Raw genomic sequence first — 66,247 nt, 5'->3', positions numbered from 1 at the left:
TCACATCCCCCCCACCCCCATACACACACAAACTCACTCTCCTGCTGGTAATAGCTCATCTAAACTGACCACTCTCCAAGTTTAAATCCAAGTTAAACCAGAACATCTGGGGGGGGGGGGGGTAGGAAAAAACAAGAGGAAACAGGCTACCTTGCATAATGACTTAGCCACTCCCAGTCTCTATTTAAGCCTAAATTAATAGTATCCAATTTGCAAATGAATTCCAATTCAGCAGTTTCTCGCTGGAGTCTGGATTTGAAGTTTTTTTGTTTTAAGATAGCGACCTTCATGTCTGTGATTGCGTGACCAGAGAGATTGAAGTGTTCTCCGACTGGTTTATGAATGTTATAATTCTTGACATCTGATTTGTGTCCATTTATTCTTTTACGTAGAGACTGTCCAGTTTGACCAATGTACATGGCAGAGGGGCATTGCTGGCACATGATGGCATATATCACATTGGTGGATGTGCAGGTGAACGAGCCTCTGATAGTGTGGCTGATGTTATTAGGCCCTGTGATGGTGTCCCCTGAATAGATATGTGGGCACAATTGGCAACGGGCTTTGTTGCAAGGATAAGTTCCTGGGTTAGTGGTTCTGTTGTGTGGTATGTGGTTGTTGGCGAGTATTTGCTTCAGGTTGCGGGGCTGTCTGTAGGCAAGGACTGGCCTGTCTCCCAAGACTTGTGAGAGTGTTGGGTCATTCTTTAGGATAGGTTGTAGATCCTTAATAATGCGTTGGAGGGGTTTTAGTTGGGGGCTGAAGGTGACGGCTAGTGGCGTTCTGTTATTTTCTTTGTTAGGCCTGTGCTGTAGTAGGTAATTTCTGGGAACTCTTCTGGCTCTATCAATCTGTTTCTTTACTTCTGCAGGTGGGTATTGTAGTTGTAAGAAAGCTTGACAGAGATCTTGTAGGTGTTTGTCTCTGTCTGAGGGGTTGGAGCAAATGCGGTTGTATCGCAGAGCTTGGCTGTAGACGATGGATTGTGTGGTGTGGTCAGGGTGAAAGCTGGAGGCATGCAGGTAGGAATAGCGGTCAGTAGGTTTCCGGTATAGGGTGGTGTTTATGTGGCCATTGTTTATTAGCACTGTAGTGTCCAGGAAGTGGATCTCTTGTGTGGACTGGACCAGGCTGAGGTTGGTGGTGGGATGGAAATTGTTGAAATCATGGTGGAATTCCTCAAGGGCTTCTTTTCCATGGGTCCAGATGATGAAGATGTCATCAATATAGCGCAAGTAGAGTAGGGGCTTTAGGGGATGAGAGCTGAGGAAACGTTGTTCTAAATCAGCCATAAAAATGTTGGCATACTGTGGGGCCATGCGGGTACCCATAGCAGTGCCGCTGATCTGAAGGTATACATTGTCCCCAAATGTGAAATAGTTATGGGTAAGGACAAAGTCACAAAGTTCAGCCACCAGGTTAGCCGTGACATTATCGGGGATAGTGTTCTTGACGGCTTGTAGTCCATCTTTGTGTGGAATGTTGGTGTAGAGGGCTTCTACATCCATAGTAGCCAGGATGGTGTTATCAGGAAGATCACCGATGGATTGAAGTTTCCTCAGGAAGTCAGTGGTGTCTCGAAGGTAGCTGGGAGTGCTGGTAGCGTAGGGCCTGAGGAGGGAGTCTACATAGCCAGACAATCCTGCTGTCAGGGTGCCAATGCCTGAGATGATGGGGCGCCCAGGATTTCCAGGTTTATGGATCTTGGGTAGTAGATAGAATATCCCAGGTCGGGGTTCCAGGGGTGTGTCTGTGCGGATTTGATCTTGTGCTTTTTCAGGAAGTTTCTTGAGCAAATGCTGTAGTTGCTTTTGGTAACTCTCAGTGGGATCATAGAGTAATGGCTTGTAGAAACTCGTGTTGGAGAGCTGCCGAGCAGCCTCTTGTTCATATTCCGACCTATTCATGATGACAACAGCACCTCCTTTGTCAGCCTTTTTGATTATGATGTCAGAGTTGTTTCTGAGGCTGTGGATGGCATTGCGTTCCGCATGGCTGAGGTTATGGGGCAAGTGATGCTGCTTTTCCACAATTTCAGCCCGTGCACGTCGGCGGAAGCACTCTATGTAGAAGTCCAGTCTGCTGTTTCGACCTTCAGGAGGAGTCCATCTAGAATCCCTCTTTCTGTAGTGTTGGTAGGGAGACCTCTGTGGATTAGTATGTTGTTCAGAGGTATTTTGGAAATATTCCTTGAGTCGGAGACGTCGAAAATAGGATTCTAGGTCACCACAGAACTGTATCATGTTCGTGGGGGTGGAGGGGCAGAAGGAGAGGCCCCGAGATAGAACAGCTGCTTCTGCTGGGCTGAGAGTATAGTTGGATAGGTTAACAATATTGCTAGGTGGGTTGAGGGAACCATTGCTGTGGCCCCTTGTAGCATGTAGTAGTTTAGAAAGTTTAGTGTCCTTTTTCTTTTGTAGAGAAGCAAAGTGTGCGTTGTAAATGGCTTGTCTAGTTTTAGTAAAATCCAGCCACGAGAGCTCTATGTGGTTCAAAAGTTTGTCTCTCTCACCAACAGAAGTTGGTCAATAAAAGATATTACCCCACCCCTGTTGTCTCTCTAAATATTCTAGGATCGATAGAGCTACAATACTGCCTATTGGCCCTTTGGGTATCAGCATTAATCACGATCAGTAAAAATATATAGCAGTGAAAACGCTTTCTCTTTTGTAAAGGCATGGCATCGCTATACAGGGCAACTGACTCCTTAAAACTGTGTTACTTCTCTTTCTTGTCTGAAATCATGATAATTGATGCTGATGCTGTGGAGCATGTTCAGTACTGAATGTGCTTGCCTAACCTTGAAAATGTACAGTAGCTTAATGCTACATCAGTATTAAAAGAACTGCCTAGAGCAGGATGTCTTCTTTCTGCAACCGTGACAAAATCCACAGTGTCAGCTCTGACCCTTAGCTACATTTTGGCCATTTTGCACTGCTCCATTAGCGCAAAGAGACCTTAAAAGCTGACATACCTGGCTACAGAAGGAACACCGCATGTAGAGTGATCCTAGAGCAAGAGTAATTGCTCCCATGCTCCCCCTCTCCGTTGCTGGTGTAGGGTGTATGATCCATAGGTCTGCACTCCCACACGCCCCAGCTGCAATAATGGCTTGCTGGGGCCACTGGTGGCTGATGCAAGTTAGAGCAGCTGGAAGGTGACTCTCTTTGGTGTGTAGGGCAAGTTACAGCAGCTTGGGGGTGGCTCTAATTTACAAAGAAGACGTTGGCCCAATTTACAGACAGCCCAGGATTGTGGGAGAACCAAAATAGCATTGAAGTCCCCTTTACACCCCCAAGTTGTGTCATGCAGTCCTCAGTCATAGTCAAGGATTGGGGCCATTGTCTCTGGGAGCATGAACAGCACCATAAACTAGAAAAGACCATTCAGTTTAGAAAACAGCTGAGGTACTCTTATACAAAGATGCCTTTCCTGCTAATCTTGCTGAAGAAAAAAAATCTGAAAGAAAACGCTTAGACCAAAGTATGAAATTCTACAGGGAACTCAGCTTCACCATGAGTAGAGAGGATAGGCAGCCTATGAGGCAAAAGAAGAGACCAGGGTTATCGCTTCACTGCCACTGAGTGCAAGGTAAGGGGATGAGAATAATGCCAGAATTTAGGAATGTTTGTTATGAGAAGAGTATAAGAGTTCAAGGTCATGGAGATACAGAGCATTTCAGGTGAGCCAAAAGCAATATATGATTTTAGAAAGGGGGAAATTGATAAGGTGCGATAAACTACACAGGTAGAGGATTTAAAAATCAGAAGACAATGCATTGTTTTAAAAAGAAGGCAGGGAGAACTGCAGGGTTGGAATAAATTGCAACTGCAAGGCCACTGCAGCCAGCAGTCTAAAATACCTAGTTATTCTTTGGAGATAAAGTGTATTGCAAGCTTCAGCAGGAACTTGGGGCTCAGATACACTTAAATGGGGAGTGTTTGCTGAACAACAAAAAGTGTCTTTTTCTGCTCCAGCAAATCCTCATGTTCTTTCCCCCATTGGTGCTTTATTGGTGTCTTGCTAAACTTTTCTGAGAATAGCTTACATTTATAGGGTGCCTTTTGGTCTGAAGGTTCCCAGAACACTTCACTTCATATAATTCTGTAGTTACATATAGCACTGCTGAAATATAGCTAGAAAGGCAGCCACCAGGCAGACAACCAATACACAGTACCACCAGTGGAGAGAGATGCACCAAGGCAAAACCTTCCCGCAAAGTAGGAACATTGTGTCTGTATGTATTGAAAACAGGTTTCAGAGTAACAGCCGTGTTAGTCTGTATTCGCAAAAAGAAAAGGAGTACTTGTGGCACCTTAAAGACTAACCAATTTATTTGAGCATAAGCTTTTGTGAGCTACAGCTCACTTCATCGGATGCATACTGTGGAAAATACAGAAGATGTTTTTATACACACAAACCATGAAAAAATGGGTGTTTATCACTACAAAAGGTTTTCTCTCCCTCCACCCCACTCTCCTGCTGGTAATAGTTTATCTAAAGTGATCACTCTCCTTACAATGTGTATGATAATCAAGGTGGGCCATTTCCAGCACAAATCCAGGTTTTCTCCTCTTGTGCTTTTTTCTTAGTGAAAACACTAACCCAGAGGCTGAAGTGTGTATGCAGGGGGAGGAATATACTGTGAACTATCCTGGCACCTCTTAAATAATTAGTGAGCTAAGTTACCAACCAGTAATGTGTAGTTTTGCAGTACCAGCTAGTTGGTCAGCTCTGGAGACATATTTTTACAGATTATTTCAAAGGCACTGAGCTCAAGACTAAGTTTCTGTATTGGGTTCAGTTAAGATGATCAAAATGGTCTTTTCTGGGCTTATCATCTATATTTGAATATGGGATTGTGCAACACAGTCAGCTGAAACTTCAGGCATGACCAACATAGAGAAATTTGGAGAGGGTCCAAAAAATTTTCCTCTCAGAAATTTTTGAATTTTCACCCAAAATTCAAAAACTGAAAGATTTTGGCAAAAATATTTTTGGTATTAGCTGAAATCTTTTTACCAAAAAAACCCCACCCTACATGGAAAGCAGTTACTTTTTGCAAAACAACTATGTTTATTTGAAAAAACAGTCTCAGTAGAAAATTTTCAACTGGCCCTAGTCTGAACCTTTACTTAAACACAGAGTTAAATTCAATAGGAAATTCACCTGGGTAAAGATTCAAGTCCTGATCCTGCAAACCCTTACTCATACAAGTAGTCTCACACACCTCACATACTGTTCCATTCCATCTCCCTCTTCCTCATCTGTTTGTTATGGCCATTTAGGATTAGATTCTGCAATGGAGCCAGGCCAACCACCTCCCAAGTTCCACCTCACGGCTAGAGGTGGCTCTGCAGAAGGCCTGCCTCAGTTTCTCCTCTTCAAGGGGCTTCTTAAACTCCACACCAGCTTTCATGAGTCCAATGACATCAGCCCTCCTTAGAGTCTGGTTTATTAACTTCAAGTTCAAAAATCAACCCAAAAGACTTCCCCCAGCCCTACACTGAGCACAGCCCTAAACTCCCCTAGTGTCCCAGGATCCTTCTTGTTTTAGCAGGTTAATCCCAACCCTTCCCTGCAAGAGCCTGTCTTTCTCTCTACAGCTTCCTAAGCATTCCCCAACCCTGCAGCCTCCTGTTGCTCTTTGTAGGAAAATCAGCTCCTCCATGCCCAAGAGGTTCTACTAATTAACCCCAGGCATCAACCCAGGTGTGGGGGAGGCTAATTGGATGGGGCTAGGCAGCTCCAGGCCTCCAGCTCTTAAAGGGGAAGGCCACCCCATCACAAAGCCGCACAGGTAGACCTCTGAGTCCGCATACAGCCCCATGTAGTCAATAAGAGGGCGCAGGGGTCCATAGTCACCAATCCATTTAAGAATCTTGCTCTTAGATTGTAAACTCTTTGGGGCATATCAAGTTTGCTTAGGGCACCATATAACTAATGAATAAAAAATAAGTCAAACTCGAAAGACCTTAGGCCAATGGGAGTTTTGCTCGAGTAAGATCTTCATCTTGATCCATTAATGATAACCAGCAATTATTTGTCCCTTGATCTCATGACTTTATTTTGGTGGTCCTTTGGGGGTACTGGGAACTATTTTTATAACAGTGTAGCTGTGGGATTTCATTGTTTTTCAGAATTTCTCATGAGTCGCCTGGAGTTCCTTCACAGACAGATTTAGGGAGCATGCTGGTCTCTAGGACATGCTGGTCACATGCAAAACCAGATGTTGCTCTGACCTCCTCCATCACTTGTATTTCTGTAAGGTTTTATAACCAGTGTAACTTTATATGCATTCTGGGGCTGCACCGATAATAATTAACAGCTCACAGGAGCTCTTGGACCGTGAATGGCCCTTCCCACGATGCTTCCATTTTATGGGCCAGGAGCGCCTTTAAGACCATGACCTGGTCCCCTACTTTGAAGGAATGCTCTCTGGCATGTTTATCATACCAGGCTTTTTGCTCTTTTTGAGCATCTTTCAGGTTTTCTTTAGCAAGGGCTAAAGAGGTTTGGAGGGTATTTTGTAGGTTGGTTACAAAGTCCAGAATGTTAGTTCCTGGAGAAGGTATAAACCCCTCCCATTGCTGCTTCACCAACTGTAATGGTCCCTTAACCTCGCAGCCATATACAAGTTCAAATGGGGAAAACCCTAAACTGGGATGGGGTACAGCTCTGTAGACAAAGAGCAACTGCTGCAACACTAGGTCCCAATCATTGGTGTGCTTATTTATGAATTTATGTATCATGGCCCCCAAAGTTCCATTAAACTTCTCCACCAAGCTATTTGTTTGATGATGGTAAGGGGTGGCAACCAAGTGGTTTACCCCATGAGCTTCCCAAAGCCTTTCCATAGTTCCTGCCAGGAAATTAGTTCCTGCATCTGTAAGGATGTTGGAGGGCCAACCTACCCTGGCAAAAATGTCTGCTAGTGCCTGACACACACTTTTTTAGCCCTAGTGTTGCTTAGAGCTACTGCTTCTGGCCATCGGGTGGCAAAATCCATGAAAGTCAGTGTGTACTGCTTTCCTCTGGGTGTCTTTTTCAGAAAAGGACCCAGAATATCCACAGCTACTTGCTGAAATGAACCTCAATGATGGGAAGTGGCTGAAGAGGGGCTTTGACCTGGTCTTGGGGTTTTCTCACTCTTTGGCATACCTCCCAAGACTGGACATAGGTAGAAACATCCTTGCCCATTCCCTCCCAGTGGAATGACTTTCCCAAATGGTCTTTGGTTCTGTTCACCCCAGCATGGCCACTGGGATGATCGTGGGCTAAGCTTAAGAGCTTTACCTGGTACTTAGTTGGAACTACCAACTGTCTCTGAGGATGCCAGTCTTCCTGGTGTCCACCAGAAAGAGTTTCCTTGTATAAAAGTCCTCTTTCTACAGCAAACCTGGATCGATTAGAAGAGCTGAGAGGCGGTGCGTTGCTCCATGCCACCGTCCAAGCTATTTGGAGGCTTTCATCTGCTTCCTGTTCAGTCTGGAACTGTTCCCTTGATGCTGGAGACATCAGTTCCTCATTGGATTGTGGACCTGGGCTTGGTCCCTCTGGAAGTGATGCAGGTGATGGGGCTGTTTCCGTTGACTGTGACCCGCTCTCCGCTGGTGCACTATGTTGGGGTTCAGGCTCCGGCTGAGCCTCTTGTGTAGGGTTATCTACTGCTGCTGGTGCAGGTTTGGTGGGGCCCTCTGGTGTTGGGATTGCAAGTACTGGATTCAGTGCTGGCAATGGTTCTGGTACTGGTTGTTCCCTCGGTTCTGATTCTGAGACTCCTTTTCTTTTTGTGAATACAGACTAACACGGCTGCTACTCTGAAACTACTGCTGTTGCAGATGTTGGCATGGGGTCCGGTTCCATCACCTCTGCTGAGCCTTTGCCTTCTCCTTCTCCAGAGCATGCTTCCTCTCTTTTTCCTTCTCCTCCTTTTCTTTTTCCTTTGCCTCCATTTCTCTCCTGTGGGAAGCCTCCATTTCTTTTTCTTTTGCCCCCATTTCTTTTTCTTTTGCTTCCATTTCTCTCCTATGGGCAGCCTCCCTTTCTTTTTCTTTGGCTGCTTGTGCATCCATCTCCATCTGTCTGAGTTCTACCCGTCTTTCATGTTCCTTTTGTTTTTCCTCAGCCTCAGAGCTGGCTAATTCCAGCTTCTGTTGAACAGTGCAGTCTGTCATCCTAACCACTCTGTTTTTAACCAACTTTATACCCGAGAGTTAGAAAGAAAACAAACAAACAAAAAACCTGGCTTGTAAAATTTTGCTGTGCTGTAACCTGATACCTTTTTCTCTGATAGCTACAGAAAAATCCTTTTGTTATGCCTGCTGCTTTGTCCCCCAGGCAGAGAGACAGAATCTACAGCTGCAATCACCTTTTACAAAACCCTTTAAAATCTTGCTGTGCTTCTGGTTCAAAATGATCTCTGGTTCAAAATGATCCCACCGCTCTGCCACCATGTCAAGGTTCCTTCCCCACTCTGAACTCTAGGATACAGATGTGGGGACCTGCATGAAAGACCCCCTAAGCTTATTCTTAGCTTAGATTAAAAACTTCCCCAAAGTACAAACCTTGCCTTGTCCTTGAACCGTATGCTGCCACCACCAAACGTTTTAAACAAAGAACAGGGAAAGAGGCCACTTGGAGATGTCTTCCCCCAAAATATCCCCCCAAGCCCTACACCCCCTTTCCTGGGGAAGGCTTGATAAGAATCCTCACCAACAGGTACAGGTGAACACAGACCCAAACTCTTGGATCTTAAGAACAATGAAAAATCAATCAGTTTCTTAAAAGAAGAATTTTAATTAAAGAAAAGGTAAAAAAATCACCTCTGTAAAATCAGGATGGTAAATACCTTACAGGGTAATCAGATTCAAAACTTAGAGAATTCCTCTAGGCAAAACCTTAAGTTACAAAAAGACACAGCTTATTTTACCAGCCATTAAACAAAAGAAAATCTAACGCATGTTCTAGCTAGATTATTTACTAACTTTACAGGAGTTGTAAGGCTGCATTCCTGATCTGTTCCCCCCCCACCCCCCCAGATTTGAAAGTATCTTGTCCCCTCATTGGTCATTTTGGTCAGGTGCCAGCGAGGTTATCTTAGCTTCTTAACCCTTTACAGGTGAAAGGGTTTTGCCTCTGGCCAGGAGGGATTTTATAGCACTGTATACAGAAAGGTGGTTACCCTTCCTTTTATATTTATGACAGTTGTTATGAGCCAGATTCAGCCTGGGAAAAAAGACTGGGGGAAAAGTCTGTGGAAAAAGGCTCCATGGATACCTCTCAGGAGCCCTGGGCAACTTTGGGTAACAACAAGGAGGACATTGTTGATGAGGAAGAGGAAGAGGAGAATGAGAAGCAGGCAAGCGGAGGATCCATTCTCCCTGACAGCCAAGAACTTTTTTTAACTCTGGAGCCCATCCCCTCACAGGACCAATTGTCGGCAGAGTATGATGCCAGGGAAGGCACCTCTGGTAAATGCACATTTTCAGTCAGACCGTAGGGGTTACATGCTATTATTTTTAATGTTGAATCTGCATTTAAGAATTGGGATAGAAGTTATTGGTGGCCACTCCAGCTATGCAGAGGGTGCTCTCCGAAAAAGACTGCTTATGTGCCCAAGGATGGCCTGGGAATCCTCCATGGAGGTACTCTGCAATCCTGTGCAGAAGATTTCTGGGAAGGGCTGCCTTATTTCGTCCACCATGGTAGACACTTTCTCGCACCACTCCAGTATTAACCCTTCTGGCATCATTGCGGCACACAGTACTGCAGCATAAGGACCAGGTCTGTACCCAGACATTTGCAGCATCTGCTCCTTTTCCACCTCTGTTACCGTCAGGAGTGTGATATTGCATATAGTCACCTAGGGGAAACGGGGGAAGTTTTAAATGCTAGCCCTTAAACCGCAAGCAATTCGATAAATAATCCGTCCCCTATCTGGTGAATTCGGGTCACACAATGACACTTTCCCAAGCATGCCCTAGTTGTCATTGGAAGAGATCACCATGTATTTCAGCCAGCATTTAAAAAGGAGGGGGGGTGATGCTTCCTGTTTGTCTCCCTTCCACCGCAGCCCAGTGCTGCTTTTGTAACAATCAAACTATTTGTGGGGATTTATGCTGGTGCCTGTCATCAAGCACTATCCAGGTTGCTACAAGAAAGGGGGTTGTGCTGAGGTTGCAACCATTGATCCCAAGGATGTCTTAACAAAAGCTGCAGCACTAGACCTCTCACCCATGCCTTGTGGCCTTACTCACCATGGGCGTAGCAGCAAACCAACTCTTGCAGTAGCCTGTGGTTGTGATTACATTGTGGCTTGCAGGGAAGTGAACTGAGGGGTGTTTCTTTTATAAAAAGATTTAACCTTGCACCATAAATAATGTATGCACTGTCAATGCTACCCTTGTGCTTTGTATTCTTTGCAGCTGAAACCTTGTCCGTAGGCGCATCCTCCACACCAGGACAGAGACTTTCCCAGATTCAAAGGTGGAAAAAGAAGACTTGGGAGGACATATTCAATGAGTTAATGTGCGTCTTCAAGAGTGACAAGATGGAGCTCAGCCCATGGAGGATTGCACTGTCGGAGAGCCTGCACAATGACCGTGAGGACAGGAAAGCATGCAGGGAACACAAGCGTGACACACAGGACAAGATAGTGTGGATTATGAAGGGGCAATCAGACATGTTGAGGCATCTGGTTGAGGTTCAAGAAAGGCAGCTGGATGCTGGAGTCCTGCTGCAGCCTATGCTGAACCTGCTGCTATCGTTGCCAAGTTCCACATCCTTCTCCTGCAGACTGAGGTGTGTGTGTGTGTGAGTTCGGTATCCCTTGCACTCAACACCAGGGTAGGGTACAAGGACCAGAAGGTGCCCATTCCCTCACATTTGATTGTTGTTGCAGTGTAATTGTAAGCAAGCTGTCCTTGTTTCCCCTGCCCCCTCAGTGTCATCTTACTTTTGCCCCAGGTTATCTTACTTTTCTTTGCTGCCTCTCAGTGTTTGTGAGCATAATAAAAATTAATGGATTGAGAGAAAAGGCTCTTTATCCTTTCAGCACACTGTGGTTAGTGGGGGTGTAGTTTACAAGGGAGTACATGCAATGAAGGGGACAGCTAGGTAAGGAACAACACACATAAGTGTCACAATACTGTGGGTCATTGATTAAACTAGTTTTCAAAGCCTCACGGAGATGCAGTGCGCCTTGATGTGCTCTTCTTACTGCCCTGGTGTCTGGCTGCTCAAAATTGGCTGCTGGGCGATCTGCCTCCATCCCCCACCCTGCCAGAAACTTTTCTCCCTTTGTTTCACAGATATTATGGAGCACACAGCAGGCAGGAACGACAATGGGAATATTGCTTTCACTGTGGTCTAGTCTAGTAACCAAACTACACTAGTGGGCTTTTAAATGCCCAAAGGCACATTCCACCACCATTCTGCACTTGCTCAGCCTGTGGTTGAACTGCTCCTGCCAAGGCTGCCTGTGTATGGCTTCATGAGCCATGGGAGCAAAGGGTAGGCTGGGTCTCCCAGGATCACAACTGGCATTTCAACATCACCAATGGTTATTTTGCAGTCTGGAAAGAAAGTTCCTGCTTGCAGCTTTCTGAACAGACTGGAGTTCATAAAGATGTGCGTGTCATGCACCTTTCCCGACCATACCACACTGATGATGAAACAGCCCCTTTGATCCACCGGCACTTGCAACATCATTTCAGTTTATGTACTCTTTGGCAAGGGGGTCGGGTGCCAAGATAGGGATATGCATTCCATCTATTGCCCCACCACAGTTAGGGAACCCCATAGCAGCAAAACCATCCACTATGTCCTGCACATTGCCCAGAGTCACTACCCTTCTTAGCGGAAGTCTGTGGATTGCCCTGGCAACTTGGATCACAACAGATCCCACAATAGATTTACCCACTCCAAATTGATACCCCACTGACCAGTAGCAGTCTGGCGTTGCAAGCTTCCACAGAGCTATCACCACTCGCTTCTCAACTGTCAGAGCAGCTCTCATTTTAGTATTGCTGTACTTCAGGACTGGGGAATACTTTTTGCACAGTTCCATGAAAGTGGCCTTGTGCGTTCAAAATTTCTGCAGTCACTGCTCATCATCCCACAGCTGCATAACTATGCGGTCCCACCAGTCAGTGCTTGTTTCCCAGGCCCAGAAGCAGTGCTCCATCATGTAAAGATCATGCACAACTGTCGCCAGAATCTGCAAATTGCTCCACTCCATTGCTTCTAGCAGGGCTGCTTGCATGGCATCACATTGTTCTGTGCAGCGGCTCCTGCTTCAGCTGAGCAAATACGGCAGGATAAGGCGTGAGGTGTTTGTAATGCTCACAACAACAGTGTACAGCTGAGTGGGGTCCATGCTTGCTGTGCTATGGCATCTGCGCAGGTAACCCAGGGTTAGGAAAAAAGGCACAAAAAGGCTTGGTTTTTTTGCTGTTGATTTCAAGGACGGAGGTAGGGAGGGAGGTAAGTGCATCATGGGAGGCTAATGCCACGTTCCCATAACCACCCACGCAAATGTTTTGATCCCATGAGGCATTGCAAGCCCAACCCAACATTCCACTCGGCTCCATGGACTGTGGGATAGCTACCCACAGTGCAGCGCTCCATGAGTCGTTGTAAGCCCTGCTAGTGAGGATGCGCTCCGCCGACACAATGTGCATAGTGGGGACATGCAGAATCGACTGTCTTAAATCGGAGGCTCAATGTCGACTTAAATAAAATCAACCTAATTTTGTAGTGTAGAGATAATATTACCCATTTTCATGCTGCGGCTCCCACCTCCATTTTTTATATGAGTATTAACCTCATTTTCTGCAAAGGAGACACAGGTGACCGAATTCAGGCCTTGGCAGGTAAATGAAGATTGAGCTGGTTTTTAGCTATCTTGTTTTAAAGTTAATTTATTTGTATTTATAAGTCTACACACAAACACATTGGGTTACAGATTTTGGGATCTTAAACAGCTTTTATAAAGGAAATGTTACTTCTTGTTCAACTTTAAATAAATAACTTAGTATTTCCCCATGTCCTTTCAGCGGTTTCTAGTGAAAATCGAGTGAAGCTGTTTCAGGAAAACTCTGGCTGTATGAATAGAGTAATTGAGAGACTAAATATCTTTATAAAAACAGGGTGGATCAGCAATCCCAGTGACTTAAGTTCTTTATTTTGCAACAAAATGCTTTGGCTCTTATAAGAATCTAATCAACACCAAAACTTATTGTATAATACGTTAATTTTTAAAAGTTGAAAACACCATCTCCAATTTAATCTGCCTTTGTCTGGCACTGAATAATGATATTTCTAATTACTACATTTACATTTGATGGTAAAAAACCTGCATTTTCATAGAGCATACAATTAATGTTGGATGTTGGGATATGTGTCCTGCCAGTAGCAAACTGATAACCTGGAGGATAAAAATGTTTTAAAAAAAGTTTGTGGAGTGTTCCATGTACAGCTGCGGCCTCATAGGCTGTAATATACCAACAACTTCTTAACCTTAACAACGTGCTGGCCAAATAATACATGACTTGATACTCCAAAGAGCCAATTATCTCTAGAGAGATGCTGGGTGACGGGTGTGAAGGGTGCTGGTACTTTGCAGGAGGCACGCAGACCTCTGCAGGATCGGGCACACCATTTGAAAGGGGATCGGTAACACCAGGCAGTTAGAGCTACGAGTGCAGCTCTTCTAGTTAAAACCAGCGATGACACATCTCTGTTCTTCTCATGGTCCTTTAACTGAGTTGGATCTTGCTCAAGGGCAAAGCCTCCATTCACAGTAGGTGGAGCACGATTGAGCCCAATGAACTATTCCCCTTGGAGCACGTTCTGTAATGATGCTATAATGTAATAACTGGAACAATTTGGAGGCTGCAATAACAAACCAATCTTTGCATTCCATATTGTATCACTGTCAATTTAATGGGACTAAACCCACGTCAGGTTTGCTGGAGGCCTCACAGAATTGTGCTTTGCAATAATAATAATTGCTTTATGACAGTAACTGAATACAGGACTCTGTTTTAATCAAGGGAGCTACTGTATTACATTTGGACACAATAGACAGTTACTGAGAGTATATCATACCAATTATGTAAGTGTGTATGGGTCTGTTCTCTATGCTGGGATCAATCCTGAAAACCCTTATTCCCCTGGGGCTAAGTTATGCCATTTCAGCAAGGCCCAAACTATGGGGTGTGTGGAGCACTGGGAGGCATCCAGGCTTACCATATGTGACCCTGAACTCCCTAGAGCAGGGAGAAGGCATGCCCATTACTACACCTCTTAATGGGGTGCAGCTTATTCTCCCACCATGCATACTGGGTCCATTATGTAGTGTGGAGGATGGGCTGGGCCATGGCCTCACCTCCCCGCAGCTCTTCTTATCCTCACTGGGGCACTGTGCATCCCTGGTGGAGTAAGGAGAGAGCAGGCTCTGTGAAGGGACTACGACGTTGCCTGGCCCTTACACAGGCCACTGCCAAGAAGGATTCGCCTTCCTCCTCCACCCCACTGTGCATCCATGTAAGGAGAAGGCAGAATCTGGCCCTTCACAAGAAGCCTGGGAAACAAGCAGGGAGAACTGGAAATCCTGGCACAGTCAAGGAATTATGATGTGATTGGAATAACAGAGACTTGGTGGGATAACTCACATGACTGGAGTACTGTCATGGATGGATATAAACTGTTCAGGAAGGACAGGCAGGGCAGAAAAGGTGGGGGAGTTGCACTGTATGTAAGGGAGCAGTATGACTGCTCAGAGCTCAAGTATGAAACTTCAGAAAAACCTGAGTGTCTCTGGATTAAGTTTAGAAGTGTGAGCAACAAGGGTGATGTCGTGGTGGGAGTCTGCTATAGACCACCAGACCAGGGGGATGAGGTGGACGAGGCTTTCTTCCGGCAACTCACGGAAGTTACTAGATCGCAGGCCCTGGTTCTCATGGGAGACTTCAATCACCCAGATATCTGCTGGGAGAGCAATACAGCGGTGCACAGACAATCCAGGAAGTTTTTGGAAAGGGTAGAGGACAATTTCCTGGTGCAAGTGCTGGAGGAACCAACTCGGGGCAGAGCTCTTCTTGACCTGCTGCTCACAAACCGGGAAGAATTAGTAGGGGAAGCTAAAGTGGATGGGAACATGGGAGGCAGTGACCATGAGATGGTCGAGTTCAAGATCCTGACACAGGGAAGAAAGGAGAGCAGCAGAATACAGACCTGGACTTCAGAAAAGCAGACTTTGACTCCCTCAGAGAACTGATGGACAGGATCCCCTGGGAGAATAACATGAGGGGGAAAGGAGTCCAGGAGAGCTGGCTGTATTTTAAAGAATCTTTATTGAGGTTACAGGGACAAACCATCCCGATGTGTAGAAAGAATAGTAAATATGGCAGGCGACCAGCTTGGCTTAACAGTGAAATCCTTGCTGATCTTGAACACAAAAAAGAAGCTTACAAGAAGTGGAAGATTGGACAAATGACCAGGGAAGAGTATAAAATATTGCTCGGGGATGCAGGAGTGAAATCAGGAAGGCCAAATCACACCTGGAGTTGCAGCTAGCAAGAGATGTTAAGAGTAACAAGAAGGGTTTCTTCAGGGATGTTAGCAACAAGAAGAAAGTCAAGGAAAGTGTGGGCCCCTTGCTGAATGAGGGAGGCAACCTAGTGACAGAGGATGTGGAAAAAGCTAATGTACTTAATGCTTTTTTTGCCTCTGTCTTCACGAACAATGTCAGCTCCCAGACTGCTGCACTGGGCAGCACAGCATGGGGAGGAGGTGACCAGCCCTCTGTGGAGAAAGAAGTGGTTGGGGACTATTTAGAAAAGCTGGACGAGCACAAGTCCATGGTGCTGGATGCGCTGCATCCGAGAGTGCTAAAGGAGTTGGCGGATGTGATTGCAGAGCCATTGGCCATTATCTTTGAAAACTCATGGCGATCCGGGGAAGTCCCAGAAGACTGGAAAAAGGCTAATGTAGTGCCCATCTTTAAAAAAGGGAAGGAGGAGGATCCGGGGAACTACAGGCCATTCAGCCTCACCTCAGTCCCTGGAAAAATCATAGAGCAGGTCCTCAAGGAATCAATTCTGAAGCACTTAAAGGAGAGGAAAGTGATCAGGAACAGTCAGAATGGATTCACCAAGGGCAAGTCATGTCTGACTAATCTAATTGTCTTCTATGACGAGATAACTGGCTCTGTGGATGAGGGGAAAGCGGTGGACGTGTTGTTCCTTGACTTTAGCAAAGCTTTTGACATGGTCTCCCACAGTATTCTTGCCAGCAAGTTAAAGAAATATGGGCTGGATGAATGGACTATAAGGTGGATAGAAAGTTGGCTAGATTGTTGGGCTCAATGGGTAGTGATCAATGGCTCCATGTCTAGTTGGCAGCCGGTATCAAGTGGAGTGCCCCAAGGGTTGGTCCTTGGGCCGGTTTTGTTCAATATCTTCATAAATGATCTGGAGGATGGTGTGGATTGCACCCTCAGCAAGTTTGCAGATGACACTAAACTGGGAGGAGAGGTAAAGACGCTGGAGGGTAGGGATAGGATACAGAGGGCCCTAGACAAATTAGAGGATTGGGTCAAAAGAAATCTGATGAGGTTCAACAAGGACAAGTGCTGAGTCCTGCACTTAGGACGGAAGAATTCCATGCACCGCTACAGACTAGGGACCGAATGGCTCAGCAGCAGTTCTGCAGAAAAGGACCTAGGGGTTACAGTGGACGAGAAGCTGGATATAAGTCAACAGTGTGCCCTTGTTGCCAAGAAGGCCAATGGCATTTTGGGATGTATAGGTAGGGGCATTGCCTGCAGATTGAGGGACGTGATCGTTCCCCTCTATTCGACATTGGTGAGGCCTCATCTGGAGTATTGTGTCCAGTTTTGGGCCCCACACTACAAGAAGGAGGTGGAAAAATTGGAAAGAGTCCAGCAGAGGGCAACAAAAATGATTAGGGGACTGGAACACATGACTCATGAGGAGAGGCTGAGGGAACTGGGATTGTTTAGTCTACCGAAGAGAAGAATGAGGGGGGATTTGATTGCTGCTTTCAACTACCTGAAAGGGGGTTCCAAAGAGGATGGATCTAGACTGTTCTCAGTGGTAGCTGATGACAGAACAAGGAGTAATGGTCTCAAGTTGCAGTGGGGGAGGTTTAGGTTGGATATTAGGAAAAACTTTTTCACTAGGAGGGTGGTGAAACACTGGAATGCGTTACCTAGGGAGGTGGTGGAATCTCCTTCCTTAGATATATTTAAGGTCAGGCTTGACAAAGCCCTGGCTGGGATGATTTAGTTGGGGATTGGTCCTGCTTTGAGCAGGTGGTTGGACTAGATGACCTCCTGAGGTCCCTTCCAACTCTGATATTCTATGATTCTGACTGATGTAAGTAGCTCCACTGAGGTAAGAACTCCTCATGCCTATAAGGGCTCTTAATAAAGGCAATCAGCTGCCAGCAACAGTAATGGGAGTTATGTGTCTCTCAAGGAGAGCAGAGGCTGCTCAGATTGTGTTTGGCTTCATTAACAATAAGCTAGAATAGCACGGACGTATGGAAAGGAGGTGTGCAGAGGCAGAAACCCATTCCCTCTAAGAAGCAGGTAGCCCTGTCAACTGCATGCAAGTAAGTCCTAAAAATATCTTTACAACATACAGTACAGCTTGAGTTTACAACTGTGCATATTTATTCTAGTTGCTTTTGCTAAATAAAATTAAGCAAATATGTTAAAGTGTTTGTGAAAATTGACTTCTAGAGGCTTTATACAGAAAGATTCAATGGATTGATATACAGAGACAAAATTAATGTTTGTTAACAAAAGAATTATTTTAGTTTTGTTTTAATAACATAATTGAAATACTGAAACGACATCACAATTAAAAACAAAACAAACAAAAAACCCCACCCAATAACTTTAAAATTGGCCAAGGTGCCAATTTGTCTATCAAATTAGCGTGGTGGCATTTTTGTGAAAGTGATCTTGTCCAGAAGGCCCTAGCCAGTGAAAAGCCAATGACACACTAACAAAGGGAAATCCAGGTAAGAGGGATACAACTGCAAAGAATTAGAACATCCACCTAGAACCATATTCAAATTTGGCAGGAAGACTGTGTGTATGCATGGATGTGTATACATATGACAGAAAGGCAGCATTAATATTACATACATGAAGCTACGACCAGATGCCATTTTCCATGCTCCAAGATGAAAAGCATCATTAATAAAAGGGGAAATGGAAACTAAAAAGAGAAAGAAAACTCAAAGAGAAGTCTAAAAGTCACCTCTTTCATGATTAATAGTCCTCAATGGCAAATGTTACATGCACTATTTCCCTCAAAAGCTAGACAAAGTTGTTCCATTTCCCAATGTATTTCCTTCATTTCTTTTCATGAAGAAAGGTTTGAGAAAGCAGATCGCTGGGAAGAAATACTACAAACTTCTAAATTAGTGAAAGAACTTCCAGCATCACTAGTGTATTCTGGGTACGAGGCACTGGAAGAGATGATGTTTTTCAGCCTCTGAAGTGCAATGATTAATAACAAAAGAAGAAATGCTAAGAGGCTGAGAAATATAGAAACATAGACATAGACATTTGATAAGCGTCCAGCTGAGGAATCCACTGAAGTTGACAGGGATGTGGGATATAGCTCCAGAAAAGTCCCATTTTCCATGTTTCCTACTAATCCAGATGAAGGGTCAAGTTCTGACATTTTGTGTGTATTTTTAAGGGAATAGATGTTGTAGTCAAAGGCAGTTTTAGAAGTATAAAAAATGCTGTATTCTAGATGCTTTCATTTTTCCATCAAAACATAGGCAAATTGAGTCACCCTGTGATCAGAGTTATTCTTCACTTCTCAAATCCACAGGTAATATAAGATGCTGTATCCTTCAGTCCTGAAAGAAAAGAAAAATAGAATTAATTTACCACTAGACCAGTGCTTTAATTATTCACCCGAGGGAATATAACTTTAAAAACAGTAAATTATTTCCCCATAAAGTTGACCTCAAGGACTTAAAAAATAAAAGAAAAAAAGAAATCAGTATCTGTTGCTTTATGGGCTGATTTCCCCCAAAAGCAGGGATAGAAGGAAAATTCTGCACATACATCCCACAGCTTTTACTACCAATTAGCCAGATCCAAAACTTCTGATCCAAACAGCTCTGAACTTGGTGTGGGAGGAAGTCTTGGACTGCAAACCCAGATCCAAATTTATCGCTATGTCCACATGGAGCCAAATGAACCCCAGAATCCAAGCACCCTTGACTTTTGTAGACGAAGGAGATGTTTCATAATGAAGATCCAGATCTGAATTGAGTGCCTCAGGCCCTTTCTATTGATGTCATCTACAGTCATGTTTGCCAGTTCATGCGCCATGTGATGCCTCAACATGAACCAAACTGGTGATATCCCAGCTACTCCCAAACCCTGTTGGAGCATAGCGCTGGCCAAATAAATGCTCTTTCATAATCTATGGTGAAGGTTTGTGCTACAGTATGAGTTCCTTGCTACGGGGAATCTTTACAAAATGCAGGATTTCAGGACTTGGCCATCAACTTTCTGTTTCCACACCAAACAAAATAAAAAAATCCTTGTAAAGAGTTAAGCTTGTAATCCTAGAGCCAAGTTTTTAAGCAAGGTGACAGATGGTAAATCCACTACCACTATTAAACCTATGTTGCTGTGCTGTCTTGTCTGAGGTAACCAGAACCAGGGAATTTGCTATGGCTTATTTATTTTACATTTATAAAATGTGCAGATCTAATTTCACAAAGTGCATATACAAAGATTAAAATGCAAGAATCAAGTCATTACCAGGCTGATCTGCTATTGAGAAGCTATTGAGAAGCTTCAATAAAATACACTTCTCAGCCAAAAACTGCACCTTTTCCTTCTGACACCCACAGCTCAGCAAACTCGGCCTCGGTATAAGAGCTCATCTAGACTAACACTTAGTTCACTGCACTCTGGGGTGCAAATCTACCCTGCACTAACATGCCATGCAATGCCACCCTGCTGCTGCACACTACAAGCTCCCTAGTGTGCTTTAACTTACTCCTGTTTCAAAGCGTGGTCAATCAAAGCACACCACAAAACTTTCTGTGGGTGGCAGGCTGGCAGAAGGGTCCGCATGGACACTTACTGTGGGGCACTCTAGTGCAGGGTAGATTTATACCCCAGCCTGCCATGAACTAATGTTCGTATAGACAAGCCCTAGGAGAGTGGATTCCATAGCTGAGGAGGGCCCTTCCACTGAAAATACCTTGCCTCCAGAACCCTCATGTTTAAATCTGGAGGCTCAGGTGCCTCAGATGATCCCAACAGTCAGGGTACAACTGAGGCAAGAAGCGGTCTCTATACTAGTGGCTTTTGCACCCAGTGTAGCTAAGCCCCAGTGTAGATATGCTGCACCAGAGTTAGAATGGGCTTAGTGAGTGGAAAATGGGTGTAAAATGCTAATATTCTGTTTCGGTAGGTCTGTACGCCACTGTCCATTAACTTTGTACTCATGTCAATAGCTACTCAAGCTATAAGGCATTGGAGAATCACACCAACTACCTACCTATCTATCTACAATCACATCCATCCTTTGAATGCACCTGTTGAATCCTCTTATATTGTTGGGGAAAGGTAGTGATCTTTTCTTCTCCTACAAGAAGAGAACATCTGCAGAGAATCCAAGGCCTCAGCATAAAGCTGAAGGAAGACAGGGGTCCCACCTGTGATGAGCCTGCTTTGGACCTTAAACTTTAGTTTCAACTCAGTTTAAGTATTTTTAACCTTCATTCCCAGGCTTTGAGGAACATTTTTATCTACTCTTTTTAATGCTTTGGAGAGAAGAGAAGGATTTTCCCTTGTCAAGATTTTGCTTCTAAACCTACTTTTATTAGGTTTGTATCTGCACCTTTCTACTATATCGGTGAGCATTCTATACTCTCCAGCTGGGGAAAGTAAGCAAAGCTGATTTTACAGGTGCCTTAAGGCTCTGATGTATCAATCCTGCACAGGTGCAAAAGAGAGGAGGAAGAACACAAGTGGCCCTTTCATTGTTGTGTCCCTGAGAAAGGGAAGACAAATTTGTAGTCTCTGTGCTCCAGGGATGGAAAAGACTGTGAAAGATTAGTGTCATTAACAGCTCTAGACTACCCAGAGGGACCAGGGAGGAGCCTGGGCCAAGGAGCCCAGGTTGCATGCTGTCCAAAAGTAACACAACAGTCATTTTCCCCTGACCTCCTGGGGGCGCTGTACCCTATTTAACCCTAAGTCTCTTTGCACAGGTCCAGTTCAGAATCATGAGTTCATGAGTGAAACAGGAAGTTAAACTTTTGATGCAAGGAACTCTTCAGCCTTCATCTGACATCATCTTAAAGGGCAAAGGGATTGCCCAATAGTAAAACAGAACAAAACAAAACCACACAAATAAAACAAAACTTCTTATTCCCCTTAAATAAACAGAACTACCTATTCCTATAATAAGTGGTTTTTATTACAGACTACACTGGCCGTCTTGAGAGGCCTCGCATTTTCAGATGCAACCAGTTTTAACTAAACATTGATATCGTTATTAAGACCCAGTTCTGCCATTTTTATTCCCATTGAGTAGCATTTTACTTCACAGATAATCCCTTGTGACTTCACTAAAGCTTCCTGCAGCATAAGTTCTATGCCATGTAAATAGCGGTGGCAGAATCAGGCCCTTAAAATAATAATGTTATCACTTTGTGGGTTTTTTTTGGATGTCACACTAAAGCTAAAGTACCTTGGTATGTTTCCATGAAAGTGTTCCAACACTCTTGCCCATAATGCTCTACCTTATAACTGTAACCCCTTGGGGTTTAGAGAGCATGGTCCCTTTAAATCTTTTCCTAAGGGGGGAGGGGAAGCAGTGAGAGAAAGGAGGGAAACTCCAGGTGGGGCTCTGGAGACAGAGAGAGAGAGGGAGAAGGGTGGCGGGGTTCCCAGAAGAGATGGAACCAAATAAAATTGAGGAGAGCCTGGATGCAGCTGAAATACTGGGGAGAGTGAAGGTCCACACTCGTATTTACAACCGCAAAGTGAAGGGCATGGTAGCACTATGTACTCACTCCAAGGAAGCAGATCTTGATAAAGTGCCCAAAGAGGTGCAAGTAGGAGGTATCCTCTGGACAATTTGGGGGCAGAGCAGTCCCCTACTAGTGTGCCTATATCACTTGAGGTGGATTCTTTAGCGCAGAAATTGCAAGCTCTGATGGTGGATGAGGAAGCGGACAAGAGAGGAATTAATTTTGGCATTAGGAGGGGCTCCAACACCCGCAGCACCCAGCCTGGTGGGATGGGCCAAAGAGCTGGGAAACACTCTCAAAGATGCATTGAAGCTGGCCTATGAAAGTACTCCATACAAGCGGTTACGTTCTTTCTCGGAGGTGTCACCTGCACCCTCAGGGGAGGATGATTACAAGACCTGGAGGGATTTTATGGTGCCACTTGTCCAAGAGTGGGAATGCTCTGATTCTGAGAAGCGGAAACATGTGCTTGAGAGTCTGAGGGGACCTGCCATGCAAATTGTCCGAGCCCTGAAAGACTCGCAACCAGCTAACACAGTGCAAGACTATTTAGAAGCTCTTGAGAGTGTCTACGGTGCTACTTATCGCAGTGAAGACCTGTATTATTGTTACCGCCATACCTATCAGGAGCCCCATGAACGATTGTTGGATTTCATCAGGAGACTAGAGCATTTGCTACAGCAGGTAGTGCGGAAGGAGGGCATCCCCATCAAGCACATTGATTCCGCTAGGTTGGACCAGATCCTTCAGGGCACCTGACAAGATGGATTGATGCTGTGGCGACTGCAGCTGAGGTAGTGGGCCCCAAACCCACCCCCGTTCCACAAGCTCATTCGAGAGATACGTGAAGAGGAGGAGCAATTGTTGCAAGTGGACGCAGTGGTGCAGCCGAAGAAGACAGGGAGTCACACCATGACAGTGCTTGGAGAGATGGAAGAGGCCCCATCAGTGGCAGCAGCACTGAGAGATTTGACCCGAGAAGTGGCCATGATGAAGGCTCAGGGACATACTGTGCCATCCTCAAGTGGGGAGAGTAGCAGGAGGGGTGATAGCCAGCAAGAAGGTTTCTGTTACAACTGTGGGAGAGATGGGTCACTATGCCTTGGACTGCCAAAACAAGACGGATCATGCAAGGGTATCTCAGAGATTGCAGCAAACCATTAGGGAGCTTCAGGGAAACACCAATGGGGCTTGGGGAAGGAGCAACCCAAGACCCTGAAATCCCAAGGCTCCCCAGAGAAAAACACAAACAGGGGTCACCCAGATGGGCTGGTAGACCCTCAGGCTATAGTACCTGTTCGTATAGAAGGATGATTGTATGAGGCATTGCTGGACAGCAGATCACCATACTTTATGAATCTTACTACCAAGAATACGTACAGCATTTACCCTTGCGTCCCCTGTCTAGCCTGACAGTATGGGGAATTGGCTGTGACTCCTGCTCCTATCGGGGATATATTCTGTTGAATGTCCGGTTTCCAAAGAACGTTGCGGGAGTAAACCAGGAAATAGAAACATTGGCACTGGTCTGCCCAGATCAGTGATCAGAGATGGCAGGGAACAAATATCTGCGGGAGCTGCCAATGCACGCTTTATGTAAAGCCGCATACCAGCGAGCGAGGGGCCCCCCATCCCAAGAGGAGACCAAGGCTAGACCTTTTGGGAGGAATAGATTCCAGTCTGGGGTTTCCCCCATTCCTGCTGAGTGGAAGGACCGCCTGTGTGAAAAGTTAGTCAAGAGGAAAGCTGTTTTCTCTATGCGCAAGTGGGATGTTAGGTGTGCACATGATGTGGAACACCATATCCAAATGCAGGATGGTCGGCCTTTTCGAGAGAGGTCAAGATGATTAGTCCCCACTGATACTGAAGATGTGAGGCAGCACCTACAGGAACTGGCTGAAACAGGTATCATTGAGGAATCCAGGAGCCCCTACACATTGCCGATCATAGTAGTACGAAAGAAAAGTGGAATGGTGTGCATGTGTGTCGACTATCACACTCTGAACCGGCGGACGATCCCTGACCAATACACAATGCCCCAGGTGGATGATGCCTTGGATAGCCTGAATGGTAGTTGCTGGTTCTCTGTCCTTGACCTCTGCAGTGGATACTATCAAGTGCCCACGGCACCAGAGGACCGGGAGAAGACAGCATTCATCTGCCCCTTACCGTTTTACCAATTTAATTGCATGCCCCAGGGAGTATCTCAAGTTCCAGTCATGTTTCAGTGATGCATGTTGCTGGTGGTAGCGGACATGCACCTTTTGGAGTGTCTGGAGTACTTGGATGACATTGTAGTGTTCGGGTGCACTTTAGAAGAACATGAGACTCGGCTGTGTAAAGTCCTGGATCGTTTGGAACACGCAGGCCTCAAGTTATCCTTAGACAAGTGCATCTTCTGCCAGACATCCGTGCGGTATGTGGGACACATAGTGTCTGCAGATGGTATAATTACAGACCCAGAGAAGGTGAAGGTGGTAATTCCTTGGCCGAGGCCCACGACTCTCAAGAAATTATAGTCGTTTCCAGGATTCTGTGGCTATTACCGCAGGTTCATCAAGAATTTTTTGCACATCGTACATGCACTCACAGAGCTCACCAAGGGATACCCCCACAAATAAGAAGAAGGGGAACGCACCTCGGCATCAGTACTGTAATGTGGGTGCACCTTTTGGAAAGCAGCGGACTGCTGAGTGTGAAGAAGCTTTCCGTAAAATCATTCAACAGCTCACTCAAGCACCTGTTTTGGTGTACGCTGATCCCACTCAGCCATATGAACTTCACGTTGATGCAAGGTACACAGGTTTAGGCGCTGTCCTTTCTCAAGAGCATGAGGGCAAACTCCAACCGGTAGCGTTTGCAAGTCGAGATCTCACACCGCCTGAGAGAAACTACCCTGCTCATCAAGTGGAGTTCCTGCCATTGAAATGGTCCATCACCGAGAGGTTTCATGACTACCTCTATGGGGCCAAGTTCACTGTAAAAACCGATAATAACCCTTTGACATACATCAAAACAACAGCAAAATTATCCATAGCAGGGCACCGGTGGTTAGCGGCACTCTCTGTCTATGATTTCACTCTGCAGTATCTACCCGGGCGAACAAACATGGATGCAGATGTCTTGTCTCAGCGGCCTCATTCTAAAGATTTATAACCCAATGATCAGATGAATTTGGAGACCCCTGAATTGAGAGCTTTATGCCAATGGGTATCCATTGTGGAGGAAAAAGCCACAGCTAATGGAGAATGAGCAATTGACTGTCTGGGTGCACCACAAGAAGCCATACCCATAGTCTACTCAAGTTTTACTAGAGTACAGGACCCTCAGCTACCCAGACTAAAGGATCGAGAGGTGGAGCATGCCCAGCGAGCTGATCCACGGATGAAGGACATCCTTTATGCATTGGAAAGGGGAAAGGATCCCAAGGCTATTTGACTGAGTCTCCCAGAGGAGGCCCTTTTGCTGAAAGAATGGGACCACCTATTGGTTCGGGATGGATGACTTTATCGAGGGCAGAAGCATCCCCAGAGGCCTCACCCAAAGCAATTGTTGCTACCGCAGAAGTACTGGTGAGGCGTGTTAGAGGCCTGCCATAATTGAATGGGGCATCTGGGAGTCAAGCGATTGGAGACAAGAGTTAAGGGAAGATTCTATTGGCCCCAAATGGGGCATGACATTGCCTACCATATTCGCACCTGCACCAGATGTATCCAACGAAAGACTCTGCCTACGCAGGTGGCTCCTCTTGTCAGCATCACAAGTTCTGCACCCATGGAGCTTGTCTTTATGTACTTTCTAGCATTAGAGCCTGACCATCGGGGTACTGCAAATATTTTGGTGGTCACTGACCATTTTACTCATTATGCCCAGGCTTATGCCACCAAAGATCAAAAAGCTTCCACAGTTGCCAAGATCCTGTGGGAAAAGTTCTTCATTCACTATGGGTTGCACGCCAGACCACACTCAGATCAGGGACAGGATTTTGAAAGTCGGTTAATAAAAGAACTTTGTAAGTTCATGGGGATCAAGAAATCACGCACCACCCCTTATCATCCACAAGGGGATCCACTATCAGAATGATTCAACCGCACACTGCTGAACATGTTGGGAACTCTGGAGCCTCAGCAGAAAAAATACTGGAGCCAGCACATGAAGCATCTGACACATGCGTATAACTGCTCTCGACATAATGCAACTGGGTTCACACCATATATGCTAATGTTCGGTCAAGAAGCCTGGTTGCCGGTTGATCTCTGTTTTGGAGTGTCTTCAGGTGGGGCACTCCCAGAAACATACTTGGGGTATGTGACTCGCTGAAGAAATCAACCGAAGGAGGCATATCAGATAGCGACGTAAGCAGCTGGTCACCAGAATCAAAAGAATAAAACCCGATATGATCAGCAAGTGAGGCAACAGGAGATTCAGGTTGGTGACTGAGTTTTGGCCCAAAATCTCGGCCTACAGGGAAAACACAAAATTGCAGATCATTGGGAGTCACACTCATACATTATAGAGAAGAAACTTAGGGATCTACCAGTATATCACATACATCCTGAGGGCAGTCATGGCCCCACCAAAACTCTCCACCAGAATCATTTGTTACCTGTAGGACAAGTATTGTTTCACCATAAGGATGTTTCCACAGATTTTGAGCCTCCTGGCCCCATGAGTCAGACACAGTCCCAACAATGGAAATATACCTGTCCGCTGCAAACGCCCAGCTCCTCGGAGAGTAAGGATGAAATGGGGTTTGGCAATCATCCAGTTTGGAATGCCCCGACCCTAATGGACCCTCTTGTTGCACAAAGAGATGGTGAAGGGGAAGAACCCATATTGAGCACTTCCGATGCCCCACTGTCCAAAGCTGTGGAGACCCCCCCCAAGAACATGATGAGGAAGATTCAGTGCAGGCAGAGAACCCTGTACCGCAAACAGCCACTTTAAACCCAGATGCCCTCGAATTCATGTCTCAAGGATCCATCATCTTGCCTCCATGTTCAGTGTGTCACCTCAGCCAATACCTGACAGGCAGCCTAGATGTTCCTCTAGGGAAGGGAAGCCCAGGTGTGTGCTGACATATGATCATTTAGGGGAACCCAGTGACCTACAGATCTCTGGGGGTGCCATGGGGGATGAGTTGCCTCATGGGAAACCTGTTCCACCCCTCGGGGTCCTGTGGGATGGATGACGGGAATGCTCCTGACGAATGGGGGCCCTGGGTCTCCTGCTGGGGATCCATGGTGTAGTTGTCCACTTTGATGGGGATATAAAGGATTATTTCTTTTGGGTGGGGGAGAGTGTAACTCCTTGGGGTTTAGAGAGCATGGCCCCCTTAAATCTTTTCCTAAGGGGAGAGGAGGAGCAGTGAGAGAAAGGAGGGAAACTCCAGGTGGGGCTCTGAAGCCAGAGAGAGAAGGAGAAGAGTGGCAGCCTGCAGGCCCTCACAAAGTGAAGCAGCAGAGAACCTGCCTGAAGCCTGGGAAGGACATGGCAGCCAAGCGGGGACACCCCAGGACAGGAGCCAAGAGGAGCACTGTGCCAGGGAGGAATTGCCTGAGAAGGACAGGCCGGAGCTAGACCCAGTATCACTGCTGCCCAGAGCTGCATGGGGCTGTGAGTACTGGGGCTTGTGACTCTGCACTGGGAAGAAGGAGGGAGGCTGCTAGTTAGTTAAGTGGGGAGGTGGTCTCTCTGTGTGGCTTTGCAGAAAGCAGCACAAGAGGCCACCAGAGGGGTTTGTTGGGGAAAGTTCACTGCCGCCAAAGACGATCAGGAGCACCCAAGACTCAGCACTGAACTGGAACTTTGCTCAGGACTCCTGAACTCTGTGTGCAGACACATTGCTCGGTGTCTGCCCTTTCCAACTGTGCTACCACTGGGCCTGTGGGGCTTTGGTTTGGATGCAACCCTGTACTACTGCTCCCCCTACATTTCCCCTCGTTGTTTTTCTCCTCTCATTCCTCTGTAAATACATTTTTCCCTTTGTTATATCCATTGTACTTTTCCTGTGGGTGTGTGTGTTCACTCTGGGGGGTTTGGAACAGGTGCCTCTGGGGTGGAAGAGATTTTTCCTGCTGCATTGCTGCACGTGCCATCTCTTGGCCAGAGCTGCCTGCAGAGCAGACTCCATCTTGGCCACGAGGGCGCTAAAGTTACATAATTTTACCTTTAACATTTATATTTCCTGTCAATTCTCCTAACTTAATTATCTGTTTCTTCATGAGGCTGACACTTTCACTGCCTGTGAGAAAAGCAAGAAATTGTACTAATGATCCTCAAGAAGGATGAGATAAGTTTCTGCTGATGCTGTTTCTTCTCTGGCAGACTAATAAAATCCTAAGGAGACACTTATTGAGAGTGCTAAAAATCTGACTTGCAGTCTCTACAATAATTAGCATAAAGTTACCCATCATGCTTTGCACTGTAAATTACATTTAGAGACAATACTATACGCCATAAATAGCCCTATGTATCCAAGTAATAATGACTAAACTAAGCAGTAGATAGTCTTTTAGTAATACAATTCTTTTTTTGTAAACCTTAATTTGTTTTCCATATCTAGACTCCAGTGTAAGTGAATGCATTCTAAGTGTTCACATAGATAAATAAATAATTACACTATGGTATGAAATCTGCCTTGGTTTTATTGCACACACTTTTGCCATTCTTAATCAGGCCTTCAAATGGCCTAAAATGTGTCCACAAAATAATTAGAGGTGCAAAATTGCACGTGTAAATTTCAGACACAAAAAAGAAGGGCAGGTTTTGAAAATCTGACCCTTTTGGTATATATCTTTATATTGATTCATAAAATATGTTGAAACAAACAATTGTTTTAACCCCAGTATTATTTATTCCAAGGAATAATATTTAAAGTACACTGAAATCAGTTATATTAGACTCAACAGGGAGAGATTCTCCTTTACTCACGAAAGCTTATGCTCAAATAAATTTGTTAGTCTCTAAGGTGCCACAAGTACTCCTTTTCCTTTCCTTTAGTGGCACAAAGTGAAGTAATGGGATAAAATGTAATGATTTATTAGTTTGCAATTACTTAAATGTCTTATGGCTAGATTTTGTTTAAAAAGATACGCTTTGATATAAAAGATTTTGTCCTTGATTAATCATCACAGTGAACAGCAGATCAATTGTTAATTACATTTCTCTATAACAATCTAAGAAAGTAATTCATGCTTGTTTTAATTTGTTAAAACATGGGACATTTATTCAAAATTCTTTATAAAACTTTAAATCTGGTATGTCTTACTTTTGCAGTTAAGAATTATGGACCGATTCAACAAAGCATTTTAGGCCCATGCTTAGCTTTAAGCACACAAGTTGTTTCAGTTACTTCAAGGAAATTAATCATAGGCTTAAAGTTAAGCATGCACATATATACACACACACACATACACAGATGACTTGCTGTATTGGGGGCCTTTATGCTCCATGTAGATCATTACAATATCAATTAGATTGTTGTTTTTTAAAAAACTGAATACTGTGAATCAATATCATAGACAGTATAAAATGTTATATTCCAATGGGCTAGACTCCAGTTTCCTTACTCACACAGTTTCCTCACTCACCTGAGTATCTGACCCAATGTAAGCATGAAGTGATGTGAATATGCCTACCACAAGATGAGAGGAACTCTTTGGAAACATTTTGGGGCAACCCAGAAAAAACGGTGTTTTTTTAAAATACATATTTAAAAGGAAGGAACTTCACATAGAAATGTTAGATTCAAATGTATCTCAGGTGCCTTTTACAAATTTTCATTATCCCGTTGACATTAATGGCAAAGTCCTGTTGACTTCAGTTGGAACAGGATTGGCCCTGCAGCTCTGATGTTATTCATAGAAAGGTACAAAACCTGTTAGGAGAAAAGAAAATGAAATAGACAGGTAGGCCCTGTTTCTGCATCATTAGGAAGCTGGAAAGCAGCCAGATCTCCCCATCTAGGGTTCCCTCTTCTAGTATAGGTGACTAGCATTGATGTAAGGGCTGTGTGATGGGTGTATCAGGCCCTTTGAGGCCCCCTGCTGGAAGCCTCATGGTCCTACCACACCCCGCTCCAGAAAACAGCAGTAGTGGTGGGACCTCCAAGCGGCATAAGGAGGCTGAGAGGAAGTAGCCAATCAGAGCCCAGCAGGCTCATATAAAAGGAGCTGCTGACAGAGCAGATCAGTTGCTGGCTGAAGTTAGGGGGGCAAGAAACGTGCTCCTGGCTAGATGAAGGAGTTGTAATACCTGGACAGAGCAGTTTCTGGCTGGAGTCAGAAAAGCAAGGAAGGTGCTTCTGCTGATGACTGGGACTCATGCAAGATTTCAGCCCTGAAGTAAGGGTGAAGCTGAAAGTGCTGGGGCTAGTGGGAAAGAAAGAAGGGAAGTGGCTCAGGGAAAGGCAGCAGCAAGTAGTTAAAGAGAAGCAGCTGGTGGCTGCTACTTATAGGGCCCCTGTGTTGGGACCCGGAGTAGTGGGTGGGGCAGGTCCCCTCCCCCACAAGCAGAGTGGCCTGAGCCCAGAGAAGGGAGCTTAACCAAGCCCAGAGAAGAAGAGAGAAGACCCTAAAGAAGGTCAGCATTTAATTGAACCATGTTAACCCAAAAGGGGATCAAACTGAACTAGTAACTCAGCTGGAGAGGTGGGGTCTGGAAGGCTTGCTACAGAGCAAAGAGTCACCAGGGAAGGACGCAGGGGCACTGCTCCATAACAGAGCAGGTACCATGGGAAGCTAGCTCAGGAGGAGCCAAGGCTAATCAGGGTACTGTGGCCCTGTTAGACTGACTGAGAACTGAGCCTGGAGACAGGGCTACAGACTGCAATGTTACAGAGGACACTGTGAGAGCCCCTATTGGATTTGTTAGCCCAGAAAGGGACTGTTTTGTTTGTATACCTACAAATGGTGTGTGACTCAGCCAGAGAGCCAAGTCACTGAAAACCTGCTCGAGAAGTTTAACTATCAACAGGGGCTACCACAAGCAGAGCAAAGCTGAGAGAGTGCAGGTGCAGATGCACCTCGCCAGCAGGGGCACTCATTCGAGAGAGTGAGTGGTCTCATCACAGGCTGTGCTTGAGATGTTATGAAGGAGTGTGGCTAAATGGTCGTGGACTGCTTTAAACTCTGCTTGGTCAAACTGGCTCCCCTACCAGCCTCAAGTTTGGAGAGCCACAAACAGAACCTCCAGGCCCAGTGAACAATTAGCACAGTATAGGATTGAAAACTTGCTCTTTTTGGTACAAGTGTGCAAATAATTGAAGGAAACAATCTTGCCTAAACATCGTGGGACAAATTCCTTCCTGGAATCATAGAAATCATAGCTATGTGGGACTGGCAGGAATCTCAGTAGGTCATCTAGTTTGGTCCCCTGCACTGAGGCAGGACTAAGTACTATCTAGACCATCCCTTTTGGTTTTTCTCTAATAGGTCCTTAGTAACCTCCAATGATGGAGATTCCACAACCTCCATAGGTAATTTATTCCAGTGCTTAACCACCCTGACAGGAAGTTTTTCCTAATGTTCAACCTAAATCTCCCTTGCTGCAATTTAAGCCCATTACTTCTTGTCTTCTCAGTGGCTGAAGAGTACAATTTATCACTCTTCCCTTTATAACAACCTTTTACGTACTTGAAGACTGTTATCATGTCCCCCCCTCAGTCTTCTCTGCTCCAGAATACACCAACCCATTTTTTAAAATCTTCCCTCATAGGTTATTTTTTCTAGATGTTTAATCATTTTTGTTGCTCTCCTCTGGACTTTCTCCAGTTTGTCCACATCTCTTCTGAAATGTGGCACCCAAAATTAGACAGAATACTCCAGTTGAGGCCTAATCAGCGCAGAGTACAGCGGATGAATTACTTCTCGTGTCTTGCTTACAACACTCCTGCTGCTACATCCCAGAAGATAGTTGGGATGTTTTTTTTTTGGTTTTTTTGCAACAGTGTTAAACTGTTGACTCATATTTAGTTTAGGATCCAGTACAGCCCCCAGATCCTTTTCTGTAGTACTCCTCCTAGGCAGTCCTCTTCCATTTTGTATTTGTGCAATTGATTATTCCTTCCTAATTGTAGTACTTTGCATTTGTCCTTACTGAATTTCATTCTGTTTAATTCTGACCATTTCTCCAATTTGTCAAGATTATTGTGAATTCTAATCCTGTCCTCCAACATGCTTGCAATCCCTCCCGGTTTGGTATCATCTGCAAACTTTATGTGTATTTTCTGTGCCATTATCCAAATTATTCATTAAGATATTGAATAGAACTGAACCCAGGACTGATCTCTGGGGGACCCCACAATATGCCCTTCCAGATCGATTTTTGAACCATTGAAAACTACTCTGAGTATCTTTCCAGCCAGTTATGCACCCACCTTATAGTAGGTTCATCTAGGTTAGCGTTTCCCAAACTTGGGATGCCGCTTGTTCAGGGAAAGCCCCTGGCGGGCCCAGCCAGTTTGTTTACCTGCCGTGTCCACAGGTTTGGCCGATCGCAGCTCCCACTGGCTGCTGTATGCTGTCCCTCAGCCCGCACCACTTCCCGCAGCCCCCATTGGCCAGGCACAGTGAACCGCGGCCAGTGGGAGCCGCAATCGGCCTAACCTGCGGACGTGGCAGGTAAACAAACCGGCTGGGCCCGCCAGGGGCTTTCCCTGAACAAGCGGTGTCCCAAGTTTGGGAAACACTGGTCTAGGCTATATTTCTCTAATTTATTTATGAGAAGGTCATGTGAGACAGTATCAAAAGCTTTACAAAAGTAGAGATATGACATCTACTGCTTCCCTACTATCACAAGGCTTGTTACCCTGTCAAAGAAGGATATTAGGTTGATTTGACATAATGTTAGCCTACCCCATTTACACTGATGTTCAGTTTGTTAGTCGTCCAATGACTGCCAACTTTTTTGGTGAAAACTGAAAAAAAAATACATTCTTTTGTCTACACTTGAAAGTTATTTTTGATTAAGGTGGGGTGAATTTAAAGTTCAGCAGCTAAAACAGAAAAATTTAAAGTGGAATAACTCCATGGGTGGATGCTTATTCCAGAATAAGAGTGTTCACATGTGGAGTTATTCCTGAATAGTTTATTCCTGCATAACTCCATCCCACATCAGTCCCAATAGTAAAGACTCTGCAAGCCAAACTGAGCTCTCATTTACATTTGTGTAACCTTCTTGCCTTCAGATTAGGCCTTCACTATGCAATCCCATGACCTTTCAATATGTTGGCATAGCTTGAACTGATTGGAGCTTAGTAAACAAATCTGTTGATGATGCTAAAAAGGAAAAGAATCTAGCTCAACTCTTTGTTTTAGCTCTTCAGCCCTAACAGGCGTAAAAAGTAATAAATGATTATTGTCACTTAAGACACCAGATATGACTGACTACTGTGACAGGGTCGGGCCAGATGGCTATAGGAGAGAAATTTTTTTTTTGAAGCAAAAGAGGTATTTTTTTTATTTGCATAACACACTTACAAAACAAAACAACAGCATATGCAATGTGTAACACAGCAACCAATCACAATTGTTTTCTCATTAGCTTCAGGGGAGGGAAGTGTTCAAGCTTGCCTGGGCCCAGAGCTGGGGGCTTCCTCAACTCTCGTGGTCTTCCACCCTTCCGAGTTACCTGGTGGTCCAGAGCGAGGGGGCTTCACCGACTCTCAAGGTCTGCCACCCCCTCGAGTTACCTGGCGCCACGCCCGAGTGTCACCAACAATTCCCTCCTCTGAAAGCACCCAACAAAAGGGGCAGGTTGTGGGATGGACAACCCGGGGGGGGGGGGGAGGGCCACGTGCACCCACGTGTGAAAGGACCCCTCTAAGGTGGTGGTGTCCGCAGCAGCAATGGCTGGGGCTGGGGTCCTTTACTCTCTCCCCCAATCAAAGGGTCAAAACAAAGGGAGTCGGATGGGGACACCAAGCAGAGAGCCTCAGACAGTGCCCACCACTCCTCAAAAGCATCAAGGGAGTCGGAGGACGCCGCCCAGAGGAACTCCGCCCGGATACATGAACGGACCGAGGATTGGAAAATGGCCCCACAGTCACAGGAAACTCCATCGGTCAACCTCCTCTCTCTGGTTTTATAGATGGCCGTTTTAGCCAGGGCCAGGAAGAGGTTAACTAGGAGATCCCGCGACTTTGTGAGGCCACAGATGGGGAGTGCATAAATAAAAAGGTGAGGGGAAAAATGCAACCAAAAACATAATAAAAGATTCGTGAGGAGCCGGAATAGGGGCTACAGTCTGGCGCACTCCAAATATACGTGCGCCAGGGTTCCCCTCACACCGCAAAAGGGACAAGTATCTGGGATGAGGTTGAACCACGCCAAGTACGTGCCCATGCTCATAGCTCTGTGAAGGAGCCGCCAACTGAGGTGCCCGACGGGCCTCGGAACCAAGGTGGAATATAGGCTAGCCCACCAGGGCTGCTCACCCTCCAAAGGTGGCAGAAGGTCTCGCCACTTTGTGTCAGGGCGGGACACTAGGGTGAGGGCGTGAAGGGTGTGGAGCACGAGCGTGTATAGATGTTTCCTTGGTGTGGTTTGGAAGCATACTGGCTGCAGTTCATGCAGCCGGCTCGCCATAAAAGGGTGAGGGGGTTGATTGGGTCTACGGGGCACGGGTCTAATTAAAAGGTCCGGCGGGCCTGGGGTAGAGGGTGGGTGGGGCGTGCCCTCGAGCAGGACCCGATCGAGGTAAGCTCTAGCAGCGGGCGGCAAAGCGGCCTTCACCTCCTGAAGTACGTGCCGGGGGGTATGAGGTCTGGAGAGCCCCATGCGCCGAGCGAGAGTCAGGGAATCCAGCCAGTCTCCCCGGTCATAGTCCAGGAGGTCTCCGACTCTCGTGACTTCTGCCAGGATCAAGCTCTGGTGCATCAAGCGGGACTCCGCCACCTGCACATGGAGTTGGGGGTTGTGTAGCAGGGGCTCCACGAGGAGATCTGCCCCCTCGGTGGCCGTCATGGACCTGGTCATTAAAAACAGTTTCCAAGTCCGAAGGAGGTCCTGGTAGAAGACCAGCAGCCCGGAGAGGTCTCGCGGAAGACGTCCCGGACAGAGATAAAAGAGCTACCGGTCATATCGGAGCCCTCGGATGCGGTGCAGGATGGCGCGCGCCAGTATGCTCTACGCCGAACTGCCTGCACCATAAAGGAGCCTCTGTAGGGCCTGGAGGTGGAAGATGCAGACCTGAGTGTGCAGACACTTCAGGCCCTGTCCTCCTTCCTTCAGGGGTAGATGAAGGACCCCTACAGGGGCCCAGTGCTTTCCTGACCAAAAGAACCCCAAAATCGATGTCCGGAGGTTGGTCAGGAAACCCGGGCCGGGACCAGGGTGTTGAGCCGGTACCAGACATTGGACAGGACTAGTTGATTAAGCACCAGCGCTCTCCCTCGGAGGGAGAGACATCAGAGCAGTCCTGTCCATTTCCGGAGCCGCTCTATCACCCCGCCCTCTAAGTTTTCCCAGTTCTCTGGCGGAGAGGGATGTGTGGCAGAAAGGTAAACGCCGAGGTAGAGCAGCGGACCCGCGCTCCACCAGACGGTCTGAAGCGTGGGTGGGAGGGAGCGCGCCTGCCGCCAGTCTCCCACTGCTAAGCCAGAGCTCTTGACCCAGTTGACCCGGGCAGAGGAGGCTGCCGAATAGACGGCCTGGCAAGCCTCCACCCGCGCCAAGTCGCCTGGGTTCTGGACCACGAGGAGCACGTCATCAGCGTATGCCGACAGGACCAGCCGCGGCTCCGGCTCCCGCAGCACCAACCCTGTCAACCTCCTGCGGAGGAGACAGAGGAAGGGCTCGATCGCCAGAGTGTACAGCTGTCCCGAGAGGGGGCACCCCGCCGTACTCCTCGCCCGAAGTTGACCGGTTCGGTCAGAGTCCAGTTGAGCTTAACCAGACACTCTGCGGAAGCATACAGCACCCGGAGAAAACCCACAAACTGGGGTCCAAAGCCAAACGCCCGCAGAGTGCTCAGGAGGTACCCGTGGTCCACCCTAATGAAAGCCTTCTCCTGATCTAGGGACAGGAGGGCGAACGACAGACCGCTTCTACGCCCGAGTACCAAAAGGTCCTGAACCAGAAATAGGTTATCAAAGATACTGCAGTCTGGGACGGTGTAGGTCTGGTCTGGGTGGATCACGTCCACCAGCACAGACCCTAGCCGCAGCGAGATTGCTTTCGCTACGATTTTGTAGTCCGTGCTGAGGAGCAAGACGGGACGCCAATTTCGTAAATCGTGGAGGTCCCCCTTCTTCGGCAGTAAGGTGAGCACAGCTCGCCTGCACAAAAGAGGGAGAACCCCGCTCTGCAGAGACTCGGTCCAGACGGTGAGCAGGTCTGAGCCGAGGATGTCCCAAAACACGCAGTAGAACTCCACGGTCAGCCCGTCCATGCCTGGAGACTTATTAGTGGGCATATGACGGAGAGCTTCCGAGAACTCGGCCAGAGTGAGAGGCAACTCTAGCCGGTTTCGGTTGCTCACGCTAACCGTAGGGAGCTCCTCCCAGAGCACTCTGTAAGCGCCAGGGTCGGTTGGATCCGGGGAGAAAAGACTTGCGTAGAAGGCTTGGGCCCTCCCGCACATCTCCACCAGTTCCGTGAGGGGGGTGCCATCTTCTGCAAGAGGCAGGTGACGTGTTTCTTGGCCCCCCTCGTTTTCTCCAGGGCATAGAAGAAGCGGGAGCCATGATCCATCTCCCGAAGGAGGTGGATGCGGGACCGAACAAAGGCGCTCCGGGCCCGATGGTCCTCGAGGGCCTGGAGCTCCTCCCGCTTCTCCCGGCATGCTCCGCAGAGGAGCGGGTCCTCAGGGCTGGCGTCCAGACGCCTCTCCATCTCTAAGACCTCCCGTTCCAACTGCTCTATCGCCGCATTTCTCCGTCGGCTGGTGCCCCGGGTGTAGTCGTGGCAGAAAAGCCTGGCGCGCACCTTCCCCAGGTCCCACCATCGCTGCGCCGAGGGAAAGGCATGCCGCTGCCCTCGTTAGGCCAGCCAGAATTTCCCGGAAGGACATCACGAAGCCCTCATCCTCCAACAGGCTGTTGTTAAAATGCCAGTAGGCCGGCCCCGGCCTCTCCGCACAGAGGGAGGCTGTCACGGTGGCTAGATGATGGTCAGAAAATGGGGCCAGCCGAATGCTGGAGGAGTGGGTTCATGAAAGATGGAAGCGTGATAAATAAATGCGGTCGAACCGGGAGTGGCTCAACCGATGGGCTACCACCCGGACAAAGGTGAACGTGGAAGTGTCATTCGGGTGGTGGTCGCGCCAGATGTCCACTAGGGAGTGATGTTCGACTATCTCCCGGAGGGTGTCCGCAGCGGCCGGACTCTGCTCGGTCCCCGAGTGGTCCTGTTCCTCAAGGGTGGTATTAAAGTCCCCTCCTAGGACCAGGCACTCGTGAGAATCTAAGCTGCTGACGAAGGCAGATGCCCGCTGGTAGAATTGCAGCCGCTTCGGGCCCAATGTCGGGGCATAGACGTTAACGAGGTTAACCACGAGCCCCTCCATATGGACCCGGAGATGCAGCAGGCGACCTGGCATGGCCTTGGCGACCCCTAGCACCTCGGGCCATAGGTCGGGGCAGAACAGGGTCACCACTCCAGCCTGTCAAACCATGGCATGGCTAAAGTAGACCCTGTCCCCCGACTCCAGCCGTCAACTGTCTTTGGTGGTTGGGTCAGTATGAGTCTCCTACAGGAAAACCACAGAGTTCCCTCCCTCCCGAAGGGAGGAGAGCACCTGGGACCTGTGGAGAGCCATCCTACAACCCCGAGTGTTCAACACTGCGATGGTGAGAGGTGTCATGGGGAGGGTCGGGGGGGTCCTCTCTGGCAGGGACACTCGCATCTCCCAGCGGGCCATGCAGCAGTCCATGACCCATCCCGTAGGTGAGTAATTGTTCACAGAAGACGTGGACCCACCAGTAGGCCGCGGCATCCTGCTTCCCCATCCCTTTACCTTCCCCCGTGAGGGCCCTTGTGGCCTGGAGGATTTGAGAAAAGTCCCCCCATCGCTGGAGAGTAAGTTGTACCTTGTTGCGGGAGCCACGGACATCCTCTAAAAACCTCCACAGCTCTCCTCACAGCTCATGGGGGGATGGGGTTACAGTTTCCCAGTTGTTCCCCAACGGGGCCCTTGGTGCAGCCCTGTGGTCCACTAAAACGGACAAGCAGGGTGCGGACCCCAGACGGGATGCCTGATGGGCTGGAGCTTCTAGGCCCGCCTCAAGCTCTGGGGCGATAGGGGGTGGTGGAGGGAAAATAGCAGCTCCTAATGGGTCGGGGCAGGAGAACACAAAGGCTGCTCCCTGGGGGTCATCAGTTGGAAAAGGGAAGGAGAAAGCCCCGGGGCAGCAATGACATTGCGGGAGGTAAATTGGACAGGGGCAGGGGCAGAGGCGAGGTTTTGGGTTTCAGGAGGCAAGCAGCTGGATGGTGGCACCTCCCGATCAGGCTCAAGGGTTAAGGGGGTGGGAAGGGAGCTCTCAGTGACACTGGGCACGCACTCTGTGGTGGATTTAGCAGCCACAGCATCAGGAGGTGGATTATCTTCTGTAGGGCCCCCGCCCGGGAAGGAAGTCGATTGCTCCGCATCAACGGGGGGTACCCCTGGCGATTCGTGTCCCGGCCGCGTGGCGCTGGCTGTCACCTGAGGAGGCTCGGTGGTCATCAGTGGGGTGACATCAGTGGCTGGGTCGGTGGAGGAGTCCAGGGGCTCCTCGGAGGTGGGAGCGAAAGCAGCAGTTAAGGGGAGGGAGCATAGGGAAAAGAGGGGTGGAGTGAGGTCGCCCAGATCGAAATTTGCTGGCAAAAGGTCGTCCTCCCCTGGGCGACCGGGGTCAGATCTAAGGCCTTGATCTCCTCGAACATGGAGGAGAGGACACTTTCCGCCACCCCGGGGTTCTCCCCGCCAGCACCCGCCACGACCGTTGCCTCGGGGTTCACGGGGGCTTCAGGTAGCGTCAGGACAGAAGGGGCTTCCTCAAGGGTCTCGGAAGGGAGGGTCTCCCGTGGAGGGGAGACACTACCCTCTGGTGCTGCCACGTCTTTCCCGGCTGACACCGGTGGATGGGACGCACTCGTGGGCAAAGCGGAAGGTTCAGCATCGGTGCCCCCCTTCCTGGTCTTCTGGGGGGCCTCCGCCTCGGGTAGATGAGGCGGAGCTCGAGCCTTTCGCTTGCCTCACTTCCCCTGGACTAGGGCCCAGCCCTTCATGGCATCATCTGGGGGCTGGTTAGCAACGGTCATGTCAGAGGGTAAAGGCGATGGCTCAGGGACTTGGGGGGGAACGGTGGGGCAGCATAAGGGAGGGAGGATTCTCCCTGGGGCAGGCTCTCTCCCATGCCTGGTGGTACCTCTGCCACCCCCTCCTCCATAGGCCCCACTAGATTGTCAGCAGTGAGGGCGGGGCTCTCCCGCTCATCTGGGCATTGTAGGGGAGGTGCCCCATGGGCCTAAGCAGGAGTAGCGGTGGTCCAAAGAGGAGAGGGGGCGGGTTTGGATACCGGGCAGCCAGGGGCGTCAGCAATGATGAGGCTGATGTCCTGCAGGGTCTCGGGGATCCCAGGTGCCCCTCCTTGCGGGGCTAAGGGGCAGTCCCTCCGGACATGCCCCAACGCCCGGCAGAGGTAGCACCGGGCTTCCCCCATGGAAAAGTACACCCGGTAACGGGCCCCCTGATGGGGGACTAGGAAGGACCCTTCGAGCGCCACTCCGTCACGCGCTGCCGATGGCAGTAAAAGTTGCACTTGCCGGCAGAAGGAAAAAATGTGATGGAGGGTGGGGTCCTTGCAGCCCAACGGGAGAGGGCTGATAACAGAAACAGGTTTCCCCAGGGTGGAAAGGGTGGGTAGCAGGGCAGCATTGGGGAGAAAAGGAGGGACAGAGGTCAGGACCAGGCGGACACCCAGGTCCTCTAGTGGCTCTAGGGGGACAAACACCCCCCCCACCACCAGGCCCCTCTCCACTGCTTCCTGGGTAGCAGCCTCCGATGCTAAGAAGAAAATGACCTTCCCATACATTTTGGAGGCCGCCACAATGGCCAAGGGCCCCACCACCCTCACCAACGCCCGCACGTAGGTCTCCACGTAGGGCGAGGCGGGCACCAAGAGGCATCGAACACCGTGCTTCCTTGTCATGGTGAGAAAGGGGCCCCGGCCGCTACTGATGCTGGCGGAGGCGGTGGGCGGGAGAAATGACGAGGCAGCAGGCGGGGCCACTGCTCTCGCCAGGCCAGCCAAAACTCCCGGAAGGACGTCACGAAGCTCTCGTCCTCCAACAGGCTGTTGTTAAAGTGCCAATAGGCTGGCCCCGGTCTCTCTGCATGGAGGGAGACTGTTATGGTGACTAAATGATGGTCGGAGAATGGGGCCGGCCGAATGGCGGAGGAGTGGGCCTGTGAAAGATGGAAACGGGATAAGTAAATACGGTCTAACCGAGAGTGGTGTGACCGATGGGCCTCCACCCGGACAAAAGTGAACGTGGAAGTGTCATCTGGGTGATGGTCACGCCAGACGTCCACTAGGGAGTGATGTTCAACTATCCCTCGAAGAATATTCGCAGCGGCCGGGCCGGGCTCGGCTCGGCCCCTGAACGGTCCCGTTCCTCGAGGGTGGTGTTAAAGTCCCCTCCCAGGACCAGGCACTTGTGTGAATCTAGGGTGCCGAGAAAGTCGGACACCCGCTGATAGAATTGTGGCCGGTTTGAGCTCATTTGCGGGGCATAGATGTTAACAAGATTGACCACGAGCCCCTCCATACGGACTCGAAGGTGCAGCAGGTGGCCCGGCCCGGCCTCAGTGACCCCTAGCACCTCGGGCTGTAGGTTGGGGGAGAACAGGGTTGCCACTCCAGCTTGCCAAGTCGTGAAGTGGCTAAAGTATACCCCGTCCCCCCATTCCAGCCGCCACCTGTCCTCGGCGGTCGGGTCCATTTGGGTCTCCTGCAGGAAAACTACAGAGTACCCCCCTTCCCGAAGGTAAGAGAGCACCTAGGACCTGCGGAGAGCCATCCTACAGCCCCTGGTATTCAGGGTTGCAATAATAAGAGGCATCGTGCGGAGGGCTGGGGGGTGAGGGTTTCTTGTTGGTGGGGGTGTTCATGGCCCCCGGCGGGTTGCGCAGCAACCCGTGACCCATCCCGTGGATGAGTAGATCGTTTCGGAAGCCGCGGGCTCACTCGTAGGCCGCAGCATCGCGCTTTCCTTGCCCCCTGCCCTCCTGTATAAGGGCCCTTGTGGCCTGGAGGATTTGGTCAAAGTCCCCCCATAGCTGAAGAGCCAGCTGTACCCTATTGCGGGCGCCACGGGTGTGTTCTAGGAACTTCCGTAGTGCATGCCGCAGCTCATGGAGGGGTGGGGTTACAATTTCCGGGGTATTCCCTGGTGGGGCTCTTAATACAGCCTCGTGGTCCACTAAGGCAGGTAGACAGGGTGCGGACCACCATTGGGGCGTCTGACAGGCTGGGGTTATTAAATTCATTTCATGCCTTGGGGTGGAGGGGATGGCAGGGAAAAAATTGCAACTCCTAATGGGTCGCGACTAGAAAGTGCAAAGACTGCTCCCTGGGGGGAAGCTGCGAAAGGCGGGAAGGAAATAACCCCAGGGGCGGCATTAGCATTGCAGGAGGAGGGGAATTGGGCAGGGACGGGGTGGGGGCAGGGGCAGGGATAAGGCTCTGGGGTTCAGGAGGCAAGCAGCTAAAGGAAAGTGCCTCCTGAGCAGAGTCAAGTGTTAAGGGGTAAGGGAGGGGGCTCCCAATAATGCTAGGCGCTGGCTCCGTGGTGGTCTTGACAGCCATGGCATCAGGTGGTGGATCACGTTCTGCAGGGTACTCACCCGGGAAGGCAATTAGGGGGAGGGAGCATGGAGAAAGAGGGGCTGGGGTAAGATTGCCCAGCTCGAGGCCAGCTGGCAGTAGACCATCCTCTCCCTGGGTGACTGGGGTCAAATTTAGGGCCTCAATCTCCGCATACACGGAGGAGAGGCCAGCTCCTGCTACCCCGGGGGCCTCTCCTCTAGGGCCCGCCTCAACGGTCGCCTCGGGGTCTGTGGGGGGTTCGGGTGGTATCCGGGCGGAAGGGGCGTCCTCAGGAGTCTCGGAGGGGAGGGTCTCCCGTGGAGGGGGGATTCTGCCCTCCAATGCCAGTCTGTCTTCCCCTCCCGACACCAGCGGATGGATCTCACTCGTGGCCATAGCGGGAGGATCAATATCAGCGCCTCCTTTCCTGGTCTTCCGGGGGGCTTCCGCGTCGGATGGATGCAGCAGAGCTCGAGCCTTCCGCTTGCCTCGCTTCCCCTGGACTAGGGTCCAGCCCTCCATAGCGTCGTCTGGGGGTTGGTTAGCAGGGGTCGTGTCGGGGGGCGGAGGCGATGGTTCAGGGGTTCGGGGAGGTAGCGGTGAGGCAGCATGAGGGGCGGGGGGTTCTCCTTGGGGCGGGCCCTCTCCTGTATCCAGTAATATCCTTGCCACACCCTCCTCCATAGGCTCTACCGGATTGGTAATAGCAAGGGTGGAACTCCCTTGCTCGCCCGGGCGTTGTAGGGAAGGTATCTCTTGGGCCCAGACGGGAGCAGCAATGGGTCGAGTAGGAGGAGGGTTGGTTTCAGGTGCCGGGCAGCCAGGGGTGTCGGCAACGACGGGGCCGATGTCCTGCCGGGTCTCGGGTGCCCCTCCCCCGCCGGGCCAAAGGGCAGTCTCTGCGGACATGCCCCGCTGAGCGGCAGAGGTAGCACCGGGCCTCTCCGGTGGAGTAAAAGACCCGATAGCGGGCTCCCTGGTAGGGGACTAGGAAAGACCCCTCGAGCACCTCTCCGTCACGCGCCCCCACCGGCGGTAGAAGCTGCACTTGCCGGCAGAACGAAAGGACGTGACGGAGGGTGGGGTCCTTGCAGCCCAACGGAAGAGGGCTGATGACAGCGTCAAGTTTCCCCAGGGTGGAGAGAGCGGGTAACAAGGCAACATTGGGTAAAAAGGGAGGAACGGAGGTGAGGACGAGGCAAATGCCCAGGTCTTCTAGCGGCTCTAGGGGGACAAACACCCCCCCCACCACCAGGCCCCTCTCCACCGCCTCCTGGGCGGCAGCCTCCAAAGCTAAGAAAAAAACAACCTTCCCATACATCTTGGAGGCCGCCACAATAGCCGTGGGTCCTACCACCTTCGCCAACGCCTGCACGTATGTCTCCACGTGGGGCGAGGCGGGCACCAGGAGGCAACGGACACCGTGCCTCCTGGTCAAGGTGGGGAAAAGGCCCCGGCCTCTGGTGAGGGTAGCGGAGGCAGGGGGTGGGCGAGATGACGAGGCGGCAGGCAGGGGGGAGCCCATCACCGCCCGGGCATACGTCCTGGGGGCCGGGGGAGGAACATTCGCAGAGCTGGTGGAAGGAAACGCAGGGAGGGGCGCCACGGTCGATGACGAGGCCACAGCTGTGGGGGCAGCCCCTGCCATGAAGGGCCTAGTGGTTTTAGCGGGGCCCTTTCCTTTCTTCCCGCCCTGGCCTTTCCGGCCAGCTGGGGGGGGTTCCTGGAATCTGGGGGGGCGGTGGGTGCAGCAGCGGCAGTAATCACCCCAGTGCCTCCTGCTGCCGGTGCCCCAGCGGGGGGGGGGGGGGGTGGCAAGTATTTTAACAATAGTGGGGGGGCGACCTTGGGGGTCGGGCGGGGGGGTGGGGGAGGGACAGCTGATATTGTTAGAGGGGCCTCACTCCTCTCATTCCCCGCCATTGTGAGTAGGGAGAGACGGGGAGACACCGGAAGGAGGAGGAGGAAGCAGATTAACCGCTCCTCCCTGCTGGGCTGCAGGCAGCGGGGGGGGGGGAACAAAATCGGGGTCCGGTAATAGGGGAAAGCTGTGGGATAAGCAATCCGGGGGGGGGGGGGTGTAGACCCATGCACGTTTGTCCAAAGAGTCTCGGTTGGTCGGCTGTTATGTCTGGTCCAAAAGGCAAAGTTCAAAGCGAACAACTGGATCCGAAGGTAGATGGCAGGTTGCCAGCAGGGACGGACGGCGTGGGGGCCGTGACAGTTGTCGTAATGGTGTGGGGGGGTGGGCACCGATGGATCGGGGGGGGCTCCGTGCCACACCCCCTGTGCCGCCACAAACGCAATTAAGCCACAGTCAAACTCCCCCTCACGAGAGTATAATTCAGAAAATCACTCAGTCTTACGGCCCCCTTCACGATGATTTGTAGCTTCCCTGGGTTATTTCTCCTGTCTTCTGAAATCTTCTTCTCCTGCTGCGTTGGCTGTGTTCCAAGGCTTCCGGCAGGCCGAGAAAAATTACAAAAATAAGCTGACAGCAAAACGGCTGGGTCTGGGGGCTTCCACTCCCCTCTCCGGATAGCAGGTCGGCAATCTTCCCCCCCCTCCTCCGGGGATTTCAGCTGAGGCAAATAGCTGTGCCCGGGAACAGGCGTGGGGGGGGGGGGGGGTGCTGGCGGCAATTTGGCAGCTGACCAGCACTCAGCAGCAGCAGAGAAACGGCAGAAAGACGAAACGAAACAAAAAAGCATCTGGCCCAGTCGGGGGGGGGGAACTAAGGCAGGGTTCAAAAGTAAGAAAAATCCAGGCCAGGGGGCTTCAGGAAAGAATAGAAAGCAGATAGCTGAGGAGCAAGCAAAGGACGTCCCGCTTCCCAACAGGGAAGGTTCCAGAACAATCATGAACCTTCTGGAGACAATTAAGACAGGTTGATTAGAACACCTGCAGCTAATCAAAAAGCTGCTAGAATCAATTAAGGCAGGCTAATCAGGGCACCTGAGTTTTAAAAAGGAGCTCATTTCAGTTTGTAGTTTGTATGTGAGGAGCTAGGAGTGAGAACGTGGCCTGTTGGAGGACTGATGTGTACAAGCATTATCAGACACCAGGAGGAAGGTCCTATGGTGAGGGTAAAGAAGATGTTGGGCGGAGGCCATGGGGAAGTAGCCCAGGGAGTTGTAGCTGTCACACAGCTGTTCCAGGAGGCACTCTAGACAGCTGCATTCCACAGGGCCCCGGGCTGGAACCCGGAGTAGAGGGCAGACCCGGGTTCCCCCCAAATCCTCCCAACTCCTGGTCAGACACAGGAGTTGTCGACCTGGACTGTGAATTCAGAAAAATGGCCAAGCTGAGGGCTGCCATGAAGCTCCAAGGCGAGCAAATCTGCCAAATAAGCACAAGACCCACCAAGGTAGAGCAGGAACTTTGTCATGCTACATACCAGGAGAAGGTCTGTGGAATATGATTGTGCCATTCTTATATGGTCACTTTTCAGAATAGAATTCCTCTTTAAATATTACTTTCCTGTCAGCTATTCTTCCATTCATCTCTAGTGTAATTCACTGACTGATCTTATTCTAATTTATTGCCTGTTTACATCTTTCCCTGAATGGCACCCCTCTGAAAGGCTATTTCTTGAGGAAAATTACTGTGAGCTGTTTTCAACAGTGCAGACAACATCAATTAATACAATATCCTGACACCCGAATATGTTTGTTGTTTTCATTAAATGTTGAGCAGTATGTGAGTCAGTAGTGGTCCCCGACTGCAGACTAAACTGGGTTACAAATGATTGCTGTAATCTCAACATGACACACAGTAAGTAGGGTACTTTTTCAGATAACCTTGGTTACACAGTGTTATAAATCTGTTACAATGCAGTTGCGTCTCTCTCCATATTTTGATTCAACCACTTTCTTTCATCGCCTGGCCTCAGCAAAAATGCAATTTAATGGATCTTCTTCACAGTTGCTGGGGCTCTACAAATAGTTGGGAAGAAGGCTGAGGAGTGGGGAACCAAGATAAGCCTGGGATATTCATTTTCTTCTGAGTGTATCGGTCACAGACCTTACAAGTTTTTTCAGGGATGGCACCTTGATTTCTTTATTTCTTTCTGACCTCTTGGGACTATGAGTTGAGAGATATTTTAGCTATCATAGAGGTTTGTAAGTGCTCATGAAGAGTGCCAGTTTGACATCGCTGAAAACTGAAATGTTTTAGACCTTGCTACACTAGTATTTTTGTTAGAATCTCCCACCATCTCTCCCCTTTTTTCTGGTATTTATATGACCCCCTCATCACCATCCTAAATGAGCACCTCACAACCATATTTTTTAAAATGTATTTATTTTCACAACAACCCCATAAGGCAGGGAAGTGCAATCATCACCCATTTTACAGAAGGTGGACTTAGGTACACAAAGAGTAAATGTCTTATCCAAGGTCACAGGAAGGCTGTGGTGGAACAGGGAATTGAACCTGACTCCTCAAGTTCTAGTTTAGAATACTAACCACTGAGTGCCCATCCACTCTGCTCTACCGTCAGTGCAGCTTCACTCATTGGAGCACTAATCTAGACCAGCCTGTAGCATTTTAACCACCATGTCACTGGGTGATGAGTGGTTAAAATGGCAGCAGTTGGTCTGCTTTAGTGATCTCACTCTTCATAGAATCGTAGGACTGGAAGGGACCTGGAGAGTTCATCTAGTCCAGTCCTCTGCACTTATAGCAGCGCTAAGTATTATCTATTGCCAGTACTAGCTGGAGAATGTAACGCAGATGCTAGTGGAGACCAGGTTTTATTTAACCATAGAATAGATACAGCAGAGGCAGAAGTATTCCCCCCACACCTTGCTGATGGGCCTCAGCTCTGATCTGGAAGGTAGTTCAGAATCCAATCAATTTCAGTCTCTCACCTGAAACAGAAATTAGTGCTAATTGTGATGGGCTTTTTGTAGTGGACACCTGCCCAGTAGAAACTGAACTTGGAACAACTCAGCCCATGGGCCACCCATCAGACAGTGACAGCTTTCAGTAACTACTGATTTGAACTAGATTTTAACTGGTGACTTGAAGGTGAAAAACTTCATATCTTATTACCATTTCACTGAATTTGCCAATCACATCCTAGTACTGGATTTACTTTTTCTATAAAAGTTAATGTACAAATAACCATCATATGATTGATATTTAGCAGCATGTTGAAATTCATTCAGATATCCAGGTATATCAGGTAATAAACAGAAGGCTTCTGTCTCAGCCTTCATAGGGCTGCTATCTTGGATTTATGTCAGGATAGTGATCCTTTGAATAAAGGTAATTTTCTCCTGTTTAAAGGAGTTTGTTTTGCTATAGTCATTTAATAATGAAGCCTTTACATTGAATCTATATGCTGAGCACAAGTAAGCTCAAATAGTTATATAATGGCCATCCAAGCACAGATATGGAATGGTTTTTTTTAAAAGGTCTTTCCTAATGATCCTTCCCTGATCTTAAAAGTCCCTACACCTGAGAGTTCCATCTGCGTTAACAATAGTTTTGAATTCAGTGAGGCCAATGGTTATTCTTCATTCTCTCATGAGTGAGCTCCATAGACTAAGTCCAGCTCCTGGGCAAGTTCTGGCTCCTGCACTCACAAGTCTCCTCCTATTGGTCAACAATTTAAACGTTCCAGCAGAACATAGCTGTTGTGGGAGGTCATCACGACACTCATGATCATACGGGGAGTGGTGATCTGGTAAGCCAATCTCATGGAGGGCTTTGACTATCAGGACAGAGACCTTGAACAGGACTCTGTGCTCAAAGGGGAGTCAGTGCAGAGAGCAGGGTTATGTACACAGAGACCTGTGCTACTAACCAAGTGTGCTGCAGTGTTTTGTACCAGTTGGAGCTTTCCCATTCTAAGATACAATGAGTTAAAAATAATTAAGGCTGGAGATCATGATTTCTTGGATCACCAAGGTAAAAGATGTGTTTGATAGGATGAGGTGAAATTTTATGGTTATTTGCAGATAGTAGTGACCATATTTTGAGGCCACGGCTATTTAGCCATCTAGTAGCACTGAGGAGTTTGAAAGGACAAACTTAATCTTAGGGCAGATCTCCACAGTAGTGGGGGATGTTATAGAGGCAGCAAGTATTTCAAAGTGCTTCCTTCATCCTCCCAGGATCACCTCTGTCTTGCCTGGGTTTGGCTTTAGCCAGCTGCTCTCTTCATCCAGGTGCTGATTTCAGCCAGGCATGGAGAGGCGTGGAGACAGTGCTGTTTAAGTTTGATGGACGAGAGATGTCATCTGGCATTATATCTATGTAATACTGGTACTTCAGCCTACATTGCCTAAGCAGCTCTCCTACTAGCGTCACAAGGATGCTGAATAAGACAGAGAGGATTGAGCCCCGTGGGCCTCCACAGGTGAGGGCTTTGGAGATTGAGGAACAGTTGCCCATAACAACCATCGGCGTTTGGTTTGAGAGGAAGAACCCGAGACATTCCAGGACATTTCCATTCCTCTCTGCAGCCACACAGAGACTGAACAACAGTATTTAGTGACCCACAAAGAGATCCAACAGGATGTGTGCAGATGCATTTCCCTTGTCTATGGAAGAACATAATGACAAGTACTGGTTCTCTACCTTGCCCTGGTGAAGCCTGACAGAGGGATCCAATATCCTGGCACTTGGCAGATAGCACTGGAGCCTGTCGTTTGCTAGTACTCTATTAACTTGCTAGGAAAGGGAGGTGATCGGTGATCACAGTTTGAAGATGTGTAGCAAGAAGGAATGGCTTGTTTAGCTCTGGTGAGACGACTGTATGTTTTAGGGTGAGGGGCAGATTTCCCTTGTTAAAGAAGATGTTGATGATCTCTATTACTATTAGGAGCCCTAGGTGTTCTCTGCTCTCTTTTACTATCCTGGAGATGGTAGATTGGTACGGCATGATTTCCCTTTACAAAAAAACCATGTTGACTCTTCCCCAACAAATCATGTTCATCTACGCGTCTTGCAATTTTGTTCTTGTTTTTGACTTCTTGTTCAGTCAGTCAGAAATAAGGATGGCATGGTGTATCATCACCCTTACTTCTGCACTGCTGCTGTGGCTTGTGGTGCCAAGCACCTGGCCTGCAGCTCAAGGCGGGCTCCATGCTTTCACACGGGGGCTGCATCTTGCCAGAGCCAATGGCCCTCCTGCAGCCCTCTGGCCACTCCTGGCTCACCAGGGGTGCCATTTCAGATTTTGGTTTGGTGTGAGAGATTGCGTGTGTGTTTGAGGGCAGGAGAAAGAGTGTTGGCGGGGGAAAGTGTGTGTATGTGTGCGGGGGAAGCGCTGTCTTTTTAAGCAGGGCACTCAGGAGCCCGAACACTTTTTTTCAGCGAGCAGTAGCTGCTGAGGGCAACACTCACTCCTGAGCCAGCAGCAGCCACAGACAAGCTCTCCCTGTTCCCTGACCACAGCTCAGTGGTGACTGAGTACCTGGGCAGAGGAGGGGGACACCCTGACATCAGCCCCTTTTCCCCTGCTCTGCACAGCAGACAGAAGGCAGACTCCCAGTCCACAGCAGCTTGGTCAGTGGAGGCTCCATGGGGTCAGGGGGCAGAGGCGGGAGCTGCAATTGAGCAGGGCGGTGGGAGGAGGAGGGGCACCCCTGGCCCAAGGCACACAGCAGCACCCCCCCTGAGCACAGTGCCCTGGGTGGTGGCCCACCTTTAAGGCCGGCCCTGTCCAGAAGGGATGGGGATGGTGCAGGCAGAGGGGGCTGGGCTCCTCTCTTCCCCCTGAAAGGTGTTTAACTGGCTGCCCCAAATCACCCACAGACCACAGGACAGGGTCACGATTGTTTAGTGCAGCGGGGGTGGGTGGGCTGCTGCTGGGGTCACCCAGGGGGTGGGGTCCTGTGGCAGTGGCTCCAAAGCTCCCTGTCCCTGCTTTGTGTCCTTGTGGCTGCTGGCGATTGCTCTTACCTCTCTCCTCATGTAAAAGAAATCAATAGATTTTCGTGGAGGGTAGGAGGTGCAAGGTATTTCAGTAATCTGCACATCTGGACTGGATATTATGGAGTCTCTTGTCCCTGGCCACCTCCTCCTCACTACCACAGCTGGTGCCTGCCTCCCTCCCCACCTGGCTGCTGCCAAGTCCCGTCTCCAGAGGTGTACAATTAACATTTGTTAAAAAAGAAATAACGTATTAGTTTATTTTGAGTTAACTGCATGCATTAACTGTGATTAACTGACAGCCCTAATAATTCTACATTTGTAAATTGCACTTTCATGATAAAGAGATTACACTACAGTACTTGTATGAGGTGAACTGAAAAATACTATTTTATTTATCTTTTACAATGCAAATATTTGTAATAAAGAATAATACAAAGTGAGCACTGTGCACTTTGTATTCTGTGTATATATGAAAATGTAGAAAAATGCAAAAATATTTATAACAAATGTAAATTGGTATTCTATCGTTTAACAGTGTGATTAAAACTGATTAATCACAATTATTTTTAATCTAGTTAATTTGTCTTGCATTAATCGCTTGTGTCAACCAGGGCCGGCTCTAGGCACCAGCTAAGCAAGCTGGTTCCTGGGGCAGCGCTGCTGAAGGGGCGGCACTCCGGCGGCAGGCCCCTCCGTTGTTTCCTGCGGTGGCAATTCGGCGGCGACTCCTCTGACTCGGGTGGGTCTCGCCGTTGCCAGCAATTCGGCAGCAGCTCCCTCCCTCCTGGGGGTGGATTCGGCAGGTGTTTTTTGTTTGTTTGGTTTTTTTTCTGCTTGGGGTGGCAAAAAACGTAGAGCTGGCCCTGGTGTCAACTGTGATTAATTGACAGCCCTATAAAAAAATCCTTTTTAGTCTGTTTTACCACCATGTCATCCTACTACTACCCTTCTCCTCAGCCCTCCTAAGGGAGTGAATGAGGAGCCTTGACAGCTTGCTTTCCTGTGGCACTGCTTTAGCTTTGGAGTCATAAAGCCAGATTCTAATCTCAGGTGGGCTTGCATTGGCTCAGATCTTAATAAAATAAATACTACTACAAATAATTCATAGGTATTATTTATATTGTGGTAGCGGCTACAGGCTCCTCTGCTACACTAAGCACTGTACAAACACATAACGAAAAGACAGACCCTGTCCCTGTCCCATTTTGTTTTCTTACCTTGAGAGATCCATCAGTAAGCACAAGGTCTGCACAAGGGCAGCAACAGATTTTGTTTAGCACTACATATCACACATCTAAGATTAGAATCTGGCCCATGTGCTGTCTTCAGCAATGCAGATTAAATTGACTGTACATGAGGAAACAGTCCCAGACCACACAGACTGAAACAAATAGTGCCACTTTCAAAAAGATCCTCCCTGAAAGGAAAAAGAGACCCACATAGTCTTTATATTTCAAATCTCTACCCTTTCAGCACATTTGGTGTGAACTACTCTTGAGAAATAGTTCTCTAGAGATAAATGTTAACGCATTGGTATGTTGCTTTTATCTCTTCTATCACTGTATTACTTATGGCTTAAGCCTGTCCAAATTCAATAAAGAAAATTACCTAGTGCTACCAAGACTGCTAAGTACACTGTTGAAATCCAAATGTTTTGATTACATTTATTACACTGTTCCACCCAAAAGCATCATGACACTATCCTGGAAACCTCTCCCCATTCTGGACTAAGTGTTGGTGCCCCTTAAGGAAACGGGTCATCACATAATAACCCTACTAAGCAGACAGCTCAAAAAACTAAATTCTGAAAGGTGCTGAGCACCCTCAATATCCAGCACCTCCCAGAACAGAACCTCTGTCTACTCCTCATTTCTTTCAGAAAGATTCTCTGGAGGGAAGAAGCATAAGTCTCTTCAAAATGCACATTGTCCGCAAACAAGAAAAATACAAATGATTGCACTTGTGTTCCATGTCTCTTTTGTCTACAGAGGACTTTCATGAATAAATTCCTTTCACACTGAACACTGCAGTTGCTGATTTATTCTACTGTTACATACCGTGCAGTGGCTCCCATACATAGCAAAGAAAACAGCCGAAAATGATTACACTTGCTGGAGCTGCAATGCAAAAACTAATTCATCCTCAAGATTGGAATGTGTTCATTCATATTCAAATGGCAGCTGTACCCATTGAGATGGACAGGGCTGAGTTTTGAATTATATGAGAAGTACTATTTGAGAAGGACTAGTTAGTTCAGAAGATCAGGAAGCGCATCTACATAAGGTCCTTTGGATAAGCGGTTGTATCCCACACTTTTTATTCCTTCTAATATCTGTTAAATGCCTTTAAAAGCTATTCCCAAAGGCTCAGTTGTGCCATTTATGCAGAGCCTATTATTAAGGGGGAGTCCATCATGGTACTGCCCCAATTATAACTCAGAGAGGAATTCTGCCTTGATGAGCACATATCCACACTTGCTCTATGGGCCAGTGAGTTTGGGGGAGGAGGATGGGGCCAAGATCCTGCCTCCTCTCTGCACCTCTGTGGGAGTAAATAGGGAGCGATCTCTGAACTCCTCAGCAAGGACTGCAATTGTGCCTGACCACACAAGAAGGGAAAGCCTGGTGCCCTCCCAAGTAAGGAGGAGGCTGAATCTGACTCAAAGGAATTATTGTATGCAGTGTTGCTAAAACTACATTGGTCCTAGGATATTATCTTTTATTGGACCAACTTCTGCTGGTGAGAGAGACAACCTTTCAAACTTACACAGTGCTCTTCTTTCCCAGACCTGAAGAGCTCTGTGTAAGTGTAACCCACACACCTTTGGGGTGTGGTGTTCTGTCCCATCTAGTGGCACCAAGATGACCTAGAGAGAGAGAGAGAGACAGAGCTACAGCCATAGCTACCAGACACATGCCTTTTAGCTCATGCATTTCGCTCCAAAACGCTCAAGTTCGATCCCGCGCACCAATGACCGGGGTCTGTCGGTGTTACAAGTGGGGGCTCATCTGGGATTTCAACTGGGAAGTCTCTGAAGCTCGGGATGCACTTCCTCAGCTAGGGGAAGTATGTAACCCACACACCTCCTGCGTGTGGTGTTCTGTCCCATCTAGTGGCTCCGAGACCACTTAGAGAGAGAGAGAGAGAGAGAAATTAATGACAGGTTTCAGAGTAGCAGCCATATTAGTCTGTGTTCGCAAAAAGAAAAGGAGTACTTGTGGCACCTTAGAGACTAACACATTTATTTGAGCATAAGTTTTTGTGAGCTACAGTTCACTTCATCGGATGCATCAAATAAATTTGTTAGTCTCTAAGGTGCCACAAGTACTCCTTTTCTTTTAGAGAAATTAATGAGTCTGCTGTACTGCCTTAGCTACCAGCCATATGGCTTTTGGCTCATGCATTTAGCTCCAGAGGTCCCAGGTTTGATTCTGCTCGCCGATGACCGGGGTCTGTCGGTGTTACATAAGCTCAAAAGCTTGTCTCTCTCACCAAAAGAAGTTGGTCCCATAAAAAGATATTACCTCCCCCACATTGACTCCCCAAAGGAAGGGGTCTTGTAATAGATCTGCTGGGGAAATAATTTTTTCTCCCCTGCAAAAAAGTCAATGATTTTTTTTCATTGTTTCAGATTGCCAAGTATTCAGATATGGTTTGGTTTTGTTACTGCTAAACACACACACACACACACCCTATCAACCTACCAAAATCCCCACAAACCCTGAAAAATCTGAATTTTCTTTGTTTGTCTGTTGGCAACCCAAACTGAGAAGTTTTCTGTTAAAACTGCAAATTCTGGGGTGGGGACGGTTGTTTTTTTAATGAAAACCAGCAAGATTTAATTCAAACCACACTTTTTCATAAAACATTTCATTCTCAATTAAGTTTGAATGAAAACTAGTTGTTGAAAAAAATTCAACTAGCTCTGTCGGATGGCCCCCCTTTGTCATTCAGGCTGGGTCAGGTTCTGCCAGCCTCATGCACAGAGAGTAGGACCTTAGGCTGTGAAAAATCCAATGAAAATCAGCAGGGTTCGTGGACTAAGGTGCTGGTCAATGTGAGTAATGGTGGCACCATCTGTGCCCAAACAAATGGCAGCTGAATTCTGTTAGCGTGTGATTTGCTGTTAGCACGCGTTCATGCCCATCTCCTCAAACAGCGACATGCCTTTCTGTTCCTATCTAAGTGTCTTCTGGTTGGTGAGGAGCTCTCTTTGGAACAAATCCTGCCTGGCCCTTATGCAGGAAAGCAGTAGAGGAGTGGGGAGTGTGTGTCCCCATGTAAGGATCAGAGAGAATTCCAGTGCCTGCACGGCAGGGAGCAAAGGGGGCTACTCCATCCTCAATCCCCCGGGAATGCACTGTGCCATGCTCCACTCCCTCCCCCTGCAACAATACACTGGCTCACAAAGCTGGCTGGCTACACAAGGGGAATTAAGCTGCACCTCTTCAAGGGGTTTGGTAGCAGGCATACAGTCTCTGCCCAGCTAGGAGCTCTGGCAGGTATTCTGTGTCCCTGAGGTAGAACGGCTTCCTGGTATTCGGGGTAGTGCAGCTCTGCAGCATCATTTACTATAGGCAAAAAGAAAAGGAGTACTTGTGGCACCTTAGAGACTAACCAATTTATTTGAGCATAAGTTTTGTGAGCTACAGCTCACTTCATCGGATGCATCCGATGAAGTGAGCTGTAGCTCACGAAAGCTTATGCTCAAATAAATTGGTTAGTCTCTAAGGTGCCACAAGTACTCCTTTTCTTTTTGCGCATACAGACTAACACGGCTGTTACTCTGAAACCTGTCATTTACTATAGGCTACACCTACAAGACACAATTAACCCTATGCATGTTGTCCTTATTAGCACCCCACATTCACATTACACAAGTAACACAATCTTTAGTCACACATTCACTCGTGAGACTAAGGGTTTGCAGGATTGGGCCCCTATGGTTTGATACCGCTCAAAATAACGTTGATCAGAAAATTCCGCATGGGATCCCACTATCCTTGTTTCCAAAGAATACAGTCTTAGGGCTGTCATGTTGTCAGGTTCCCCATTAACTAATGAGGAGCATTGTGGTAACTGAGCCTAGGTATTTACCCTAATTGTGAACTCAACTGTAAAAAGTGAGTGCAAGTTCATCAAATGTCACAATAACCAATAACAATAAATGTTGATGGGAAAAGATGCAAAAGGGAGACGAAAAGATTAGCCTAAACAAAAAGGCCTACTGATATAATTTAAGGGCTGCGTCAAGATCATGCCTGAAAACAAGAAACACATGGGACTGAAAAATCAATGGACCAAAATTGGAGTGTCATAAATTTGGCGTAATTGGTGGCCAAAATAATGAGGGGATGGGCTATTCCACTCATCACTCCCTTTTGGGGTCTTCAAAAAGAGACTTTGGGGTGAAAATTAGCAGAGTGGAAATGAACGCTACAATTGTTAGCTGAAAAAAGAGAAAGGGCTGAATGTCAGCATCATGGCTGTCACTCCCACTGGTTCCTGGGACCCTAGACTTCCTTCATCCTAATCCTGCGAAACGTCTTGACCAGAGAAGAACAGAGGGACGGACTCAGATGACATCATCACCTCCATTGGCTCCAGGTGAATACCAAACATCACCCGGGATGTGAGACTTCCATCTCTCTCCCTTCCTCCTCCCCCCACATGTCCTTTTCCTTTCCCCTCCCTGAATTATTCTCTTTCTTATTGGACAGTCACAGAGGGGAAAAGGAGAGGAATAAGAGAATGGCTTAGCCAGCCAGGACTGCTTATTTTGCAACACTGCAGTAAGCCTGTGAGCAGAATGGTAGTCAATGCAACGCTTTAGCAAGCCCGATGCTGGTACAAGTTTGCCAGGTGTCGGAGTGGCTGATGAGACTCTGTGCTGTACCTGTGTTCTTCCAGCAGTGAGGTTTCAAGTGAGAGTCCACACCAGAGACAGAGAGCTGCATTTTATATCTTTGCTGTTCTCTCCTCTCCTCTCTTGTGTGCGTTTGTCTTGTTTTGTCTTCTAGGAAACAAGAACTGACTTTATCAACAACAGCTGCTCCAGTCTATGTCAATTAACTTCCTCTCTTCTCCCCAAAGAGGACAGTTATTACCCCCTTTAAAGACATCTTTTAATACCATCTAAAAGGCTGTGAGAGGATGGAGGGATATGCTTGTTTCTTGACCCTTCAGATCACATGATGTGACCCTGCCCAAGAGAAGTTATGGGTTAGCAAGGCAGGCAATAGGCAGTGACACCTGTGCAAAAATCCCTCATGTGGACAAGCCCTTAGAGTAAAAATATCAAAGAGGAGGAAGTATGGGTGGTTCCAAGCCATGATTCATTTCAGTCCATTCCAGCCTGGAGATCTAAGACCATGGCCAATTTGAATTTAAAAAGCAAAGTCATAAGGGATTAGTATGGAACAGCTCCAGTCCTGCATCGATCCATGACTCCATAATCCTTGGTTCTTGAGTCTCTGAACTGGGAAGATTACCCCCATACATCCCTACATTTCAGTCATATCCTTTTTCACAATAAAATGCCCACTACTATGTACAGTATGCTGGAACTCTGTAGTCGTCAAAATGTGGCTCTACTATTAGTACATTCTACCATGTTACTATGATTTCCTCTGAAATATGTTTAATCTGATTTATTATGCATGATATCTTTTATATGCTTTTACAACGGTTACATTCTCTGGCAAATGTTTAGCTTTTTAACCATCTCCTCACATCTCTCTCTCCCTCTCTCCTGCCTGTTTTGCAATGCAAGGACAGTGAGAATTCCCTTTCGCTGCTTTCTGTCCCAAGCTTCATCACCTCACATTAAACATGCTATACTGATGATATTGCAACACCTCCTGGCTTTTATTTGGGAAGAAACTGATTTGGGAGCATGTATTTTCTGCAGATGCATCAACTTATATTTTTTCTGTATTGTACTGTCTAAGCCTGATCCTTCTGTAAACTCAATGGGAATTTTGCCACGCATTTTCAATGGAAACAACTCCTGTCATACCCACACAAAAACAATGTGGGATGTAATGCCAGTGGCAACCCAAACTATGTCCAGAGCTCCAGAATATGTAGTACAGTAACAAATCAAGCTCTGCACTATAGAACTTTCATTTGGCAGGATAGTTAAAGAATAGAAACCAACATGTGCCTATTTTGACTCTGCATCCTTTCCATTCTGAAAAGAGCCAATTCATGGACACAGTCCATCACCTGGGCTCATTGAAAGAGTTCGTCCCTGTGCCGGAAGACAAAACAATTTCTCTGAAATGAAAAAAGTACTTTTTGATTTTTAAGGACTTGAATGGGTCAAGAAAAGGCCAATAAGGACAAAAATAGTACCCTACTCCATCACCTCATGTTTGAAAACAATAAAGCCACAAAGGAAAACAGACAAAACAATCCACAAATTAGATGTCATTGATTACTACCCTCTCTTTTATGGCACAGAAAAGACAAAATATCCAGTATTCTCTTTCTAACTACAATAACTAAGTAACTCATCCTGACACAGAGGGGACAGAAGGGGGTTTCCTATAATTGTCAGGCTTTCAAATCCTGTTTTGAAAGCTCTGTTAACATTACTAATATGTTGTTCAACATTGATCTCACCTGTCAATATCAGGTGCTTGGAATATCAGGTGCAATATATAGTGATGGGAAGCCTGAGACATGGATAGATTCTGAGATAAACAGTACATATCTATCTGTATCTTTGACTGGGTGTGATATATTGACCAAGGACTGAAATCAGACAACTCAGACCATGAAGAAAGCACACCACACTGGCTCAGTAGAGTGCAGAAAAATACCCCAGCTCCTGTGCAGCAAGCTAGAACTCCAATCAACTGCAAAGATTTTCCCCCCTTCTTAATTAAAGACCAGATCCTGATCTCAGCAGAGTCAAAGGCAAAGTTCCTATTGACTTCGGGGGAGCAGATTCGAGCTCTGCAACTGTTTTCTTCTCTTGCTGAAAAAGCATGAATCATTTTCATTTAGTGACTTTTAGGCAGCGCTTTGGGTATCACATTGCATTAAAAGCCTAAACAGTGAAATTGTACAGCAAACGACTTAAGAAAAACTATAATCTGAAACAGCAAAAAGTATGTTAATTCCCCACCCACCCATCCACCAACACAGACAACTATCAGTTTCAGCAGGGTACTGCGAGAAAACTAATGATGCATAACTCAGTAATGAAAAAGTGAGAAGGATCGCTTCAGAAATTACACGGCATTGTCATTAGCCAGATCCACACTACTTGCTTTCACATCTTACTATTCTTATCGGGGAAGAACTGAGAATAATAAGACTGCAGACATTCAGAAACGGATCCTTTTAGTTCTCTGTCCACTATACACCACGCTCCAGAGGTAAGCTGCATGCACACTTAAGGGGGTCATAATTGTCATAGGCGCGCCTGGAATCGATCCACACTAAACCCAATTTTTATGCAACCAATTTTTTCAGGAGGTGCAAAGAAAGTTGTGCAGCAAACAAATCCCACCACGGAAAGGGACGGACTCCCAGCCCTTCTCCCCGACCCCTCAACGTAGCATGATCCCCACACCCAGCGCTGTAAACATCTGAACCTAAGGGTATCACTCTTCTTTTGCAACTGACCGATCCTTGCCCCGCCGAGCAGGGTGAATGGACCAAGCTGCCTCTCTGGGAAGTGACCATGGTGGGAGGGGAAGTCAGGCAGTAAACCAAAGCAGATTCTCCCCTGTCCCTTTGGGAAGTGAGCGGTTCAGCTCCGGAACAGCCTAAGAGGCTGGTGGGGTCTGCCCAGCTGGCGAATCTCTCCACCACACTGGGCGGAAAACGCCTCCTCGCCCCATGCCCCGAGCAGAGCCAGCCCGCGGCCGTGCGGCTCAGGCAGGCGCCTGGGGTGATGTTTCCGGAGGCTGGTATCCTTTGAACAAACGAGGTTTTCAGTGGGACGAGGGAGGGGCGGGGGGCTCCATGCCTCCCTGACATTGCACAGAGCAAACTCCCTCTTCATCGGAAGAGAGAGCCTGCCTGGAAACCAGCCCCCAGTGCCCGCTCCTCCCTCTCCCCAGCGCTCACCACCTGGAGGCGATTCCGCAGCTCTTGATTATCCGGCTCTACAGTCCCGCGAATTGGCTCCTCCGCTAGAGGCCGGGATTGAACTGAGGCACGGGCAGCCCTGGGAGACCGCAACCATCGCCGCGCCGCTCAGCTCCCGCTGCCCAGCCGCGCCAGAGGGGTCACGCCAGAGGGCCCCCACGTCTCCCCATGCAACCCCCGTTATTCCTACGGCTCGCCTGCGGGGAGAGCCCCAGCCTGCGGGCAGCTCACTGACCTGCTCTGGGAAATGGCCCGAGGTCCCCCAGTCTGGCTGCAACGAGTGGGACCGGAGCGAGCGGGGCGGCTGCCCCTCGCCGTCCTACTCCTCAGAGCCCCGCGCCAGCCGGAGAGAGCGCGGCTCCCCTGCCCTGGGCGGGGCCGGGCGGCAGGCGGCCAATCAGCGCGCCCGTCACCACCCTGCTGCAGCTGTAATGACAGCGGCTCTCCACAGCCCGGCTGCTGCACTCTGCCTCGGGACTGGGTGTGTGTGAGCCCCGCACCCTCCACCCCGGCACCCCCACTTCTGTGTGAGTCCCTCACCCCTCCACCGCCTCTCTTCCGTGTGTGAACCCCTCACCCTCCACCGCCTCTCTTCCGTGTGTGAACCCCTCTGCCCGTCAGAGTTGGGAGCAACAAGGGCCGGGTTCAATATCTAGGGGATCCATTCCAATAACACAATGCAAACCGGCTCGAGCCCTCACCCAGTGACCTGGGACAAATATATACCACCCCCGCTGGGTGCCTCCAAGAGGCAATACTTCCCCTCTCGCAAGCACATAGTCTGAGTGTAGCAAAAAGCCTTTTAATAACAGAGAGAGACAATGTGGCATTATGTTGGGGAAACACCACCAACAGGATTCATAACACAACCCATGAGCAAAAAAACCCACCCCAAGCAAATTGGGGCATGCCCCTTTCCCTTTGGTTCTTGAGTCCAGCAACCCCAAATCACCCAAAGTCCCAAAAGTCCAATGACCCAAAAGTCTCTGTCCCTGGTCAGGGCAGCCCCAGAGTTCGAAAGTTTATCTGCGGAGCTTTATCTCCCAACCTGGGTGGAGATGGGACGGGGATAAGAGGCACCTTACATGATCTGAAGCTGACCACCCCACAGCTCCATATGCCTTCACTTCACTCCGCCAGCCGCCCCACGAACTCCTTCGCTCAGCTCCGCGGCCCACAAGCAGCTCCCGCCGTCCTACGAACTGCTCCACCAGCCTGTCCACAAGGCACTCCAGCCATCCCGCAAACTGCTCCACAATATATCTTCAGGCTCCCCCACTACTTAACACAACACTCAGTGATTTCAGCTCTTAATCAGTTCAACTCTTTGGTGAATTCAGCTTGTAGTAGGGGAGCCTCAGTGCTGGTACACCATTAGCCCAAAGTGAGCTCAGCAGCCTGTAACTAGACTCCTAATGGAATCAAAATTAGCTCTGATATTCCACAGTGGAGAGAGAAAGAAGTGCAATTAGCATGCAAGGCCCTCACCAAGGGACCCATGCCACCAAGTATTAACACTTGTCCCCAACCTCTCTCAATTCACAGAGTTTTAAAACCCATGACCCTTGCCTAGCGAGTGCTACTTAGTTGACGGTGAGTCCCTCCATCATAACAAAAGGCCAAGTACAGTTCCAAGCACAGTTCCCATAATCAGGGTAATAACAATTTATTCTTCCTGCCCCAATAACAGAGACACTGGGGATCCCACAGCAGCCAAAGTGACCATTTGGGCAGCTATGGCCTCATTCTAGGCGGGATGGGTGTGCCTATGCAAATGAGATCGGCCCCTGAAGTTTTTTTCCACAACTTGCCACACCTCACCACCAGAAGTCAGGGAGGAGTTCATCCTGACACTGCTTACACGTGTGAACCTCTCACCCCTCCACCACCTCTGTTCCGTATGTGAACCCCTCACCCTCCACCGCCTCTGTTCCATGTGAATCCCTCACCCTCCACACCTCCAGCTCACCGCCCCTGTTCCCTGTTAATCCTTCCACCCACCCCTCCACCCCACCACCCCTGTTCCATGTTCCACCCACCCTCCACAGTACCCCATCGCCCCTGTTCTGTGTGTGAATCCTTCCCCCCGCCCCTCCACCCCACCACTCCTGTTCTGTGTGAATCCCTCACCCTCCACCCCCACCACACCGTTCTGTGTGAATCCCGCACCCTCTACTCCACCATCCCTCTTCTGTGTGAATCCCTCACTCTCCAACCCCACAGCTACCCCACCTGTTCCATGTGAATCCCTCACCGTCCACTGCACCACCCTGTTCTGAGTGAATCCCTCACCCTAGTCCCCCACTGCCCCTGTTCTGTGTGAATCACTCATGCCCTACCCCACCACCTCTGTTCTGTATGTGAGTCCTTCCACCCACACCTCCTCCCCCACCTCCCTGTTCCGTGTGAATCCCTCACCCTCCACCCCCACCACCCCGTTCTGTGTGAATCCCGCACCCTTCACCCTCACCACCCCTGTTCTGTGTGAATCCCTCACCCTCCACCTGAACACCTTTGTTCCGTGTGAATCCTTCCACCCACCCGTCCCTCTTTCCCCAGCCTCCTCTCTCCTTCAGTGTGTGTTGCTCTGTGTGTATATGACTCTATCTCTCTTCCAATGCTCACTCTTTCTTCCCCTTTGCCAGCCCAGAGTGACTGAGCTCGAATTCCATTCCCACCCTCCCTCCTTCTCCACAGGTCCTAGTCCATGGAGGTTGAACTGCTGGTCATGAGAAGCTTAGCTCTTCATAGTGATGGCTAGTAGGAGGGAGGAAGGAATTCCCTCCTTCAGAAAACAGGTATCCTTTTTAAGCCTTCCTCATACCCTTGTTTGATAAGTGTACACCCCTACGACCTGCTTTCTATCTGCACTCCCCATTGCTACTGCTCCATGTTTGAAGGTGGGAATACAGTTTAATTCTTGCAACAATGGACTAAAGTCAGAATTCTAGTTCTAGTCCCGCTGCCACCACTCATTCACTTTGACATTGGGTGAGTCACTTTCTCGCTTAAGCTGTTTAGTGCCTCATTTTCTCCACCTGTAAAACAAAGATAATGATAATGACCTAGGATGTCTTTCAGTGGCATTGTAAAGCTCAATTGATTAATGTGTTTAATGGAATTTTTGGTCCTCAAATGGAAGGTTCTATAAATGTTATTATCTCCAGTTTGGGGAGGAGGTTCTTGTGTCCCCTGGTCTGTTCCTGTCCTTAGAGTAGTCCTTAAATACTCTGTCTTCCCTGAATGCAAGCCCAGGAATTAGAGCTCTCCCTTTTGTCTCATCACTGATGGACTCTAGCTCACTTTTTGGATGAGCAGTTTGATGAACGGTTGGCACAGAACCCTTGCAGACACAATTAGATCTCTTGCTAGACAGGGAAATCCTAGTTCTCACCCCCTATCTTCTGCCACAGACTTTGCAGGTTCACTGAACACACAATGTGCTAGGTGGGGTTGTGAGAGCAGCAGCCACTCGATACATCATCTCAGTATGTCTGTTAGGCTCTTGTGAATTTCAGGCAGCTCTCTACTGATCAGCAGAGTTTCTGGACCATTTGAAGGTCATTTGGGAGCTACACATTCTGGCCACAGTTCAGTAAAGCACTTAAGCACGTGACTACTCCCACTGAAATCAATGAAAAGACCCATGGAAGGAGGCTGACTGGCATCCAATACAGGATGTGTGGAAGGAAGAATAGTAAATCCAAGCTCCCTTTTCCTTGTTTCTGGCCAACCCGTGTTTGGTGCAGGAGCCAAGGCAGAGGGCAAAGGTGGCACCAGTACTACTGAGAGCAACCTTTAAGTTCCAATAGCTTGTAAAGGCCCAAAGGGAACATAAGAATGGCCATACTGAGTCAGACCAAAGGTCCATCTAGCCCAGTATCCTGCCTTCCGACAGTGGCCAATGCCAAGTGCCCCAGAGGGAATGAACAGAACAGGTAATCATCAGGTGATCCATTCCCTGTCGCTCATTCCCAGCTTCTGGCAAACAGAACCTAGGGACACCAAAGGGGTTGGAAGATGCTCTGAAATGAGAGTCAGGAAACTCGTATACAATTCCTGGCTCAGACGCAGACTTTCTGTGCAACCTTGGGCAAGTCACTTAATCTACCCTGTCACCCAGTTCTTCATCGTAAAATGGGGCTAATTGTTCCCTCCTCACTGGGGGGGGGGCAAGTTGTGGGATAAAAGACATTAGTGATTTTGATGCACTCAGATGCAACTGTGATGAGGGCCATATAAATTCTCAGATGCGTAGATTAAACTAGCCAGGGATCACTGAAGAAAGCATGGTGTGGTCATTGTCTCCACCATCCCCAGGCTTCCCCCTACCCTAGGAGTCTGGAAGAGGTGATGTAGAGTTAACTATGCTGGCTGTACATCAAAATGGGAGTTGTGGCATGCTGGGAAATCCTTGGCTGCCAGTTTAGGGTAGCTTTATAGTCCTATTGCACCAGTGGGGCCAGGATGTGGCTCACTGAAGGGAAGAGTTAAAAATAAATCAGTCCCAGTAGCAAGTGAAAGGTGGAAGTGTCCTTGGGAAACCCATGAGATACCTCCTCTGAGTCTTCTGGAGGACTGCTGAGCCTTTTGAGGATACCGTAGGTCACATTTTGATCTCAGTTACACTGGAGTAAATCAAGAGCAATTCCACTAAAGGCAACTGAATTATCGTATTTCCAGGAGTATAACTGAGACCTACACAAGGTCCTGTAAGTCCACGCAGACAAGGACATGTGCATGAAGCCTGCAAATAGCATATATGCTGGGTCCAAATCCTGGGAAAACACTAGCTGGATGGGACACATTTCTTTCTCTGGATTCTATAGGTGAAAAGCTGTAGCTGGTCTCTGGATAACTCATCTCATCGGCTCTGTTTTTGTTGGCCAAATGGGTTATAAATCAGTGATGAACAGTGTGAAAAGCAGATGGGTCGTTTAATGCATTCGCTGCAGCTAAGTCTTGTGACTGGCTGACACCCATGTGCAGCTTTGAGGAGAATGTTGGAAAAGATTGTTCATCATTTTTAATTGCTCTGTGGGAGCTGTGCAGTTCATAATGTGCCACTTAGGTACTTCTTCAACACATCGCTTTTCATGATGCCATTTACACAATTTCATGATATCCCAAGCTGCCCCTTGGCTGTTATGATATAAAGCCAGCTTTGGAGGAATGAGCAGCAGAAATAAATACAATATAAATCCTAGAGGTAAAATTATTCCCAAAGAATGGACCAAATCCATCCCTCGTATAGCCCCACTGACATCAGTGGAGGTCATGATGAATGAATCAAGAGGGATGAATCTGGTCCCAAATTGGCAAAATCTCCTTCCATGTTTCACCCTGGGAAAAGCAATTTCTTCTTTTTTATATTTAGATGTTCGGACATCACCGCGGTGGGCATGGTATAAGACCAGAGTAGACTATTTGTTTCATACTATCAAATCCCAAAAGTGGAATTGCTTAACACTGGCTCAGCTTAACTTGCAAACACTGCTGAAAGGGACATATGTGGCTAAGGAGTTATTATGGCAAATTTTCTGTGGCAAATAAAACACAAATCAAGTTGAAAATATACTGTTAGCGATGATCAGTTCCCAGTGGAGGCAAGGAACCCTGCTGAAGCCATTTAAACCCAAATACAGAGAATTTGCTATATTCTTTCTTTTTTGGATACTGTGCCCAGAGCAATCCTCATGGCAAGCTCTGTATTTGCATGCCACTGGATACAAACATAGATAAATGATGACTTCACAGGCTCCAAAACTAGTTCTATTCTGCTAGTATGGATGGTGGCACTGAACAGCAAGGGACTGGAGAAATCTGCCTGGTGAACAAATGTCCTTTAAAGTATAAAAACAACAAGGAGTCCGGTGGTACCTTAAAGACTAACAGAATTATTTGGGCATAAGTTTTCATGGGTAAAAAACCCATTTCTTCAGATGCATAGAGTGAAAATTACAGATGCAGGCATTATTATACTGACACATGAAGAGAAGGGAGTTACCTCACAAGCAGAGAACCAGTGTTGACAGGGCCAATTTGATCAGGGTGGATGTAGTCCACTCCCAATAATTGATAAGGAGATGTCAATTCCAGGAGAGGCAAAGCTGCTTTGTAGTGAGCCAGCCACTCCCAGTCTCTATTCAAGCCCAAATTAATGGTGTTAAATTTGCAAATGAACTTTAGTTCTGCAGTTTCTCTTTGAAGTCTGTTTCTGAAGTTTTTTTTTTTCAAGTATGGCTACTTTAAAATCTGTTATCGAATGTCCAGGAAGACTGAAGTGTTCTCCTACTGGCTTTTGTATGTTACCATTCCTGATGTCCGATTTGTGTCCATTTATTCTTTTACGTAGAGACTGTCTGGTTTGGCCAATGTACATGGCAGAGGGGCATTGCTGGCACACGATGGCATATATAACATTAGTAGTTGTGCAGGTGAATGAGTCCCTGATGGTGTGGCTGATGTGGTTGGGTCCTCTGATGGTGTCGCTAGAGTAGATATGGGAACAGAGTAGGCAACGAGGTTTGTTACAGGGATTGGTTCCTGGGTTAGTGTTTCTGTGGTGTATAGTTGCTGGTGAATATTTGCTTCAGGTTGGGGGGCTGTCTGTAAGCGAGGACTGGCCAAGGTCTGTGAGAGTTTTCCACGATAGGTTGTAGATCATTGATGATGTGCTAGAGAGGTTTTAGCTGGGGGCTGATGGTGTTCTGTTATTTTCTTTGTTGGGCCTGTCCTGTAGTAGGTGACTTCTGGGTACCCATCTCGCTCTGTCAGTCTGTTTCCTCACTACCCCAGGTAGGTATTATAGTTTTAAGAATGCTTGATAAAGATCTTGTAGGTGTTTTTCTCTGTCTGAGGGATTGGAGCAAATTCGGTTGAATTTTAGGGTTTGGCTGTAGACAATGGATCGTGTGATGTGTCCTGGAAGGAAGCTGGAGGCATGTAGATAAGTATAGCGGTCAGTAGGTTTCCGGTGTAGGGTGGTGTTTATGTGACCATCACTTATTTGCACTGTAGTGTGCAGGAAGTGGCTCTCTTGTGTGGACTGGTCCAGGCTGAGGTTGATGGTGGAGTGGAAATTGTTGAAATCATGGTGAAATTATTCAAGGGCGTCCTTCCCGTGGGCTCATATGATGAAGATGTCATCAATGTAGCGCAAGTAGAGGAGGGGCGTTGGGGGATGAGAGCTGAGGAAGCATTGTTCTAAGTCAGCCATAAAAAAGGTTGGCATACTGTGGGGCTTTGCGGGTACCCATAGCAGTGCCACCAGACTCCTTGTTGTTTTTGTGGATACAGACTAACATGGCTACCCCCGATACTTTAAAATATAGTATATTTTTTAAAAAAAAAGAAGAAGAAGAAGAATTCCCCAGACTTACAGGTGAATTATTCTGATAG

At 48.1% G+C, this 66,247-nt stretch overlaps 1 protein-coding gene across 3 annotated transcripts; it reads right to left on the bottom strand.

Annotated features, from left to right (window-relative positions):
* Window positions 1–12,907: 12,907 nt before the first annotated feature.
* On the bottom strand, window positions 12,908–59,235 carry SERTM1 (serine rich and transmembrane domain containing 1). 3 transcript variants are annotated; one of them, XM_048848248.2, is made up of 2 exons: window positions 59,082–59,235; window positions 12,908–18,912 (listed from the first exon to the last, which is right to left on the bottom strand). In XM_048848248.2, the coding sequence occupies exon 2, from the start codon at window positions 18,726–18,728 to the stop codon at window positions 18,405–18,407; it is 324 nt and encodes a 107-aa protein (XP_048704205.1). In that variant the 5' UTR covers window positions 18,729–18,912; window positions 59,082–59,235; the 3' UTR covers window positions 12,908–18,404. The 3 variants fall into 3 exon arrangements, with proteins under 3 accessions (XP_048704205.1, XP_048704216.1, XP_048704225.1); XM_048848259.2 differs by lacking the exon at window positions 59,082–59,235 and adding an exon at window positions 58,826–59,064; XM_048848268.2 differs by lacking the exon at window positions 59,082–59,235 and adding an exon at window positions 58,829–59,064.
* Window positions 59,236–66,247: the final 7,012 nt, after the last annotated feature.

Source organism: Caretta caretta, chromosome 1 (assembly GCF_965140235.1).
Source record: "Caretta caretta isolate rCarCar2 chromosome 1, rCarCar1.hap1, whole genome shotgun sequence".
NCBI classification, from domain to species: domain Eukaryota; kingdom Metazoa; phylum Chordata; order Testudines; family Cheloniidae; genus Caretta; species Caretta caretta.
This window is presented reverse-complemented; position numbering and strand designations above follow the sequence as displayed.

Bases quoted from the DNA above. Each gene is read 5' to 3' on its own strand.
- SERTM1 (XM_048848248.2), bottom strand. From the start codon at position 18,728: ATGTCAGAACTTGACCCTTCATCTGGATTAGTAGGAAACATGGAAAAT.